At 44.9% G+C, this 72,089-nt stretch overlaps 2 protein-coding genes, 1 long non-coding RNA gene and 3 pseudogenes across 3 annotated transcripts; 1 reads left to right on the top strand and 5 right to left on the bottom strand.

Annotated features, from left to right (window-relative positions):
- Positions 1-173: 173 nt before the first annotated feature.
- Positions 174-582, top strand: LOC123083470 (uncharacterized). Its single transcript, XR_006439306.1, has 3 exons — positions 174-202; positions 286-459; positions 542-582. It is a non-coding gene; the product is annotated as an uncharacterized lncRNA (long non-coding RNA).
- A 14,460-nt stretch (positions 583-15,042) lies between these two features.
- Positions 15,043-16,633, bottom strand: LOC123083469 (putative F-box protein At3g17480; annotated as a pseudogene).
- A 19,568-nt stretch (positions 16,634-36,201) lies between these two features.
- LOC123084444 (putative F-box protein At2g02030) lies at positions 36,202-37,398 on the bottom strand. The gene has a single exon (XM_044506046.1). The coding sequence runs from the start codon at positions 37,396-37,398 to the stop codon at positions 36,202-36,204; it is 1,197 nt and encodes a 398-aa protein (XP_044361981.1).
- Positions 37,399-43,985: 6,587 nt separating this feature from the next.
- On the bottom strand, positions 43,986-45,212 carry LOC123083467 (F-box/kelch-repeat protein At3g06240-like; annotated as a pseudogene).
- Positions 45,213-45,614: 402 nt separating this feature from the next.
- Positions 45,615-46,911, bottom strand: LOC123084443 (F-box/LRR-repeat protein At2g43260-like; annotated as a pseudogene).
- A 5,876-nt stretch (positions 46,912-52,787) lies between these two features.
- LOC123088441 (uncharacterized) lies at positions 52,788-60,191 on the bottom strand. Its single transcript, XM_044510649.1, has 4 exons — positions 59,257-60,191; positions 55,293-58,862; positions 53,258-54,548; positions 52,788-53,131 (listed from the first exon to the last, which is right to left on the bottom strand). Exons 1-4 carry the CDS (start codon positions 60,186-60,188, stop codon positions 53,123-53,125), a joined length of 5,802 nt encoding a protein of 1,933 aa, XP_044366584.1. The 5' UTR covers positions 60,189-60,191; the 3' UTR covers positions 52,788-53,122.
- Positions 60,192-72,089: the final 11,898 nt, after the last annotated feature.

Raw genomic sequence — 72,089 nt, 5'->3', positions numbered from 1 at the left:
ACTCTATAGAGTTCTTGACGAGCACAAGGCCAGAGCCGACGTGGTCTTACTTGCGTCTGCAAAGAAGAAAGCTCGTCAGTTGCAGTACGAGGTGCGTTGGGTTGCCGTCTCACAGTACTACCACATCTACCTGCAACAAAAGATGACCAAAACTCAAGCACAGAGGGACAAAATTACCATGAGCAGGGAGCAGTTCATGATGGTAACTATTACTGACTTTTCATTGTTTCAAGGAGTCAACTATATGTTTCGTGCTCACATGTCATGCTTCCAAAATTTGCATAGGTTGTTCCTCGTTGGTGCTATGGAAGGCATGACGGATGGGCGTGTTTGGTGGATAGGTGGGTCGGTGACGATCCAGAGTTTGTTGCCAAGAGCATCAAGGCCCGGGCTAACCGTGGAAAAGACGGGACACACGGCCAAGGAAACAGGAACCACTGGGGCTTCAAGGCCATGAAGGTATATCTATATGAAAGATGCATTTTGGTTCTTCTTTACCGTCATGTTCTTATGTATGGCTAACTTCTGTTTGACGTTGCAGGAGGACAAGTTGCAGAGGCCGCTCTCAGACATGGAGTCGTGGAAGCTGGCCCGCGAGCGGAGTGATCGCAAGGAGGGCGAGAGCCAGTACTACGGCAACACCGAGCAACACCTGGAGTCTTACACTCAGAACTATCAGAAGTTGCATCCGGATGTTCCCGTTCCTGAGGTCGCCCAGTCTCAGATCGACGACACGGCGGTGGTGGCCATCCAGGGTAAGTCCCATGGCCGGTATCCGTGTTTCGATGGCTTGATCACTCCGTCGATCTCGTACACACGGCTTCGAGCTACCAACCCGAGCCCGTTAGAGAGTACGGGGCGTTCGCAGCCTCCCTTAGTCCGCCAACGTGCTGTAAGTACTTCCCCTTATCTTCTTTGTCTCTATCTTTCTTAGTTTATTTTCATCACTGCCCACTTAGAAACAACCTCAATTTTGTAGGCATATCAGGCCTTTCTCGAGCATAGGCATATTGAGGTGAGGGAGTACTTGCAACGAGTGAAGGCAAACGATGATTACAGCCGTCAAGCGATGGCGGTTAGTTTTGCCCTCTTAAACCAAGCTCAAATTTGCACTTTCATTCCTTCTGACTTTGTTGATCACGGCTTGTTTCTAAGTGGACTTGTTTAACTAACATCCAGGCTATCTTGGCGTCTTGGACTAACCGCACGGAGCCACCACAAGTTGGACCCCCACCACCACCTGCGGGAGACGCCCCACACCTTCCCACGTTCGAGGAATGGCTGGCACTAGGCGGTGATACTCCGGTTAGTAAATTTGCCTAACTAATGACAAACTAGTTCTCGTTCATTCAACACTATCATGTCATATTTACCGTTAGAAACTTCTTTCAAACATGTAGGGGACCGGTGGCTCGACTCCTGCTCCGTCGACCCCAGTCACTCCGATCTGGCAGAGTGATGGTGGTCGCGGTGGCGGTTTTGGCGGAGGAGGACTTGGCGGTGGCGGTTTTGGCGGAGGTGGACTTGGCGGTGGCGGTTTTGGCGGAGGTGGACTTGGTGGTGGTTTTGGCGGAGGTGGACTCGGTGGTGGTGGTGGTTTTGGCGGAGGTGGACTCGGTGGTGCTTGATGTCGATGGTGTATGCGGCCGTTGTGCCATGTCTTTCATGTTTCAACTTTTATGATGTTTCATGTCTTGCACTATTCTTATGTTCGTGGACTTTCGCCGGTGATGATCTTTAGATGATGAACTTGACTATGTTTAAATGATGTTGATGAACTGTCATATTTCATATTATTCTGTTTTGAAATGTTGTCAAATGAATTGGAAAAGAGAAAACAGGAAAAATAAAAAAAATAAAAACAAAACTATGCCTACGGCAAAGCCGTCGGCATAGATACGCCCAGGGCCACCAGGAGGCGACACGTGGCAGGGCTATGCCTACGGCAAAGCCGTCGGCATAGATATAAATCTATGCCGACGGCTTTGCCGTAGGCATAGCCCTGCCGCCAGGTTAAACCAGGGAGCGACACGTGGCGAAGATATGCCTACGGCAAAGCCGTCGGCATAGATTTATATCTATGCCGACGGCTTTGCCGTAGGCATATCTTCGCCACGTGTCGCCCCCTGAACCGCCAACAGTTTTGACGGCGCAGTCCGTTGCCGTCAGACGGAAAACTACGCCGACGGCTAATCTATGCCGACGGCTGCGCCATGGCTGTCGGCATAGCCACCTATGCCGACGGCATTATTATGCCGACGGTCTGACAGGAGTACGCTGACGTGATCTACACTGACGGGGGTATGCCGACGGCAGCCGTCGGCATAGATCTATGCCGACGGCTATGGGGCCTATGCCGACGGCCCCTGGCCGTAGGCATAGACCGCGAGTCCTGTAGTGTCTCAACCGAGTTGGACACGTAGACCAACTCCCAATTTGCTTGGAAACTATAGCTAACTCGAACATGGAAACCTAGAAAACATGCAAGGGTTTGTTTAGGTCTTAAAATGAACTGAGACTATACCTGGCCATCTGCCGGGCCGGGCTTTGGGCCGGGCCTACTAAAGCCTGAGGCAGAAAACCTAGGCCCGAGCCTGGCCCGGCCCAGCCACCGGGCCTGGTTTTTGGGCCCAAGCCCGACCCGAAAGTGATAAAGCCCGCCGGCAGGGCCCCTTTAGTAAATCATGAAAGCGGCGGAGCTGGGCCTGGGCCCGGCCCGCCCTTCGGGCTCAAAATCTAGGCCTCGGCCCGGCCCGGGTGGAGTGTCGGGTCGGGCTGCCCATGGCCAGGACTAACTGAGACCAACGAAGTCTCAATAAAGTAGCATATGGCATATAAAAAAGAAAAAATAGTTAAAATGAAAAAAAATTCTTGGATCTTCATGTAAGATCTTATGAATATAGTATCGACTGAGACTGGTTAAGTCTTAGTTGACTGATATTTAGCAATTCCGAAAATGCAAATGAACTCCAACTCGCCTCTTTTTTTAACACAGTACAAACGCAAGAGCTCGTATACACGCGCATACACTCACCCCTATGAACGCACACACGCACACCTTACCCTATGAGCACCTCCGAATGACTGAGCTGGCATATCATTTTGAAATTTATGAAGTCACCGTAGGCACCTCGTCGTCGATGGGAAACGTCTCCTCCCACTGAATGCGCATCGCCGAAAATCCTGAAATAATCCAGGAATAAATGCGAGCACCAGGAAGCACCAGGACTTGAACCCTGGTGGGCTGAGAATACCACAGTCTAACCATCCAACCATAGGTTGATTCGCTCCAACTCGCCTCTTGAGATATGATGTTTCGCTTAAATTCTTTGTGCTACCATCAAGCATCCATTTTCAAGACCGCCACTGACGAAGCACTTACCAAGAACTGCAATTTGTATCCGTTAGTTTTCTACTAAAAGAAGATTTTATGAGCCAGCATTGGAGAGGTTAGTTTGACCGCACTATGGTAGCCAGCATTGGAGCTTGTATTAGTAAAAGGGACCGTGCTTTGCAATGGAAGGAAAAAAAACATAATCTCCAATGGCCATGACCATATTTTATTGCATAACCGAATACACTATCACTCTCAATTTCATGAAATCATGAACATTTGTTAAACTCAATCACATATTTGAAATCAAGAGCATTTTTCAAATTCATGAACATTTTCTAAAATCAAGAATATTTTATGAATTCATGAACATTTTATACTGTTTTATAAACATTTATTAAACAATTTTTTAATCGGCAAACATTTCTTGGAAATTGGTGGAACAATTTTTGAAACTCCAGAATATTTTTTGATTTCACGAAGACTTTTTTGATTGAACACATATTTTTTGAAATGCATGATCATTTTTTGAATCAGTAAACATTTTATGACTGAATAAACTATTTTGTAAGTCACGAACAGTTTTCGAATTTTTAGGATATTTTTTCATTCATGAACACTTTTTGAACTGGTGAAATTTTGTTCAATTTCATTTAAAGTTTTTAATACACGAACTTGCTAGAAAATCATGAACTTTTTTTTTATTTTCTAAACACTTGTTTTCAAAATTTTGAACATTTTTTGAGTAAGCAAACACTTTTTTACAAAATCGCAAGAATTTTTTGAATCGAGAAACATTTTATGATTTATTAAACATTTCATTTTAAAATTCTCATTTTTTTAATTTTCAACACGGATACACAGGACGACCGTTCTATATACTTAAGCAACCTCAAGCTTTCAGCGCACGAAATAACCGCCAGCCGCCATGATCCCCCGACACGCTGTGGCCTGCAACGAGCCCCCAGCAGTCCCTGCCGCCGCTGCCGCCAGGACGATCTCTCCGAGAGCACATCATGGCGACCTATCTGAAACTGTCCCTCGGAAAGTTCACCATGTACTCGTCCATGGCGAGCAACGGCCACGTCTGGACGTCGTGTCTAGGCTAGGGTCGCCACTTGTGGACTAGCAGCCAGACCACTGGGGCATAATGTTCCATATCAGGATCGACCCCGGGGGACGCTTCCACACGTACCCTCGCGTGCGAGCCTGCCGAAGGCCGACGATGCCATCAAGGATTACCTCTGCGCCCGCCGAGACGACAACATCTACTACTACTATTAAACAATCGAGTTGTGGCAGAAACATTATATCTCAGCCATACATCCGTCATCTCTCAATGGACCGGATTGTCTCAATGTTGTATCACATCATTTACCAAAATCAATTACCAATAACATTTACCAAAATCAATTACCAATAATTACCATGGTCTACGCCATCATAATTACGCAAAACATACCAACCTGAGCCTATTTTAATCATAATCAATTAGCAATAATTACCATGATCTAATAATTACGCAATAATTACCACGATCTCGCTCCGACTGGAGACCTCCACCTTGGACCGTCCAGTCCTCGAACCTCTCGATACGAATTTCTGAGGCAGCCCTCCTCATGCCGCCGCCGACCTCCTTGCTCCAACCCCTATCTGTGTTGTACACGTACATATCTCTTCTCTACTACTATTAAACAAGCAAACATTTTCTTTATTAAAGATACCCCGTTAAGTGTACATCGATTAATTATCACCGTTTGATCATCTAAATTAATGAAATCTAATAGATCAGACTAATCTGATGAGATATCAAAGGGTGCAATTAGCAATTACTGAAGGCGGACCGCTCCACCGCCGGACGAAATTTTTCTACGCCTGCTTCGGCAACTTTCGCTCAAGCATCCCACCAAATCTTCGATAGTTACTACTCCTATACCATATATAATTGCCATCTAATTATTATTATCGTTTTTGTTGCCGGAGCATCTAATTATTAGTATCAACTAAAAGAGGAAGCCACTCAACCTAACTGATCTCTTCCTACCCCGCGTCTGATGCTATCGGCGTCGAAACATGCCCCTTCATCCCCCTCCCTGTGCCTTCCCTATCTACGTCATCGTCCCTTCCTGTTATACCTCGGCTGAAAACATATCTTCTCTAATCCCTCGCACTATCCGCCATTGCCTCTTCAACGCTACACACGCCACCTCTGTCGCTGCCGTCTGGGACACCGGAGTTGCCGCGACCTCCGATTCGACGCGCTACCAGATCAGGGTGGAGACGGTCCGTGCCGGTCTGACAAGCCTGGCAGTCCTGTTTTATGTGACTAGAATGCCTGCGCTCCAGACCGGGCCGGATCGAGCGGACCGGCAAGTGGCGACGACGATCGGCGGCAGGAGACCATGACGAGCGCACACGATGGCAGGAGGCCACGGCGACTGTTGCGGCGGCGCATGGCGGCAGGAGGCCATGGATGGCGCCTGCAGGAGACGTCTACGACGTGGACAACTGCAACGGCGAGGACGACGAAGGAGTCATCGTGCCGGCCAGCCACGACAACTCTGGTGCGCTCCTGCACTCGCTGACGTTGTCCATGGGCTATGGGTCTCTGTCCACCCGCGTCAGCGTGCAGCAGGCGCCCGCACGCGCCCATTCCTAAGGCGCTGCCGGTGGCGAGTACATCGGACAGAAACAGGAGGATGCACACAACTTGGATGCATTTACTGTGTAACCTCTCCTTTTCGTGGATGTCTCCTGCCCGCACGCACATGCATTGACTGTATGGATGGAGCGAGGTTTGGTTTTTCTTCAGTTTTCTATAGGGACATGCAACATGAGACCTGACGACCTTTTCACGTGCATGGAATCATTTTCTGTGGACGAAACGAGCGCGGCGGTGACGACATGTTCAATTTCATCGTCAAAGAAATAAGGACGAAGTGGGCGCCTGAGCCGGTTCTCTGCAGAGCAGAAGAACCGTCGTTGGGATCTGCCATACCTTGCTCGGAATACCATCGACAGTATCGCTCCTCTCCAAACAATGCCGAACATTTTCACGGTTCTTTCTTCTACTTCCTTACAAGCATTCCTGTTTTTACAACTTGAGTTTGTAAGGACGTGTGTTGCTTAATACTCAATAATCCTAGGCCTTTTCGCAAAAAATAAATAAATTGAATGAAGTCTTTTTTTGTTCACCTTCTCAACTATATCGAGATGAAGATGCCTACGCTTTATAACAATTGATTAAACATATAAACAACTGAGATAATTAGGTGCCAGTGCTCTATGCATACGATGATTCATTTAAATGATAGGTCGATTTGTAATATCTTTATTAGTATTAGAATATCTTTTCTATGGGAATTCTTATTTTTGTCGGTGACCAAGGTGGGCAAAAGCGGACCTGTATTATTTTCATTATCATTTATTTAAAAAACAGAAGGTGAAACAATCAAGCGTCATCGTTGACCGGAGTGGAGATCTGAGTCTGACCAACGCCTGCCTACCTCCGCTAAACCATCACTTCCAGACACACCAATGTCGCCTCACCCACCAGACGCGGATCCAACCTGCGCGAGAAGAAGCAGACAGCCGCCAATGGGCGTCCTGACGGGCACCACTGGGGCTAGGCCTTCCTGGGACTGCGGCCCCATAGACAACATAGGTGTTGCCACGACCCTCCCACATGGAGCCGCGCGACCACCACCGCCACCCATCATTGTCTAGGGGTGGCACTATTGCTGAGAGGGACGCCTCCCTATGAGCAGCACGCGGCACACACCATCGGACCGCCACGCTCCACCGATCACCTGAGACATGTGCCAAAATAACAGCCTGCGGAAAAGGATGCCCTGCCTCCACCTTCCCTGGGGCACAGGTGGGCTCTGTCGGCGCCCCCTCCGACAGCGGTGAAGCGAGGGAGGAGGGGTGGTCTTGCGGTGCAGGTAGGGTTTTTCCCATGTCACCCGAGTAGAGTAACGCGAATATAATATTAGTCGAGACGTGTGTTGCACGTGCACGCTTACTAGTAGCTATATATATATATATATATATATATATATATATATATATATATACACACACACCAAAATAGAGTGCACATTCATTTTTCTATTGATGTTCCCAGAAATTCAGTTCACTAGGGAACACCTTACAGGTTGGTCATGGGTATGGGTATGCGCCATACCCCTCAGTATGGAGTACATTGGGTCAGGATTGGATAGCAAGAGTTGTCGGTAGCCGGCATTAGGTAAAAGGAAAAGCTCTATAAAAGCGAAGAAATAAAATCGAAGGCCGATGGTAAAGCTGGGGCGGATTTTGAGTCGACCAGTTCGCTGAGGGCAAGATTGGAAAGAGTGGTAGATGATATCAGGTACTCCGTAATATATATATATATATATATATATATATATATATATATATATATATATATATATATATATATATATATTACTATGTCTTCAAGTTGCCATTTTCTGCACTAAGTGATGTGATCGGACTCTAACCCCTTCTGTGCTTACCTCTCTAATGCTCTCTATCTCTTCATATGCATTCTATTGACACGTGTCTATTGTCTTCATTGTGTCCTTGTCAGTCTAAGATATAGAGAAAAACATTTAAAATGAATTTATTATCTCTATCCTTTTTGCCTGAATCCGGAGAAGCCGGAATGACCACCCGACAAACCAGGCGCTCGTGGGGCTGTGTGTGGGGACCCCAACTCATAGTTGAGATCACCCTACAGGCATTCTGACTGGGAAAGCGTCCTAGCTCGCACGACCGTCACCAAGGAACTCTTCAATATATCTTGTTTTTTCATGCCTGGCCAATAAAATAACAAGTGGCAAGCCAATGAGTACTTTGAATGTACTCGCAAGCAACCCAAGTGTGATAACAAAATAATTATGATAAGCTCTACTGCTTAATTGGCATTTTTGCGGAAATCTAGTGTATGTACAATAAGGCTCCTCAGGTGTCAAAGTTTACCACAAAAAATTTGCAAACACTTAAAACATTTGTCAAAGTTTACAATAGAAGAAATTCAGAATTGTTTGATTTGTTTTTCAATTTTACTGTTCATCCGAGCTCATTTGCGCTCGACCTCAGAGAGATTAGTAATAATTAGTATCTCTCATTTTTATCGTAATAATTAGTCGCTGATATGATATGGTCTTCCTGTTATTTTAGGACCTTGCATATGAATTTAAGGATATTGTGTGTTGCAAGTCGATTCGCCAGGGAGATAGGACGTATGATCATATCAATTTCACCGCGAACACTAGAGGAGCTAATGATATCGACAAGCTATTCTTTGTGGAGGTCATGTATAGGCAACGATTAGGCCAGTTGCCTGTCGGATGTTTACGCATGGTTCAGCCCACATTGATAGTGGTATGCCATACGATTACATTAACCTGTACAGTATATTCCGGATGACCTTTATTGTATTTACCTGCTATTTGTGCGCCCCTTTTTTCATCTCATCCATTGTCCTTCAGCTTTATTTTGTGTGTAATACCTGAAATTATAACGTTGACTACGTACACAGTTTTACTATGTCCAATAACTATATCTAATTATCCTTATCTTATTTGTTATGCAGGGTTGCCTATTTGTAATTTCAGGACACTCCGATTACGTATCTCTATCCTATTTAACATAGGTCACTGCTACAGTTGTAAACGTTATGGAAGTGCTGATATGAAGCACTCCAATGATGTTAGTTATCACTATTAGAAAAGAGGGCTTTGGTTCAGGCCAGGCCAGCACATTAGTCCCGGTTCAGTCACGAACCGGGACCCATGGGGGCATTTCCTATTTGGCGCTGCAGGCGCCGGTTTCTACTTTTTTTTTTGAGACACTCTCGCCAAGCTTTATTCAAAAGTCTGAAATATTTACAGGTAAAAACAGCAATTCCCCAGGCTGGCCTAACCACAGATGCCTGCCGAAACCAAGAGTTAAAATATGCTTAGCGAGATTGTGAGTCTCGAAATTCGAGCTCCTAAATTCGTGAACGACATTACAAACCGAAAAACTCCGTGAGCGTTCTATTATTTCATGTACTATGGCCCCATACTTCGTCGCTGAATTCTGCTTGATGTCGTTCACCACTTTCTTGCAATCCGTCGCAATCTGAATTTGATTGACATATAAGTCTTCTGCAGTTGCTTGTCCTTCACGAACTGCCAGAGCTTCCAATGTGGTCGGATCTGAAATAAACCTGAGTTTGATCGCGGAAGCTCCCAAAAAAAGCGCCATCTTGATCTCTACACACCACCGCCACCGCTCCATGATCACCTGCTCTTCCTTCTGCTGCATCTGCATTTATTTTGGTCAGTCTTTCTGGTGGTGGAAGCCACCCCGATGGCTGAATAACAGGGACCTTGATCAACTTCGGAGGCGCCCGTTTCTACTGTTTTTGCTAACCGGCGCCTGCAGCAGCTACTCGCGGGCCGGCCCATCTGAGTTTGATCGCGGAAGCTCCCAAAAAAAGCGCCATCTTGATCTCTACACACCACCGCCACCGCTCCATAATCACCTGCTCTTCCTACTGCTGCATCTGCATTTATTTTGGTCAGTCTTTCTGGTGGTGGAAGCCACCCCGATGGCTGAATAACAGGGACCTTGATCAACTTCGGAGGCGCCCGTTTCTACTGTTTTTGCTAACCAGCGCCTGCAGCAGCTACTCGCGGGCTGGCCCATATGAACTCCCTTTTTCTGCTGAAAAGCAAAAACAACGCGGGTAGGAAAATCGAACCTGGGACCCAGAGATTGAACCACACCACAATAACCACCACGACAACACGCCAAACGTGCTAACATCTTCTTCTGACTTTTCTTATTTCCTATTTCCTCTTTCCTTTTTTCGTTTTTTCGTTTTTTTTCTATTTCTTTTTTCCTAGTTTGGTGATTCCTTTCAAATTCATGAACTTTTCTTAAAATGGATGAGTTTTTTATCTCAAAACTGATTTTTTTGTTCAATTCAATGAAATATTTTTTAAATCCATGAACTCTTTTCAATTTCGATGAACTTTTTTCTCAAAACTGATTATTTTTTCATTCAATTCAATGAACTTTTTTTCAAATTTGATGAACTTTTTCATTTTTTAAAAAATCCATGAACTCTTTCAATTTCGATGAACTTTGAAGAAATTTGATGAACTTTTTTTTAAATCAATGAACTTTTTATCATTTCTAATGAACATTTTTTTTAGAATCGATGAACTTTTTTCATATGTGATGAACTTTTTCTCTAATCCGATGAATTTATTTTTCAAATTTGTGAAATTTTTTCAAATCCGATGAACTTTCTTTTTCAAATTTGTGATTTTTTTTCAAATCCGACGAAGTTTCTTTCAATCTAAAAATGAAAAAATTCATCGATTTGAAAAGAGTTCACGAGTTTGGAAAAATTCATCATATAAGGAAGAAAAAAAGACAAAGCAGAAAAGAAAAATGAAAAAACGAAAAAGGAGAGAGGAACCTAAAAAAGTGAAGTGATGCAACCTACCAAATGTGCCATTGTGGCTGAGTGGTTAGCGTGTTGTAACACGAGTCAGGAGGTCGCAGGATCAAAGCTCCCCGCTTCTCCAATTTTATTTTATTTTTCCTATTGGGCGCGCTCCTTTTTTGGGCCGGCTCGTTTCCCGTCGCTTGCGAACGCCAGAAGCACCAACCAGCGCTTAAAGCGCGGATTAGGAGCTCCCCCATGGGGACATAGGTCCCTGTTCGTGAGGTCAGAGGGCCGGCCGGGCCATCGTGGGGCATTGGTCCCGGTTCCAGACACGAACAGGGACCAATGTGCCTCGCTCCTGGCCCATTACGGGAAGCCTCTGGTTAAAGATGGAACTCTTGCTCTAACAATGATGATGCGAAGATTCCATGATTGGTACATGAAAACCTGCAGCGAGTCTAGGAAGGATGCTTTGTCGATGAGAATTAAAGAGGACCACGACTTCATTGGCCAAGAACTGTTAACTGTTGATTTTGACGAGTTTTTCCAGCTCTACAATCAAGAGGCCCTCGACAAATCACTTATGGCTTGCTACTGTCTGTAAGTACTACTTTATGTAATTAAGTCTCTCTATATATATAGCTCAGCTCTTTCATTGCATGTATATATAATTATCCTCACTATATTATGCAGATTGAAGATCGTCGAATGCAGAAAAGCACAAATCTATGACATTGGGTTCATTAACCCAAATGTCATACATGAATGGACGGCTCAAAAGAATGTCACAGAAACCAAGGACAACTTGCTAAAATCGTTGCTCAAAAATCAGACCAAAGATAAAATACTATTTCTTTACAACTTCAAGTGCGTGTTACTGTCTTGTACATATTCGGTTTCCCTTATTACTCGAGGTTATAGTCATGTAACTGATGAGTTGTGCATGCGTGTGCAACTTCCACTTTATTCTTCTAGTGATTAATCTTGAGAAGGGTGAAGTAACCATCTTAGACTCGAGACGAAAAGATCCCGGGGACTATGCGGACATGACTCGAATGCTCCAGAAGTAAGTTCAGTCGATCATTATCGCACCATATCGGCAACTTTATTCATTTCTTGATATCAAGTAATTATTTTCTTTGTCTGGCAGGGTTTGGAAAGAGTTCACCGCAATTTCTCTAGGACTGCCGACCGAGCTGACATTTAAACACCCGAAAGTAAGTAGTACTACCTAGTTCCGCGCATCTCCCATTGATTCTAGCTAGTTTCATCAATATCATTTAGCATGCTTGCTTATCAGTTTGATTGACCTCTATTTCTCGTAAAGTGCTTGTGGCAGGAACAAGGAAATGATTTCTGTGGATACTACGTTTGCGAGTTCATCTACAATGAGACGGCCAAGAATAAGCAGGGCTACTCTGAAAAACAATATCAAGTGCGTAAGCAAAAATATTCACATTGTATTTTATTATCATCATTTGTGTTGAGTTTCATTCATACACATGTATTGACCCTCTTCTTTGATTTAGATCTGGCAGCTGCGGGATGAGCTCCTACCACATGATCGCATAAAAGCAATTCAAGAGGAATTGGTGGGATTCTTTCTTGATCACGTCATCAATAAAGCCGGAGAATATCATGTGGAACTTGACTTCAGATATTAATGATTGTAATAGATCTTATATTGTATATATGTAGCTAGTAGCATCGGATAGATATACAAAAACTTGTTGTTCGACCCATCTCTCAGAGAAGGAGAGGTCAATCACTTCTCTATGTATATGTTCAAGACGATCTTCTATACTTAATGGTTTCCTTCATTTTTTTACTAGCTAGAGTGTCGAGTCCTCTATACGTACTGTACGTAGCGTCGACCAAGCACGGAGATAAGAGAGGTCACTTCTCTCTATTAGCTAGCTAACACAATATATAAAACCCCTAATTAAATTAACCCTCTAAAACCCCCAAACCCTCCCCCCCCCTAAAAAAAAACCCCAGCTCCTGAGCCGCTGATGCGTGGATAAGGCCCGCCTGCCGGGGCTCGCCGCAGCGGCCACGTGGAGCCCCACCTGTCCCGGTTCATGAGCGAACCGGGACTAAAGGTCATCGGCTTTAGTCCCGACCCTTTAGTCCCGGGTCCAGAACCGGGACAAATGGGCCTCTGGAATCGGGACAAATGGGCCTTTTTCCACTAGTGTACACCGGTGGTCACACAACTTGTGCATTCGGTAGACCTAAGATACAACGCCGTGACTTTACCAAAGAGGATGAAGATGGGGAGGTACACGTAATATGAAAATTTATAATTTAGCTCTTGGCAAGTTATTGTTTAACATTTGTTTTTCTTGCCATGTTCTCATTTAACATTTAGCCCTTTTTGCTAATTATTAGTTGCGTGTCTATTGCAGTTGGAAGCTAAGAAGGATAGGTTAAGATGGTTGTTTGGGGGCTCACAAGAAAAGAAGCAAACGAGGGACACTTGACTTTCATGCCAAGGAAGGTTGATGGAGTCGAGGAAACTTGAGTTTAACGTGATTTTAGACATGAAACATGTGGTTTATCCTATCTGGCTGAATTAAAGCAGAACGATGCATGTAATTTTTGTTTTAATTAGTTCAAGACCAATATATGTAAGTTGTCTCATATTCCTTACTTGTCCCCTATTATATATAATCGGCACAAAAATAGAAACATTTCAACAACGTTGAGATGGGATGCAATTAATAAATAAATATCATACCTCTGTCATGTAAATAGTCTTTTGTGTCAAGATATCCGGATCTGAAATATACATACTAAATAAGGAGGGTGTCAGGAAGAGCATGAAAGAATCACAAGGAGTCAAGAAATTCTTGTAAAAGCCAACCTCCATGGCCGGAAGAGGGGTAGTTTTGGGCCGCTGGGGGTTGGCCGTTGTTTTCTGTGCTTCAAGTTTTTGCACGACACTACAATGCTATAACGCTACAAATTTTAGCGCTGAAATAGCGTGCTATAACACAATTAGCACCGTAGCGAGCAAAGTTGCTTAAACGTAATGTGCCCCTTCTAGATATGCTATAGCGACACTATAACGTTGAAATAACATGCTATTTTTTTCATTGGTTGCAGGTGCACATCTTCTCCTGAACCAAAAGCATGTTTGTGACGAATAATTGAATACTTTTGCAGAAAGCCATTAGTGACCTAATGAAATAAAGCTCATCACCATGCCCGCCTTTATGAAATCATTTGTCAAAATTCATACAATCTACCTCATGCAAACAACTATATTTTTTGTTGAATGAACCAATGATGATGCTTGTTGATTATACACGGCAATAAGCTAGCTAGATTACCAAAAAGTTGGCTTTCGCCCCGTTTTATATCTAAAGCAACTCACCAGAGCCACAAGTTCCAACAAACAAGCACACACCACACAAGCGCACAAGTAGCACATAGACAAAGCATGATAAGATTCAGGTTCCCCTAATGGCACAAATCAGCAAGCCCTAATTAAAGAGAAAAAAGAAAAGGGACACAAAAGGCCAGAGCCTAGCTAGAGGCACTGCCACACCACGCACGCGCATAAGCTAGCTAGATTTGAACCAGGGTGGGAATGTAAGACATTACATCAAACCGCATGACATCCTTCCGCGAGTATCCAACAAGCATGCCCATATTGGGGTCATAATACTCCAAGAGATTCATGCGAACCATAATCTTAGCTCCTTGATAAGTATGACGCCGGAGATAGTCTGATCCATCTTGATACACTATTTCGTCATCAGACATGGCAATCAGACGAACAGAAAACCGGTAGTCGAGGACATGCCGCGGTTCCCACCGTGGCGCCTTGTTGCCTTGAACATCATCACACATCCATATCTCGACTAATTTGTTGAGCTCTTGACGAGGCAGAGCTAGCACCCCATTCAACTCGGCTAAGCTGGAGTCAAAACAGTCATCCCCTTGATACCATGGAGGACCTTTCATGACGCTAAACGTCTCATCTTCAAGGCTAAAGAGGACAAAGCACGGCTTGTTTGCAACATCATCTAGAGACGATTCACCATACATAAGCAAATCCAGGTTGACTGTCCAGATCAAGGAGCCCTTGAAGAAGGTTGCCGTTCGTCCTACCATGAAAGGGTACGGCGGTTGTGCGGATGTCTCACGCCAGCATTTGTCCTTTCCCACTGTGAACGCCCGCCGTCAGGACCAATTGTTGTGGCTGCGTACGTATCCTAATTATTAAGCCTTTGAATAATCTGGCACGACAGATTCCAAACCCAGTTTCAACGTGCAAGGTAACTAACTCGAACTTGGTAAGGAAACATGGAATTTGACTCCAACTTGTTGCCTCCTGAAATCTGACGTTTCGTTTGCTGTGTGACCATGCATACGAAATAATAAGGTTTGCAGAAACCGTTACAGTGACCTAGTTATCTGAAATCATATCAAAGTCCACGAAATTTAAGTCGTGCAAAACAGCTCTATTAAAAATACCAGTGACGGTTCTTGCTGATTACATAGCTAGCAATAAGCCAGCTAGAAGCTATCTAGATTCTAACTAGGGTCGGAACATAAAATATTACATCAAAGCTTTTGACAGTCCTCCATGAGTACTCAACAAGCGTGCCCATATCGGGGTTATAATATCTCAAGACATTCATGCGAGCAATAGCCTTTTCTCCTTTACGAGTTCGACGCCAGAGATAGTCTACTGTATCTTGATACACTATCTCATCATTAAACGTGGCAATCAGACGCATAGAAAATGGGTAATCGAGCACATGCCGCTGATGCCACCGTGGCGGGTTGTTGCCTTCCACATCATCGCACATCCATATCTCGATCAATTCACTGTTGGGCCCTGGATGAGGCATGGCTAGCTTCCCGTTCACCTCGGCAAAGTTGGTGTCAAGATAGTCGGCCCCTTCGTACCATGGAGGACCCGTCATGACGCTGAATGACTCGTCTTCAAGGTTAAAACGGACAAAGCAAGGCATGCGTGCAGCATCATCAAGATGCGAGTAATCATACATAGGCGAGTAATGGTCGATCATCCAGATCAAGGAGCCCTTGAAGAAGGTCGCCATTAGTCCGGCTACGAAAGGGTACGGTATGGCGGTTGCACGGCTGTCTCACGCCAGCACTGGTCCTTTCCGATAGTGAAAACCTCCATCCCGAGACCGCCAATGCCACGAGTTTCACGGTGGAAGAAGCGAGCGACCTTGTACGCATTTGTGCGATGGTCGCGCCCGAAGCCGAATGCCTGGTGGCCTTCACCTTCGGGGCACCGACGCGGCGCAACACCATTCGGGCTCCAAGGCAGCACACGGATTTGACGTGTGGCCGGGTTGAGCACATGCACAGTATCCTCGGCGGGTAGCAAGACAAGCCCGTCACAGTGCGCGAGCCCATGCCTTGTCGCCACCCCATCGGTGGGGAACGAGGAGATGTCGAATAAGAGGGTCGCGATGTCCTTCTGGCTCTCCTCCCACAGGTACAGCCCCGGGGAGGTAACCTTCATGTCGGCCCAGGGTCTTCTTGTGTCGCGGGGATCTTCCATGTCACTTTCGCTTTTGATACGTGGCGCGATGAGCAGGCTGTAGGGCTTCTTGACTTGCTGATGAAGGTGGTAGAGGTGCGCCTGAGAGAAGGAGGGGTCGGCGCCGGAGATGATGTCGCGCCAGGCCTTGCAGACGCACCGTAGCTGCAGCAGGGACTTGGCGGGCAGCCGGACCAGGATCTTCCACACGATCAGCTCGTGAGACAGGAACGGCATCGTCTCCGGTCGATGGACCAACTTGGAGCGTCCATCGTCCATCCTGTTCGCTGCCGCTGGTACGATTTGTGTCGGCGTAGCTGCATGCACATTGTGGGATTTGGAGCGTCCAACATCAGCCGTATATAAGCACGTGATGGTGACTCGACCGAGCCGGACATGGAAACCGTAGCTAACTCGAACCTGGAAATTTGGATAACATGGAAATTGTTTCGTTTGCCGTGTGACTAGGAACAGGAAGAAAATATGAAACGTTATTCTCCCGGCCACAATTCCACGGTGTCGTCCTGGACCGGCCACAATCCAAATTTGGTCTCAAATCGGAAAATTATCTGGAGCTAAATCATCGCTTGAGTTTTTTTTAACACAGTATATACACAGACGCTCTTACATATATACATTTACTTGTCCCTATGAACACATGCATGCACACCCTACGTCTATGAGCACCTGCGAGAGACTAAGCCGGCGTCATCTTGATATTGACGAAGTCACCACAGGCACCTCGGTAGTCGACGAAGACGTCTCCTCCCACTTAACGAACATTACTGAAAAAATTAAAATAAATCCAGAAAAATTGGAGCACCAATGTCAAGTGCCGGATTTTAACCATGGTGGGTTGGTTCCACCACAAAGAACATAACCATCTGAGCAGTTCACAATCGTGGCTTGAGTTGATATTTGAAATTCCGTTATGAACTTGTACTTCATCTGATTCATATTACTTGCACAAAGTTGTGCTAAAGTTGCCGCAAGTAATATGGATCGTAGAGTGTACCAGACTTTTGAATATTTGCTGCTCATGTATCGTATAACATGCATTTCCTAGCAGCAGTGGTGCATGACGTAGTTTTGTTTGCTGCTCTCTTGGTTTTCAATTATTTAAAATTCTAGTTTTGTCCTAACGCAAACCTCTCATATTCACCACCCTAAGAGAATCCTAGCCAGCCCACGCGCCAAACCAACCATCGGAAATTACTGAATTTCACTAGATTAAATGATTTTGATTTTGATTTCCGTCAGAGAACCAAAATTTCCATTTGAATCCGATTGGTTATAACCAAATATTTCAAAATTTTAAAAAAGTGATATGTGTGTACTACCACAGTCGCTGAAATATTGTGGGCGAAAGATGATTTTTTTTTCAGTATGTACTGATTTTAATGGAATTTTTGAAATTAATATGAGATTTCGTGGAAGAGAAAACCAAGGTTGGGATCCAATAAGCTGTAGCCAACATAAATTGTAACTAAGACATTATTTGTAAGACTTATTTGTATTATAGTAAATATATCGTTGTATGGATCTCAATGACATCTGTATGTGCGTTCCAACTACTAACCATTTTGGTATTGTAACTAAGACATTATTTGTAAGACTTATTTGTATTATAATAAATATATCACTGTATGGATCTCGATGCTATCTGTATGTGTGTTCCAACTACTGATCCAGGGATTGGTACGGTAAGCACATGGGATTGCCGAAATGGGGCCAACATATTCCCAAATCGCCCATATTCTTTCTTCTGTGCAACCAGCCCCATCTGACGAAATGGATACCCATGTTTCTCAGCTGTTGACCCCAAAGAAGTGGGCCAGCTGGGAATTTATCATGTCTACTGCATATTTTGGACATTTAACGACAGACAACAAGTAAATTGGTATACTATACAGGGAAGCTTTTAAAAGCACCATTCTAACCCCCTTGGACAGCAGCTTGCCTTTTCACCCTGCTACTATACCTTCATTATTTTTTCTATGACAGGCTGCAAATATTCATTTGTTAGTTTGTTACAGAGTAGTGGTACTCCTAAGTATTTCACTGGGAAGTTGCTCTTCTTTAGCAGAATACATGACCAGAGCTATTGATTTCTTCATTCTCTATATTGGTAACTACCAGGTCACTTTTATGGAAGTCCATTTTGCTACCTAAAAAATTTGTTCAAAACAGCAAAAAAAAATCCATTTAAAATTTTTAGCACCCTCTATCTCATTTTCTAAGACAAAATTGCAGGTTTATTACACACCCAGGGGTAAAATCACTGTAGTAACCCTTTAATTAAGCCTTCTTGAGAAGCATTAAGAAGCATTAGTGGTGAACACGCAACTAAATTAAACATCACGGGAGACAAAGGGTCCCTTGCCATAACCACCTACCTTTATTGAAATAGCTATTGTTTTCATCGTTTACCCTCACACTAACTCTACTAATCCAACTAATTCATTTCTCAGAAAAACCTCTTAGCTGAATTAGTCTATATAAAAAAAATACCACACAATAACCAAAATGCTTTCTAGACACAGTTTCATTGTTATGCTTTATAAGGGTTGATACATTAAGGCCTAAAGAAACTTTTTGACATGATCTAAAAAGTGTCAATATCGTAGGGATGAGAAGGCGTCATGCACCGTGCATGAGAGATGCTGACTTGATAGTTACAAGCATAGAGAATCCAAGTTGGCATACACGAACCCAGGCATTCAAAGCCAATACTCCTTCCGGTTCAATTAATATGATAAAGATGCCACCGAACAAAGAAGCACAAAGTTAATAGAGGGATAGTTGGCCTAGGATAACTTATTAGTTCTGGGTATATTCCCAGACAAAACAAGGACATGTGGAATGCGAACTAATCAGGATCGTAACCCTCGCATTGCTAGTGGTACCAATGGACTCATCCTTCAGTAAGAAAATCCTCAACATGCAATGTTGACCCTCCCTGGATATCATAATCCTCAAGTGTCTGTCCACTTTCAAGCTCCTTGCCACCAAAGAGGAGAATCTGATTTCCATGGATCTTTTCCTTAACGCTGTCAACTGTGTCAGATGGATCCACGTTAAGAGTGATGGTCTTGCCCGTGGGTGTCTTCACAAATATCTCCATGCCAAAGTCAAGGTGCAAGGTGGACTCTTCCTGGATATCATAATCGGCGAGGGTAGACTGCCCATCATCTAGCTTCCTGCCTCTCAAACATGATCCTTTGCTTCTCCTGAATCTTTGCCTTCACATCACCAATAGTGTCAGAAAGTTTAAACATGAGCCTGATGCTTTCGCTGGTTTGTGTCTTCACAAGAATCTGCATGTCACCGCGCTTGCAGGGACGAAGGTATAGGGTGGAGCCTCTCTTAATGTTGTAATCAGTAAGAGTGCCCTTACCATCTAGCTGTTTCCCATCGAAGATGATCCTTTGCTTGCCCTGAACCTTCTCCTTAATGCTGTCGATCGTGTCAGATGGCTCCACCAGGAGAGTGGTGGTCTTACCAATGGCAGTCTTCACGAAAATCTGCATTCCAAAGTCGAGGTGCAGAGTGATATTGTTCCCAAATTCGTAGTCTGCAATTGTCCGTCCATCCTCAAGCTGCTTGCCAGCAAAGAAGAGCCTCTGGGGAGCACAAATCTTTTCCCTGATAGTGTCGACCGTGTCCATTGGATCTACCTCGATGCTGATGGTCTTGCCAGCTAGCATATGCACATTAATATACCTATAACAACAAACGGTACAAGGACCACCAAGGCGCAGGACAAGGTACAGGGTGGACTGCTCCTGAATATTGTAATCTGAAACTGTCCACTCAGCATCAAGGTTTCTTCCATTAAAGACAAGTCGTTGGTGGTCTGGGGGAATGCCCTCCTTCTCGTGAATTTTGTCCTTGATGTTGTCACTCGTGTCAGAGGACGCCACCTCGATGACAATTGTTTTTCCAGTGAGGGTCTTCACAGAGATCTTCATCTGAAGGTATAAATATATATATTGAAATGTATATAAGTACAATGCTGAAAGTTATAGTTATCATTGAAATTACAAATAATTTTAGGAACAGAGATTGACTGCACAAATCATGCGAATCTTCTACTAACTATAAAGGAGGGAGTTTTGTAATGTCTTTCTTCACCCAACAAAATCATAACTACTTTAAACCTACCCTCTCACCACCCATAGATGTTTAGCAATCTCACCTAATAGTAACACTCCCTACGAGTGACAAGTGCACCACGGATTTTACCCAACCCTCTTTTAATCATGCCATTAATTGCCTGCAAATATTATTTCCAAATATTTGAAACAAGTCGCATGCCACATTTTTCTTAATCACCGCACTATAGACTGCCTGCAAATTTTATTTCCAAAATGCAAACTGATCGTAGCTCGGTTAGGTTCTTTGTGGTGGAACAAACTCACCCGGGTTGAAATCCCAGATTAGACACGGGTGTTACATTTACAGCTAATTATTATTATTTTTACTATAAGCTAATTATTCTTTCAGTGGGAGGCAACCTCCCTGTCAACAGTGAGGGGTCTCTAGGGTGTGCGTGCGTCTGTACCGTGTTCTATTCACAATTTGTTTTTTACAAAATTTTGAAACATGCTGCATATCACGTTTTCCCTAACCGTTACACAATCATTTGACAAAAAATTACTTCCGAATTATAAAAAAGTAACTTGCTGCATGTCATACTTTTCCTAACCGCACGATGCCAATTAATTTGTTCCTGTGATATCATTAATTATTGCGTGCCATATCTGTTTGCAAAATGTGGAAAGGCATGCATCATGCGTGTTGCCTCATCACTATGAATTACATGCTTGATCTATTGCATTCCAAAACACAATGATCTTTTTTCTTTTACTTTTTGAATTCCAAATCATATACGTAACTGTTGGGAGGGTCCCTTTACCGCTTATCTAATCATGCAAGATAACCATCCCAAAATACAACAGCTGGACTATATGCACAGTATAAATCATAACAAGTGTCTCAGTAATTAATGAGGTAAAGAATCAACATGAGCGTCTAATAATAGCTCTGCAATTGCAACAAAGAAGTTCAGATCTTGATGCATCGTGCAATTACTGATATGTGAAAAGAACATCCACCTAATATTACATTCACACGGGATTAGATTGAAGCATGAAGTTGTGACAACAGTAAAATTGAGTTTTTATTTTATTTATACAATTTTCTACCTTAAAATATATTATTGCTAATGATATCAGAAAGTGCTTAATCAGAAAGATAAGTGCTATGTTTGAACTTTCTGAATTGAAATTGATTCCAAAAGTTTACCGTAATAAAATCCTAACATTTTTAAATTCACAAGAAATTGAATAAAATCAGGATTCCTTTTGTATATGAGGGATTTATTTCTAGAAAACTTATCATCTTTGAAAATAAAATATATCATCTATTAGTGTTGCTGCCAAACAAATTTTCTCTGAATTGAAGAATACAAAATAATGACAGCACACATGAAAACCAGGTATGGAATATGCCAGTTCTGTCAAAACATTAGCTCCACACAAAAACAGATCAGGTTCAATCATTAAAATACATCTAAAATGTCTCATTTTTCTTAGAGTATACGCATGTAGCTGGAAATAATCGTTATGATACAACTTGGTGATCACCAGTAGAATGCTTTCACCAAAACAAAAAAAAAATTTGTTATGATACGCAGGTAGGAGTATGGAACCCACAAGGGATCGATCATCAGTTTTCGTTTGAACGGAGGGAGTATCTACTAGTACAATTTATATGTGAAAAGAACATCCACCTATACGCGCTATATTTTTGATCCCGCCGCAGTCGGTCTCGTGGGTTAAATTTATGGTCAAAGTTGAACCTCGAAAAGCGTGGGCGCGCTATATTTTGGAACGGAGGGAGTATCTACTAGTACACTTTAATTATCTGTTCCTTGGAATTCAAAAAAAAAATTATCTGTTCCGTGAGTATTAACTGGTTCAATTAAATCCAGGGTCATTGACATGTACATGTTTTCCTCAAAAATCCATTCCCATATATATACTTGATTTCCGCCAAAAAGTGTATGAACACTTGACAGTATTCGTGATGTGCTACATGTATCACACTTGCAGGAAACAATAGAAAACAACCAGTTGAGAGATGTAGGCCACCGATCGAGCACAAGTCGCTGAAAGAAGAAATCGCGCAAAAAGTACTAATCAACCACACGGTTAGAGCATCTCCAGCTGCGCCCCCAACAAGCCCTCCTCAGGCGTTTCTGCCGCGCCGGCGCCAAAAAAACGGCTCAGTCGCGTCGCGCCACCAGTAGCCCGTTTTTCGCCCGCTCAGGCCGAAACTGGTGCCGGCGGACCCAGGCCGAACCCAGCGCGCTGGGGGGCGCCTGGGGACGCCGGCACAAGCGAAAAGGAACGTGTGGCCGCTCTGTCGGCGAGTCGAGAGCCTCTTCCCGCCGTTTCTTCCCGCTTTCCCCCCGCTTCCTTCCCATTCTCTCCATTCCTCCCGCCAATCTCCCTCCTGCTCGCCTCCCAGCCGCCGCCATGCCACCGAGGAAGTACGTGATCCCCTGTGCTGCGACAACCGCGACCGCCTCCGTCGCCCAGCCGAAGCAGAGGAAGACGAGGGCACCGCCGTCCAAGCCACCGGGCATGACAAACGCCGAGTGGAGGGTGGAAGTTCAGCGACGGGAGGTTGTCACCGCCGACCGGTGGAACAGGGCAATCGCCAAGAAGGCACGTGACAACGCGGCGCGTGCCGCTGCGGCTGCGGCGTACCAAGCCGAGGCCGAGGCGACTCGCGTGGGGATGATGAATCCACCCGGTGGCCATGCCGAGTACGCGCCCTTGAGCCAGCAAAGCGTCGGCTCTCCGTCCGGCTTCTCGTCGTCGCTGCAGCCATGGGGATGCACGCCGTTGCCGGGCTACACCGACGGGGACGCGCATGGTGGGTTCAACCCAACATCACCTTCCCCCATGGACACCCGGCCCAGCGCACGCCCTCGCCCGCCTTCGTCGGCGTGCAGTACCCTCCATACAACTACTCGCCACCGGCTTACGCGTGCCCCCCAACGCCCCCTCTCCGCCGTGGTGCGTTGCCCTTCTCACAAGCTTCGTCGCACCTCGGCGACACCGACAAGACCGACGGCGACATGGACGACATCATCACGACAGGCTCAGCCGCGGCCGCCGCGGCCCCTGGGTTCGCTACCTCGAACGACACGGTGGATCTCAGCGGCGACGTGGACGGCAAGCTCGACTACGGCGAGGAGGAGGAGGAGGAGGAGGAGGAGCCGGCACGTGTTCCGGCGAGGAGGCGCAAGAAGAAGAAGGGGGCCAGGAACAGCGAGCCGCGCATCAAGTGGGCATCCAAGGAGCAGGAATGCCTCGCCGAAGCGTGGAAAGTCGTCTGCCTCAACCCGACCACCGGCACGAACCAGAGCATCGAGTTATACTGGGAGCGCATCAAGGCCGAGTTCGACGAGCGCAAACTCGTCGATCCCTACTTCAAAGGCGTCTACATGCAGCGCGAGGCGAAGGCAATGGCGAACCATTGGGGGCTCATCCAGGCGGCGTGCAACAAATGGCATGGGGTCGTCGAGGAGGTCGCGGCTCGCCCGGAGAGTGGCGCCAACATTGAGGATCAGGTATGGCACGCCGGTCTCCCGCTTCTCTTTGCCGTGTGCGCCCGCCAACTGTGTGTTCCTCTGCGCAGCTGGTGCGCATGTTTGCCTTGTATCGCCAGGGCAACGCCGACCAGGAATTCAAGTATCTGCATGTTTACAAGCGCATTGACAAGTGCGAGAAGTGGGCGGAAGTCCGGCGCACCCTCGACACGGCCAAGCAGACCTTCAAGCCGGACGCGCCGACACCGGGCACGTCAGAGGGGCGGCCGGACGGCAACAAAGGGGACAGAAAGGGGAAACACGCCGACGTGGCTACCACGCGAGTGCAGGAGTCCATCGAGCATTGCCTCGCTGACGCGCAGGCCCGGGCCGTCCTGCATGAAGAGAAGACCGAGGCGCGGTGGTCGGCGTTGATGACGAGCAGCGCCGTCAAGCTCGACCTACTCCGGACCAACGTCGCCGCGAATAAGAGGAACACCGACTTGGCTTTCCTGCTGGGCGAGGCAGACATGCTCCAGAGCAACGACGAGGCGGTCAGGCGTGGTACTTGGCCGAGCGTGGCCTTATCCTGAACCAGCTGCCGTCGACGGCACCGCCAACTCCCACGCCCATGCCGCCGCCGCCGCCAAGCCCGAGCGATGATGCCTCCATGACCCCCCGCAGTACAGAAGCCACGCTGATGCCGCCCAGCACAGAACAAGCTCCGACCCCGCCAAGCCCGTGCACGACACCGTCAAGCCCACGCATGCCGACTCCACCGACGCCGGAGGCCGACCCCGTCGTCTGATGCGCTGCACGCGCGTCCTTTCTCTTTTGGACGCCATACTTTCCATTCGATCGCCGAACTGTGGCTGCATGATTGCCAGATTTGTGGTGTCTATTTTGTGAGCGGGAATGACTATGTTTGAATTTGCCGTGGGTTGGTGGGCGGCGCCTGAGGGCATGGCTGGGAGCTAGGTCGCCCTTAGGGGCCGATCTAACGCCGGTTCGCCCCCAAGCCGCTATTTTTCGGCGCGGGGGCTGAACGGCTGGAGATGCTCTTATAATCGCGGGCCGGTATCAAGTCGAAATCATCCATATGGAGCACAAAATCACGGAAGGGGATTGGAGCTATACCTTTTGCCGGCGACGACGGGGATGTACCACGGCCTGACGAAGATCCATTAGAAGGTGATTGGGGAGAGGCAACGGCGAGGTCTGCTGGCGCAACAAAGGCAATGGCCGCCAATAAGTAGCTGCCGCCAGCTGTGTGCTTGTGAGCTAGGTCGTCGGCGTGTCCCTGTCTGGCCGTCGCCTAAATTTCGCCGGACGCTGAGACTGACGGCCGAATGCCTGGTGTCCCTTTGTACGCCAAAAAGCTCACTTTCTGTTCTTTGCGCACCTACCAAGGAATGTTCTTTGCGCACCTACCCATATCCTCGGTTTTATCTATGCCTTGCTCACCTATGCTGAATCGGCCTTTTCCAACATACTAGCAAAGTGGCGTGGCACGGCTAGATGAAATATTTAATATTCTTTTTTTTTGCGGGGGGAAATATTTAATATTCGAACTTGATGTGAGCCGTTCTTATCCTCCAACCATCTTCGACATATATACGACACTGCCACAATTCTCGACATGGTGGCAGCAGCAAGCCTCACCACGTGCCTTTGTGCCATAGCCTATAGGATACGGGGCACCTCCTCTTTATAGAAGTGCATGCTCTAACCAATGCAACCAAAAGATCGATCTGATGGAAGAGACTAGGCGTCTTGAACTCAAGACCTCTTAGCTTCGATATTGAGAACTTTTACTGTACCCTTGTACTCAATAGAAAACAATCAGTTGAGAGATGTAGGCCACCGATCGAGCACAAATCGCTGAAAGAACAAATCGCGCAAAAAGTACTAATCAACCACACGGTTATAATCGCCGGCCAATATCAAGTCGAAATCATCCATATGGAGCACAAAATAACGGAAGAAGATTGGAGCTATACCTTTTGCCGGCGGCGACGGGGATGTGCCACGGCCTGACGAAGATCCAAAAGAACTCAATTCCCTGTTTCGTACATTTGCCCCTAGGTACACCATAGGGAGTACACCTTGCTCAAGGGGTGGCATGCATGGCGGATACTCTAGTCACCATCCTTAATTCCCGACTTCCTCTGATGGTGCAATGTCGGCTCTTGCTGGCAAAAACAACTGGTTGGTTGAAGGCCACGACCTTTTGGCTCACAATGATTCCATACTGCACCTTCCCTTGCCTACATCCAGGACATTCTCTTTCAGCTCCCCATGGCTCCTCGCGATGCCCTGCCGCATCTATCCCAGGAAGTCTGGCTGGAACTTCTCTTCCTGAATTATAGCCAACTAATCCAACAGCAGATGAACCTGAAAATGATGATATTGATCTGTAATACTGCAGTGGGTTGTAGTCTTGTCTCTAACAACACGCAGCAATCATGCATGCTATATGACGACTATGATACAGGAGTAGGATTGGTGGTTGCCACGTGGGATCTCGTGATGCTATTTTCTTAGTCATAAAAATATATGGATATTGAGTTATTGACCAACTATATATGGAAATTCCTAAAAAAAACTTTCTCTACACTTTTGTGGTGGGAATGAGTATATTGGCTAGAGAGCAATGATATTGTAAGAAAAACTATTAGCTAAAACGGTAGTTTGAGATATATAAGAATATAAAGAATGATTAAACAAAGATTGTTTCTTTTGGTTATGTATAGGTTTTCGTCCGTATTTCATGAAGGTTGGTAGTGATTTCTTTGTTTAGGCATTTGAACAAAAACCTTGAAAGAAAATTAAGTTGTGGAAAGGGGAGGGTAAAATTTATATATGTTTACAAAGTGGTTATGGCACCAGCCCGAGCAATTGCGTCGGGCTAACATACAAGTTTTATATAAATTGTGTGGCCGACGTAGACTCACTTGTCTAGCATCAGCAGCTGCGGGCTGCCCATGGTGCCCAGCAATAGGATGATCTTGTCGTTCCCGTGGCGCGCGTTGTTAAGGTAGCGCTGTGTGTCTAAGTCATGGAACACGACGTCGTGCTGGCTCCAAATAATCGAAAGTTCGGGGAATAAATTCAGTGTTTTGGTATCGTCATACCAAGTCAGTATGTCACCAGACCGTACAATAAAAATAACCTAAAAACTAAAAAGTGCACGCGCACTATCTAGAGACAACGAGCGGCCGGCTGGAAACCACACGATTTCTATCGCGCGCGTGCATCCCCACTTCAGGTGCCACCTGGTCGACAACCCACCCACACGTCATCCCATCCCCACCGACTGCCTCTTTCTCTCTGTTCTTCTCTCACCCTCCCCCATGGATCTGGATCGGAAGGGGCTCACCAGCCTCGCCCCTCAACGCCGACCACCAGGAGCCCCCCCACTAGTTGGCCGCCAGGAGCCCCCATGCTCCATCGACGGGTTGGCGGAGGGGAGGGACACCACGCATGGCTCTGCCCTGAGGTCCTCGTCGCACACCACAACACCCTCCCCAGCCATCCTGCTGGTCCCTCCTCAATCGGACCCAACCCATCGCCGTCGTTTCCCGCCACCATCAACGGGGTGCGGCCTCTGCATCGACGGGATGTGGCCATCATCCTCGACGAGATGCGGCCATCCTCTCCTTCCTCTGCCCGAGGCAGGCCAAGCTCCTTCCCCTGCCCGGGGCAGGCCGAGCTCCTTCGCCTCTAGCTCCGTCTGAGCCCACTCCCTCCCGCCTGGTTGCTCTTTGATGGCCTCCTCCACTCGCCTGGGCACCGCCCCAACCTGCAACGTCGAGAGGAGGCTGCTCAGTGGTGCCAAATCCAGCAATGGGGGGTCGGTACCGCTGCATCTGGTGCGCCTCCCTGACATGTTGCTCATCCTGAAGTAATTGTAGTCACATTTTGTAGACACATCTAGAAATAGTCGTAGTCACATTTTTGCTAATCACATTTTCTATGAGCATCTGCAGTAGTTGTAGTTGCACATATGGTCGTCCTTAGTTGGATACGACCATTGGAAAGTTGCAACATGGCGATACTAAGTTGGCTAGTTGACATGTCGCGCTTGCCTTGAATGTTCAATACCTCAATTATGTTTGTTACCTCTTTTTGTATTGAATGACATGCAATAATTTGACATACTATTATGGAACGGGGGGAGTAGTTTGCACTCTTTAATTATATATAGTTGCATAGAGATGTATATAAGTTTCAGAAGAAACAGGACATAGTTGCACACTTAAGCATGCATAGCTCTGCTAGATTCAGTTCTTAAACTACTATTGGTTCCTAGACTTTTAGGTGTCCAATTTTAGCTATTATTTAGACATATCAGGTGAAGGTGCACACAGAGCAGTACCTAGTTGGTTTGTTAGGTTTTGTAGTTGCACATGAATGTCTAGCTAGGTAGTCGGTTGCATTGTACAAAGCATGTTTAGGCAGTCTAGGTGTTTTTTTTCCACATACATGTATGCTCAGTTGGCTAGCATTGCTGTCAAGTTGCACACATTGTTTTTGTACTTGTGTCGAGAATGAGTATAAGTTGCATACCACCCAGATGCTCAGTTGGTTTTCTCTCACTATTAACCAAATAATCAGTGACATTTTTCCAATTATATTATATGGTACGCCTACTAGTGTTGACAATTTGTTGCATTTTTTTGTATACTACGTGATTTTGTTTCTCATTTTCCATGGTTGTAACTAAATGTAATTCCTCTAGTGATTGTGGTTAAATTATGTAGAAGTTGTATACCACACATTGTTTTTGGGTAATTCACACAAGCCATTGTTGATATTTCAATTTCTTTTCTGTTTTTTCTGTACATGATTTTGTGTCAGTAGTAGGGTGCATAACTAGTGCTTGAAATAACAGGGCATCTGTAAGAGAGACGCATGACGTCCAATTTCAGTGCTAGTTTATCCAATTTGGCTATTTTTGTAGTACTAGTTGGCCATTGTAGTATCCCTAGTTGGATATGAGCACGAGGAAGTTGCACAATACATCCATACATAGTTGGCAGTTTAATTTTTTTGCTTAAGTTACTCTTGTTTTTTCATAGTCACATTTTTTCTTGGCATCTATAGCAGTTGTAGCTGCACATATTTTTTAGTTCTCAGTTTGGCGTTGTACATAATGTGGATCTGGCATATCCATACATAATGCACAAGTCAACTCTCTTGAATATATGTTTTTCTTTGATTTTTTGATGGTCCTACACTCTCCAGTAACCCATAGGTTGATAATCAATTTCTAGTTGTAAAGCGGCGGAGACAAGGACTGCCTGTGCAAGCGACAGATCCACAGGGAGGTGGTACATCATCTGCAACAGTCATCAAGGTAATAGCAATGGCACTAGACTTGTTTTCACCCTCCTACAATGTTTTTTTCATGGTTTATTATTGCTTACTCATTTTCAAAACTCCTTGACCATTGATAAATAATAGTTCTGCATGTAGTTGCACAAGAATCAATTAGGAGTTGGTATCCTCAACTTTTCAAATAGTTGCACAACAATATCACACGAGTTGGCATCCTCGACTTTCATAGATGCACCAGAATCATTTGGGAGTTGGCAGTCTCAACTTTTTAAATAGTCCCACAATGTTGGCATCCACAACTATTTTAGTTGCACAAGAACCAATCAGGAGTTGGCATCCCGAACCTTTTAAATAGTTGCACAGCAATGACAGATGAGTTGGCATCTTCAACTTCTTTAGTTGCACAAAAACCATTCGGTAGTTGGCATCTCATATGTTCACATGCATCTGATTTTCTAGGTTTGCAGATGCACTTGAATTTAGTTGCACTACTTATTTGGTAGATTACAGTCTTTTAAAATTCACTATTTTTTCATTTTGTGTTCAGACACGCTAAATTCATGTTCATCAGTTAAAAATTCATTACATAGTTGCAGAAACCTGCAACATGAATTGCATCCAGGAGTACTTATAGTTGCACAAAATAGATGATGAAGTTGCACAACAGCCAGCATAAAGTGTTTTGAAATTCTGCATACAGAAGTTTAGCTAAAACCAAAATGAATCTGAAATTATATGAGTTGGCATCTTCTACTTTTATATGAGTTGAAGACGCCAAGTACTGAAAATTCAAACCCCACAAGTAGATGGGTCTGAGAGTGTTGTCAATTTGCACACTTGTACCGGTTAAGTTGCACAAACACAAGCCAAAGCTGGTTCCGTTTTTCTCAGGCTTCTTTTTTGTATCATATGCAGGTTTTACATGTGGTGGGGGTGGATGAGTTGCTGTAGATTTTTGCACACAATTCTAAGCTACAAAGTCACGTATACTACTATGTCAAAAGATCAAAGGAAAAAAGCACATGCAAACCAGATTCTTGTCTAGTTGGTAGTTATGTTTGCATAGTACCTACAATATACTTTTCTTTTATTTTCTTTTTTTTTGCTACATAGGCATTGGTTCTTCTGCATTATGTGTGAAATAAGACTCTCTATGTCCTCTCTCCGATATGTTTCCACATTTTCTGCGTTTTGTTGCACACATTGCTGCAAAAGTTGGCTAGTCCCATTATGTAGTTGCACGAAAATCATTTGAAATTGCACAGGTACCAGATCTCCCTTTTTTTGATCTCTTCAACTATGAAGAAGCTATTTTTGCAAGGAGAACTTTGGTGAGAGGGGAAAGGGAAAGTTAAGGAGGGAGGATCTAAACAGGAGGCAGAAATGATCACTTTTTTTTCACCCTTGTTGGTTTTGCCTGGTACTTTCTGATATGTGTGTCCTCCCTCTTTCTTTCTTTTTTGTAGCAATTGTTATTACACCTTGATTCATCTGCCATGGCAGCTCTGGCGATGGAGATCCAGACCTGAGAACCCCTAGTTTAGTGGGAAGAAGGTGGGGGTGGGTAGGGGCATGGGGAGAAGAAGTTGGTGGCCAGGAGGGCGTGAGAGCTTCGAGAGGGCATGTGATGGCCTGGGGACCATGTACGGCGCTTGGTTTGTTGGGTTAGAGCGCTTGTGTTGCTACTGGTGGAGCGCTTTCCTTCTCTGGGACCGGTGGGGACCAAATCTTTCTTTTTCTGGCAGCCACTCGGGAACGCTAGGGAGCAGCCAGCCGCTCCCTAGACGCGTCCTAAAAATAACAATCACAGAAACAGCAAGTCCGTTGTTGGCTCTGACCTCTGACGATATTGATGAACAGGATCTTGGCCACTCTGTCATGGAGTAAGACATCGATCCCATCCGCTCGTGCATACCACAGCAGGTCCGTGGCGGTCGGCCTTGAAAATGAACCCACCAACCTTGGTCCACTGAACGTGCTCGAAGGTGAACCCGTTATCTGGCCCAACCTGGAACTCGAGCAGCCCCCTCCTTAGAGCGACAGTCAATGACGCGCCGAGCCACCGAGCACCGAGCACAGCAGTTGTGGTAATAGCCTTGGAGATACCATTTTGTTGTGATTAATTTCTATATATGATTCTATAGAACATACATAGGGCTTGTCCTAGCAGATAGCGATCCATGTACCTAGAAGGTCTACCCACGGCATTTGCAATATTTTCACCGTTCTTTTGTTTTTTGAAAGTTCAGTTTATTTGCAATGTTTGTGGTCATGAAGGCAAAGATTAATTTTTCTGTGACTAACTTCTCCATGTGATTTTACAGAGCTCAATCCTAGCAGCTAGTGATCCATGTACCGAGAAGCCCTACGTACTGCATTTCCAATATTTTGTTGATTTCTTGTGGTTGAAAGTTCAATTAATTTGCATTATTTTTGGTAAGAAGGTGAGAATGTCTTGCATGTCCTGCGGTTTGCGCTCAGGATTTTCCCAGTGAGGACTTCTTTGTCGATTCAGGCCCGTGTTGGTGTCGGGGCAAGTTGACACCGACATTTGATGTAAGTTATTGTTTCTCACCTCAGAATGATTTGAGTTCTTTGTGAAGGAAATCTGTTAGAGTTGTGTCGAATATAGTGTACAAGGTAGGTTACAGTTGGACTTGTAGTTATATCGTGTTTACATAGGATGTGGAGTCGTGTCCTAGTAGGACACTTGTATCCTAGCCTCTCATATATAACGGGGGTAGACACACGATGTAACCTATGCCAACATAATAGCACAGACGCGCAAGGGGGAGCCGGCGGCGTGTGCCGGCGCCCGGGTAGCCGGTGTGCGGTATTGTGATGGTGTCATGGGGAGGAGCGCCCGTAGTCAGGCCCCGGGGATGTAGCCATATCGGTGAACCTCGTTAACAAATCTCGGTGTCGTGCTCGTGTGATTGCTTGATCCTCGGATGATCGACGGTATGCCTCGAATTTATTCTAACAAGTGGTATCATGAGCTAGGTTGTTTGAAGGCAGCGAGAATTGATCTAGAGGAGGAAGAATATCGATAGAAATCTGCATGATGCGGTCGTGATGCGCGACGAAGGACGTTGGTGAGTTGCGAGCTAAAGCAGAGTTGGTCGGTTGTAATCTTCGGCGAAGCAACTGGAAGTAGGCAAAGTTCTCGACGGAAGATACATGTGCGACGGCTAGACGTGCGGCGATCGCGGATCGATTGGGCGAGCGTACAGGCAGCAGCGGCGGCGCACCGCGCATGGGCAGGCAGGCAGCAAACCGACCGATCGATGGCTGCGGAAACCCAGCGGCCCAGGTGGCGGAAAGCCGCACGGCTGCAGGCGGCGGAGTCACGTATAGGTCGGGTACAGCAGGCGAGAGCAACCTGACAGAGTTTTGTTTTGGAAAAAAAGGGACCGAGTCCCGACGGGACCTTGTCTCCGTGGCGAATACGTGCAGGTGCAATTTAAACGCTGGTGCATGCAAGACGTACTCACGTACGAGAGACGAGGCAAGGCAGCGGATCAGATTTGTGAGAGAATCCATCAAAGGATACACATACATCGGAAAGCAGAAGGTCATGGCAAGGCAAAGCTAGCGTTGGAAGTTTTGTGCAAGGGAGCCACCACGTGAAGGCCAAAGATTTTATATCTTTTGGTTTTGCTATTAGTACATGGAGATTCAGTTTGTGTACTTGGGCATTGTGTGGAAAGCTCAGATAATTTTTCATAGGGCCAGCCATACAAAGGACCATGGCGCCAACGGGTATCAAGTTTGAGGTGGAGAAGTTCACGCAACTAAAAACCTTGGGTTATGGCAGACAAGGGTGAAAGATTTGTTGGCACAACAGAGATGATTGAAGGCGTTGTAGGAAGTCATGGCAACTAAGATGGAATTATCATGTGTTGGATGGAAATTCTTGAAAGACGATTTGGGAGCCTCGAGCGTGTCATGCAGCCGGACAAGTTCGGCTGGGTCGAACTAGATAGTCTGACGGATCGACGCAAGTCGGTTGGTACATAAGACGGTGCGGGATCAGCGACGGCGACATAGGAGCATGATGCTGATGGTGACCGACTTCTGGGGCGTGGAAACACGTGGCGCAGGCCCCGAGGGCTTGTGTGGCTTCGACAAGACTATGGCGCGGGGTTGATTCAAGGTGATGTACACACGGAGCTTGAAGTCGACGGGGCGCGAGGGTGGACTGATCATCTACCATGGAGTCATATTGAAGGTGGAGCTGGATTGAGGGGCTACGGTGTAAGGATCCAGAAATCGAAGCCTATTCAGCAAAAGGGAAAAGCGAGTGACACGTAACTCGGACTGGAGCCCAGTGGTCTGATGAAAGCGTGAAACTCGTCATCGGTCGGTGATGGTCGGTGGTACTCTGCAGTGGGGTTGAGTGGTGTGGGTTCGCGACCCTTGAGACTCGACCAGGACAGCGGAGGCTCGACGCGGTAATAGCGGCGAGGCGTGTGACGCGCACGGGACATGGAGACGGGCCAGGGCTCTGGTGGTCATACATGTGGTGAGACAACTGCGAATTTGACTCGAGATGACTACAAGCAACGGTGAAATTCCTTCACGTTTCAGACAGGCGGTCAAGAAAGGGGTGGTGATGTTGAGTTCAGGTAACTCTTATGTGTGAGACCCAATATGTGAGTTGTTCACTTTCACGCAGGTCAGTGATTAGTGTGTGATGGCGTTGGACTGATACTCTGGAAGTTGGGAGCGCAAACTAGAGTAATGTGGAACTTAATTTTGCTCGAGTGTTGACTGTGTTCAAGAAAAAAAGAGACTACAAGTTGCAGGTGGAGTCATATGGAGTCTTTGGAGTAGCAGCGGTTCTCATGGGATAAACTCAAGTCCAATGTACATGGAAGTTTGACGCATTGACAAATTCAAGGTGGTGGAGAATATTCGCCAAGGTGGAGTTTGTTAGAGTTGTGTCGAATATAGTATACAAGGTAGGTTACAGTTGGACTTGTAGTTGTATCGTGTTTACATAGGATGTGGAGTCGTGTCCTAGTAGGACACTTGTATCCTAGCCTCTCATATATAGCGGGGGTAGACACACGATGTAACCTATGCCAACATAATAGCACAGACGCGCAAGGGGGTGCCGGCGGCGTGTGCCGGCGCCAGGGTGGCCGGTGTGCGGTATTGTGATGGTGTCACGGGGAGGAGCGCCCGTAGTCAGGCCCCGGGGATGTAGCCATATCGGTGAACCTCATTAACAAATCTCGGTGTCGTGCTCGTGTGATTGCTTGATCCTCGGATGATCGACGGTATGCCTCGGATTTATTCTAACAATCTGCTGGCCATTGATCATTTTCTACAAAATAAGTGTTTCTTCTTTTCTTGGACTTAAATGTGGAAACATGGTAATGGCAAGTCTGGTTTTAGGGCTACTTTATTGAAAAACAATATGTTAGTAATTCTTTTCTTGGAGTACGAAAGTTGAAATTCAGAATGATGGCAACGGAAAGTATCGGTTATGTGTGTTGCCCGAGGAGTTCCTAATGACGAGTCTTTTGGCTCTGGTAGCCCCTTTAGGCCCCATTTGTTTGGGCGACAGATTCCCAAGAATCAATTCTGGCTTCGATTCCAGCGGTGGCTACAAATTTTCAGAATCAGAAGTTTACCATTGTTTACCTTGCTTTTAGAATATCAGAAGTATTGTGAAATATCTACAACGCCCTGAATGTGTTGGTCAACCATGGAACTTGCAGAACTAATCACACTCATTGAACAGTTCACAAATCTTCCAATACATACATACATACATACATACATACATACATACACATTCTCACAGGGAGAAAACACACATGATATGAACAAATGTCCATCAGAGAAGAGAAAAGAACGACAAATAACATGGCAACTTCTCAACCACGACAGTAGAGCAGTGATGTCTAGACCCTCTAGTTGATGGACCAACATGGAAATGAGGGAGGCGGTGGAGAGCAGTAGATCGGGCTCGAGAATGGAGCATGTTGAGGGCATGGCTAGAGCAGGGAGTGGTGTGCTTGGGGCGTCACTGGTCGACCTCGGGACGGTAGGGGGCGCATGAGGTTCCGTCAGGGAGGATGATGCACAGAGGTCAGAGAGGTGGAGGAATTTAGATTCAGCTGCCATGGGGACCGGCGGGGGTAGGGTATGTGTGCCTCGCCACAACCAGATGCGAAAAATGAGGGAGGGGATGAGGGTAGGAGAGGGATGAATGGTTTGAGAAATGGTAAAAATCTGTAAAAATGTCAAGTGAGTGCGGGAAGCAACAAAGAAGCTCGGGAATTAGCGATTTCAGTGATTCTGACTTTGGATGGCCCGTAGTTCATTTAATAGAATCAATTCTGGAGGAATCAGTTTGGGAAGCCGCTTGTTTGTTAGGGCTATGGGCCTTGGTAGATTTAAGAAAGAGGCATTTGGGGTTATGCAACACCTTCAAAGATAGCAAATCTTATGTGGCAACCTCCAAAGGGTTTTAGAGGTTTTGGAGTGTACTACCATGTCCGATTCCTTAAAAACTTATTACCTTATATTAATTCTCTCTTATATTTCTCTTATGTTTGTACATATGAGCTCCTTTTCAATTTGACCTTCGTATGGATATAATTGAAATTTTCATGTTCAAACTCAAACAATTTAATAACATTTAAAATCCATGGATTGTAAAAAAGAAGAAGCAAAACACCCGATCTTCCATTAGGTGTGTGTGTGTGCGCGCCTCTTCTTTTCGAACAGAAGCGTGTTTCTGACAAATAACATAATACTTCTGCAAAAACCATTAGAGTGACATAGTTAACTAAAGCTTCTCATCATGTAAGCCCTAAAAACCATGTCAAAGTTCATATAAAATCTACTATGTGCAAACAACTATATTTGGTTAAAATACCAGTGATTGTCCTTGCTGATTACATAGTTAGCAATAAGCCAGCTAACTATATTTGAACTAGGGTAGGAATGAAAAAGATTAAATCAAAGTCCTTAATGGTCCCCCATGAGTATTCAACAAGTGTGCCCATGTCGGGGTTACGATACTTCAAGTCAGTCATGCAAACCATAAATTTATTTCCTTGATGAGTTTGACGCCAGAGATACGATGATCCGTCTTGGTACACTATCTCATCGTTGAATGTAGCTATCAGACGAACATAAGCCCGGAAGTTGAAAACATGGTGCTGCTCCCACCGTGGCGGGTTGTTGCTTTCCGCATCATTGCACATCCATATCTCAACAGATTCATAGTTGGGCCCTAGATGATGGATGGCTAGCTCACCGTTCAACTTAGCTAATCTGGATTCTAAATAGTCGCCCGCTTCAAACCATGGAGGACCCGTCATGATGCTGAATGGTTCGTCTTCAAGACTAAACCGGACAAAGCACGTCATACTTGCATGATGAGGTAGAAGCGAGGGATTACATTCATACATAAGTGAGTACTGGTCAACTGTCCAAATCAGGGAACCCTTGATGAAGGTCGCAATCCGTCCTGCTAGAAACGGGTACGGTGGTTGTGCAGCCGTCTCACGCCAGTATTGGTCCTTTCCGATAGTGAACACCTCCATCCCATGGCTACCCATGGCACGAGTTTCATGGTAGAAGAAGCGGGCGACCTTGTAGGCGTTGGAGCGATGGTCACGCCCGAAGCCGAATGCTTGGTGTCCTTGTGCCACCAAGTGCCGGCGTGGTGCAACGTTGTTGGGGCTCCAAGGGAGCTCGATGATTCGGCTTGTGGCTGGGTTGAGCACACACACGGCATCCTCGGCGGGCAGGAGCACGAGCCCGTCGCAGTGGCCGAACCCATGTCTTGTCTTGGCCTCCTCATCGGTGAACGAGGAGGTGTCGTGCAAGAGGGTCGCGACGCCCTGCCGGCTCTCCTCCCACAGGTAAAGTCGTGGGGTGGCGATCTTCCCTTTGATCCTTTCGCTTCTGATACGTGGTGCGATGAGCAGGCTGCAGGGCTTCCTGACTTGCTGATGAAGTCGGTAGAGGTGCGCCTGAGAGAATGAGGGGTCGGCACCGGAGATGGTGTCGCGCCAGGCCTTGCAGACGCAGCGTAGCCGCAGCAGCGACTTGGCGGGCAGCCGGACCAGGATCTCCCACACGATCAGCTCGTGACGCAGCTCGCACGGCATCTTCGCCGATTGATCGACCGTGTTGTCTGCCGCCGGTACGATTTGTGGCTGCGTATAACTGTACAATATATAGACGCATGTGTACCAACAGAGAGACAAACCAAAACGACTTGGTGTCTCAACCCAGTTGGACACGTAGACCAACTCCCAATTTGCTCGAAACTACAGCTAACTCGAACATGGAAACCTAGAAAACATGCAAATTAACTCCAATTCGCCTCTTGAGATGTGATGTTTCGTTTGCTGTGCTTTGGGCTCTTAAAGCATCAAGCAACAACAGCACAAAATCAAACAGCCATTTTGAAGACGGCCACGTACATGACGCAATTGCCAAGAAATGCAAATTGTATCTGTTAGTTCTCTTTTTTTTTTCCAGAACTGGCAGCAAGATTTTATTTGAGCCAGCATTGAAGAGGTTAGTTCGATTGCACTACGACAGCCAGCATTGGAGTTTGTGTATATAGCAGTTGAGTCCGAGACCAACACGGATACACACGTACGTACGTCCGTCGGTAACCGCCAGCCGCCATGCTCCCCCGGCATGCCGGCGCCGGCTACAACCCTGGACTTTCCCTGCCGCCGCTGCCGCCAGGACTAACTCTCCGAGAGCACATCATGTCGACCGGTCTCAAACTGCCCCACGAAAAGTTCGCCAACTACTCCTCCACGGCGGGCCACGGCCACGCCTGGTCGTCTTGTCTAGGTCTAGGTCCACCTCTCGTGTACCGGAAGCCGGACAACGGGGCATAATGTTCTACATCAGGATCGACCACGGGGCACGCTTCCACATGTAGCCTGCCGGAGGGCGCGCTGCCATCGAGCATTACCTCCGCGCCCGTCGAGATGAGAAAATGTATGTAACAATAAGGCTCCTCTAGCTTATACCATAAAAGGCGTTAGAGGAGTAAAATGTTTACTTCTCTAACAAGCACCTAGCCGATTCCTAAACCTAATAGAGGAGTAAATCTTTTACTCTCCCTCCTATCCGGCGCCTATATTTACTCGGACGCCCATCGCTGGAGCAAAATATCTGCTCCATCGCTGCCTCATCCACCCCACTCCCGTGCCGCATCTATGCCAGCGCCATCCTTCCCGCCCCCACCGGCCACCATCTGCCACCGCGGATGCTATGTAGGCCCCGCCGCGGTCCTCTCCCACCCTGATTTGAGCCTCTCTCGCCGTCATCGGCACAGAAATCAGTAGATCTACGCTGCCGCCACCGCCGTCGGATTTGACGCATCTGGCCACCGCGACAACGCCTTTGTCATGGATAGGCCGGGTACCGAACTGCACATCCTCGACAATGGCCCTGCGCCTCATCCAGGTATGGCCTCCTCCTCTAGCCGCTCAGATTTCACTCGTTGACGGTTCACTGGCAAAGACATGCCCGGCCATTGGCCAAGCTTGGGACTGACCCAGCAGCTGCCCACGACAAGTGGTGTGCGGGTTTCGACCATGCCGGAACACCCTGGATGGGTGTTCTTCAAGTGCAAAAATGATGGGGTGAGTGCTTGTTTTAATTCAGTTGTTCATCGGATTCCGCACAATTTGTAGCTCATTGTTTGCTTAAATTTGTGTGTAGGATGGATGCAAGTATTGGTATTAGGAAAAAGATTTACATCGATCTATTGATAGCGAGAAATTTGATAGATGTTCATGCTCTCCTTGCTAGAGTAGAGACTACAGATGAGACTAGATGCGGCGCAATGTCAAATTCGTCGGAACCAAAAAAGAAAGAATTGTGCAAGCTCGAGAAGCCAATTGAGAGAATCACCAACGAAGACATAAAAAATATATTAATCCAACAAATGGAAGCGGTTATGGAAGTTGGATATCTATTATAGAGTCTAATTGTGGTTCTTGTTTTCTCAGGTTATTATTGAATTTGTGAATTATTTGCTCCGATGTATCAAAATGCCGCTCAATGAAATAAAGAAGCAAGTTGTTTTGATGGCCGAAAATGAAATGCAAATGTCAAATTATTTTACTCCGTTATATTTAGGGAATCAGCTAGGTCCGACAAAACTTAGTGGCCTAAATATACTCCACTAGGGTTTACTCAGCAAGATACTCCCCTAATAGGTTCCTTTCGTGTATAGTACTTCATTTACATCCCTCATTATTTATACACTAACCTTCTCTAAACTAGGCTGACGGGGTTATCTTCCGTGGAGATGGTCATGCACCAGTACCTCTACTAGCAGAGGATGAAGCGTCTGAGGTTGCAGCCCGTCAATAAAAGCCGCGACTCGGGGCGCCAGTTTGTCACGGCCTTGGTGGACAAGTATAACAAGGAGCATAATCTTTCCGAGGTTTGCCCGCCCTATATATGGTGTCTCTCCCTTGCTCTACGCTACCAAGGGTTGCATTATCACTGTATCTTTTATTTGTTATCTTAATAATTAATCGCTGATAAGATATGGTCTTCCTGTTATTTTAGGATCTTGCATATGAATTGAAGGATATTGTGTGCTGCCACTCGTGAGGGAGATAAGTTGTACGACCATATCAACTTCAACGCAAATACCAGAGGAGCTAATGATATTGACAAGCTATTCTTTGCAGAAGTCATGTATAGGCGAAAATTAGGCGAGTTGTATGTCAGATGTTTATGCATGGCTCAGCCGATTGATAGTGGTATGCCATGCGATTACATTATCCTTTACATTCTTATAACCTTTATTCTATTAACCTGCTATTTTTTCGCCCTTTTTTTCATCTCATCCATTGTCTTTAGTTATTATTTCATGTGTAATACTTGAAGTTATAATATGGACTAAGTACACATTTTTACTATATCTAATTAGCTTATTCGTTATGCATCGCTGGTTATTTGTAAGTTAATGACATTCTCACTCTGTATCTCTATACTGTTTAACATAGGGAACTGCTACGGTTGAAGAAGTAATGGAAGTGCTGATATGAAGCACCCCAACAGTGCTAGTTACACTGGTGGTCACATAACTTATGCATTCAGTAGACCAAAGATACAACACAAAGACTTTGACAAAGAGGATGACAAAAACGAAGTACATGTAATGTGAATGATAATTTACTTCTTGGCAAGTTACCATTTAACATTTATTTTTCTTGCCATGTTCTGGTTAAACATTTAGTTTGCTGCCACCCTTGTTGATTGTGTTTCTTTTGCATTGGAAGCTGAGAAGGATAGGTTAAGATGGTTGTTTTGGGGCCAACAAGAAAAGAAGCAAGGAGGCACACTTGACTTCCCCGCGAAGGAAGGGTAGAGTGGAGGACACTTACATTTGGTCTTTACTAACGTCCTTTGGGGATAATTTATGAAATATACATTTATTATACGTCTTGTATAGAAGAGTTGTTGAGATGCTCTAACCCACGTGGGGATATTTGCACCGAAGACCCTTACGTCCTAGAATACTCTAGCATGATATTTAGATATTTGGATGCAAATAGCACATTTATAATACATTAGATGGCACAAATTTTCTTTATCAATGAAGTTGTTTCAAATTTGTGAAGATTTAAGGCAAACACCTAGTTGCTTGAACGTCCCAATCAAAACTATCATAATAAAAATCTACGAAGAAATATTTTTTAAATTTAGCAAAAGTCATTTGTAATTATAGATAACATAATGGTAATACGAAATAATATCAACCTTAGTCTCTAGTAAAAATCCTGTATCTAAACTAGAAAAGCTTAATTTTGCTGGTTATGATAAAATAAATCTTAGTAGCCAAAGAGAAGTTATTTATCAGTTGACATCACTAGTCATCCGACATATTTGTTCATATCATTTTGCGCTTGTATGAATATTGATGTTCATCATGCATTGTTCTTAACGTAATAGTCATTTCTTAGTTGCATAAGAAACAACGAAACTAGTGAAAAGAGTAAATATTATACTAGAGGGTGTTAATAAGAAAAATGATAGAATAAGTTATGAACAAATAAAAAAGTTTTGGTATAAATACTTAAGTGGAAAAAAAATCATTAACAAAAAGGGCTTTTGTTTGCCGAATTATGCTCAGACCGATAATGATGAGGTTATAAAAAAAATTGTGTTGACCGTTAATGAGATGCAAGAGAGTAAGGGTAATAGTTAATACAAAGTGTCGTCGATACAAAACAAAAGTAGACTATCTAATTGTGTTTGATACAACATGTTTAAAGAATATGAAATTTGGCACAGAGTCATGTTGTGATGTCATTTAGCTAGGTTTAAAAAGTTATAATTTGAAACAATTTCCTTTATACATTGCATTGTAACACATGAATATCCGACGGGCGTCATAAAATCCAAAACCAAATGGGACATTTACATTTATGCCCCTAATTTGTGCCCACTCTCAGATTACCCCTAAATTTTTTATGTGCTCAAATTTGCCCCTAAAAAGCATTTTAAGTCACAGGAATGCCCTTCCATCTGGTCAAAGTTGTTTGACCAAAACTTTGAAAATTCATAACAAATTCAAACGAAGTCAGAAAAATGGAAATAAGATATCAAAATGTTCATAAAAACATCACATATACGCGTATGTCATTTACGTTCCTCATCTACATGTGCATTTATTTGAATTGACCCTAAATTTTTTTAATGTTATAAACCCTAAAAAGCTTTAAAGAGTGCTTTTGTCATGAACATAAATGACATGTGCATATAGGTGTTGTTTTTATGAGCATTTTGGTATCTTATTTTGCATTCTTCTAAGTTCATATGAATTTATTATGAATTTTCATAGTTTTGGTCAAACAACTTTGACCAGCTGGAAGGGCATTCCTGTGACTTAAAATGCTTTTTAGGGGCAAATTTGAGCACATCAAAAAGTTAAGGGTAAATTTGAGTAGTGGGTTCGAGTTAGGGCACAAATGTGAATGTCCCAAAATGAAATACCGATACCTTAACTTTTTATACAACTTCTTTATAAAATATTACACATGGTACCTTAACTTGGATTTAAAAAAAATAGAAATAATTAGTGTGTAATAGTATAAGTTTAAGTTGTATTTAAATATTTACTGCAAATGATCGAGAAATATGACCCGTTGAGTTAAAACATCATATTTGGTTTGGGACATTCACACATTTTTTCCTTTTATGTTTTTTCATGTTCTTTCTTAATTCTTGTTTTCATATTTTATGTTTTTATGCTTGACACGCCTAATTGGCAGGCGGCACGATCGACGGCCTGAAATGCCAACTTGACAGGCGCCACTGCCGCTGTACAGCCATGACTACTTGTCAGGCGTCACTGCCGGTGTATAGTCACGCCAAATAGGCGGGCATACTTATGTTTTTTAAACACCAAATCTTAAGACGAATCACAACTGAAACACGCCAAACAGATGGTCGTGTTCAGATTCAAGTATTGACGCCTATCACAACTGAAACATGCCAAACAGATGGTCGTGTTCACATTCAAGTATTGATGTCTATCACAACTGAAACACGCCAAACAAATGCATTGTCATGAGCTTCAGAGATCCTATCAAAAACTGAAAGGGTCCTCATCATCCTTGTTCTCTTCTCCCCCACAAAGTCCTCCACAGCCGTCATACGGTCACCATCCATGAACATTTTTCTAAAGTATTTAAGAAATTGATATCATAAATATTTAAGAAATTGTGCGATTTTTTTAACACACCCATGAACATTTTTCTAAAGTATTATAAACAATTTCCTATATATCATGATTATCTTATAAAAAATGCGTAATTTTTTACATTTCGTGAGCATTTCTCATACACATAATGATTTTTTATAATTCCATTATAATTGTTTATAGACTTATGAAAAGAATTAATGGTACAATTTTTTTTCTGAAATTTAAGTGCACATTTTTGGGAAACGACGACAATTTTTTAAAATCAATGTTGAACATTTTTCAAAAACACATAAAAATGTTATAAATGTGTGAACATTTTTCTATTTATTGAACATTTATTTCAGCAATTCCGTAAAAATGTTTTACATTTTATGAACATTATTTGAAAATGTCATGAACATACTTTTTAAATCCATGGAGTAATACAACTTTTTTGAAATATCAAGAGTACTTTTTTGAGTAATACAATTTTTTAAAAAAAGCATGCCAATAAATTTACAAATATCTTCAGAAAATACCATTAATATTTTTTAAACGTTTGAAAATTTTGGAATGTCACAAACATTTTTTTAGATGGTATGAACATTATTTCAAAACTAGAGTGATTTAAAATTAAATTATTTTAAAAATGATTTAAATTAGTTTAGAAGAAATTTGAAAAATTCAAATATATATATATATATATATATATTTAGTGTGGAAAAAGGAAAAAAATAAACAAAGAAGAATTTTTTCTGAGGATCAAATGAACAAAGAGCAAATTATGAAGACTTTAAACTTTTAGCAAATTGTTTGAGCTGATCAGCAAGCTAATCTATTTAGTTGTAGGTGCACAACTTCTCCTGACGAATAATTGAATACTTTTGCAGAAAGGCCATTAGTGACCTAGTGAATTAAAGCTCATCACCATGCCCGCCTTTATGAAATCACTTGTCAAAAATCATACAATCTACCTCGAGCAAACAACTATATTTTTTGTTGAATGAACCAAAGATGACGCTTGTTGATTACACACAGTAATAATCTAGCTAGATTTGAAGCAGGGTGGGAATGTAAAACATTACATCAAACCGCACGACGTCCTGCCGTGAGTATCTAACAAGCCTGCACATGTTGGGGTCATAATACTCCAAGAGATTCATGCGAAACATAATCTTATATCCTTGATAAGTATGACGCGGGAGATAGTCTGATCCATCTTGATACACTATTTTGTCATCAGACATGGCAATCAGCCGAATAGAAAACCGGTAGTCGAGGACATGCCGCGGTTCCCACTGTGGCGCCTTGTTGCCTTGAACATCATCGCACATCCATATCTCGACTAATTCGATGAACCCTTGACGAGGCACACCTAGCACCCCATTCAACTCGTCTAAGCTGGAGTCAAAACAGTCATCCCCTTCGTACCATGGAGGACCTTTCATGACTTTAAACGTCTCATCTTCAAGGCTAAAGAGGACAAAGCACGACTTGTTTGCAACATCATCTAGAGACGATTCACCATACATAAGCAAGTCCAGGTTGACTGTCCAGATCAAGGAGCCCTTGAAGAAGGTTGCCGTTCGTCCTACTATGAAAGGGTACAACGGTTGTGCGGATGTCTCACGCCAGCATTGGTCCTTTCCGACTGTGAACACGTCCAACCCAATACCACCCGCCATGGCATGCGTGTCACGGTTGAAGAAGCGAGCGACCTTGTAGGCATTGGAGCGATGGTCGCGCCCGAAGCCGAATGCCTGATGGCCTTCTACATCCAGGCACCGACGTGGCACAACGCTGTTGGGGCTCCAAGGTGGCGTGAGGACTCGGTGTGTGACTGGGTTGAGCACACACACACTAGCCTTGGTGGGCAACAACACAAGTCCGTCGCAGTGCGCGAGCGCATGCCTCCTCCATGTCACCTCGGCAGGGAGCGAGGAGGTGTCATGTAAAAGGGGTCGCGGCGTACGGCCGCCTCTCCTCCCACCGGTACAATCCCGGGGTGGTGACCGCATCTTGGATTATCCTATGTTCGACCGCGTGGCTGTAGGCACGTGGTGCAATGAGCAGGCTATGGTATTTTTCCTTTTGCCGGGGAAGTCGGCGGAGGTGCGACTGAGCGAAGGAGGGATCTCCGGAGATGGTGTCGCGCCAGGCCTTGCAGACGCATCGTAGCAGGAGAGATTTGAGGGGCAGCCGAACTAGGATTTCCCACACGATCAGCTCGTTTGGCAGGCACGCCATCTTGGCCGATGGCGTTGGCTGCCGCAGCCGTCAGGACCAATTGTTGTGGCTGCCTACGTATCCTAATTATTAAGCCTTTGAATAATCTTGTGCTTAGATACGCACGACAGATTCCAAATCCAGTCGGACTCGGACACGTAACCAGTTTCAACATGCAAGGTAACTAACTCGAACTTGGTAAGGAAACATGGAATTTAGATCCTCCTTAATTCGGACGTTTCGTTTGCTGTGTGACCATGCAAACGAAATAAGGAATATTTTGCAGAAACAGTTACAGTGACCTAGTTATCTGAAATCATATCAAAGTCCATGAAATTTACGTCGTGCAAAACAACTCTATTAAAAATACAAGTGACAGTTCTTGGTGACTACATAACTAGCAATTACCCAGCCAGAAGCTATCTAGATTCTAACTAGGGTCGGAACATAAAATATTACATCAAAGCTTTTGACGGTCCTCCATGAGTATTCAACAAGTGTGCCCATATCCGGATTGTAATATCTCAAAAGATTCATGCGAGCCATAGCCTTATCTCCTTTACGAGTTCGACGCCAGAGATAGTCCACTGTATCTTGATACACTATCTCGACACCAAACGTGGCAATGAGACGCATAGAAAATGGGTAATCGAGCACATGCCGCTGATGCCACCGTGGCTGGTTGTTGCCTTCCACATCATCGCACATCCATATCTCGACCAATTCACTGTTGGGCCCTGGATGAGGCATGGCTAGCTTCCTGTTCACCTCGGCAAAGTTGGTGTCAAGATAGTCGGCCCCATCGTACCATGGAGGACCCGTCATGACGCTGAATGACTCGTCTTCAAGGTTAAAACGGACAAAGCAAGGCATGTGTGCAGCATCATCCAGATGCGAGTAATCATACATAGGCGAGTAATGGTCAATCGACCAGATCAAGGAGCCCTTGAAGAAGGTTGCCATTAGTCCTACCACGAAAGGGTATGGCGGTTGCACGGCTGTCTCACGCCAGCATTGGTCCTTTTCGATAGTGAACACTTCCATCCCGAGACCACCCATGCCGTGCATTTCACGGTGGAAGAAGCGGGCGACCTTGTAGGCATTGGATCGATGGTCGCGCCCGAAGCCAAACGCCTGGTGGCCTTCACCTTCGGGGCACCGATGCGGCGCCACGCTGTTCGGGCTCCAAGGCAGCACGCGGATTTGGCTTGTGGCCGGGTTGACCACACGCACGGTATCCTCGGCGGGCAGCAATACAAGCCCGTCGCAGTGCATGAGCCCGTGCCTTGTCGCCACCCCCTCGGCGGGGAACGAGATGTCGAATAAGAGGGTCGCGATGTCCTTCTGGCTCTCCTCCCACAGGTACAGTCCCGGGCAGGTAACCTTCATGTTGATCCACGGTCTTCTTGTGTTACAGGGATCTTCCATGTCGCTTTCGCTTTTTGTACGTGGTGCGATGAGCTTGCTAGTGAAGCCGGCGGAGGTGCGCCTGAGAGAAGGAGGGGTCGGCGTCGGAGATGGTGTCGCGCCAGGCCTTGCAGACACACCGTAGCCGCAGCAGGGACTTGGCGGGCAGCCGGACCAGGATCTTCCACACGATCAGCTCGTGAGGCAGGCACGGCATGGTCGCCGGCCGAAGGACCAACTTGGGGCGTCCATCGTCGGCCATCTTATCTGCGAGCGTGTTGGCTGCCGGTGGTACGATTTATGTGTGTCCGCGTAGCTGCATGCACATTGTGGGATTTGGAGCTTCCAACATCAGCCCTATATAAGCACGGACATACACGAGCAGAGAGACAAACGGAAACGACTCGATGGTGCCTCGACCGAGTCGACATGGAGACCGTAGCTAACTCGAACTCGGAAATTTGGATAACGTGGAAATTGACTCGGACTTGCCTCCTGAAATCTGATGTTCGTTTGCCGTGTGACTGGGTTTGTCAGGAAGAAAATCTGAAACGTTATTCTCCAGGAATTGTTTTTTTTTTCTCTTGCAATGTTGCCACGGCATAGTCCTGGACCACAATCCAAATTCGGTTTCAGATGGAAAATTCAAAACGAAAAATCAGTTTCAGATTGGAAAATAATTTTTGGAACTAAATGGTGGCTTGAGTTGTTTTTTTTTGTGAACTTGTACCGAACTTTAGAATATTTGCTACTCCTCTATAATGGAATTCCAAATCCTCGTACATGACGTAGTAACCCTGGTGCATGATGTAGGTTCATTTGCTGCTCTCTAGGTTTCAAATTATTTAAAATTCTAGTTTTGTCATAAGACAAACTTCTCATATCATGCTATTCACCACCCCGCGTGAATCCTAGCCAGCCAACACACCAAACCAAACCATCCGAAATTACTGAATTTCACAAAATTTCAATGATTCTGGTTTTCATTTGGGTCAAAGGACTAAAATTTCCATTTGAATTTGATTCGGTATAATCAAATATTTCAATATTTTTAAAGGTAATATGTGTGTACTACCACGTTTGCTGAATTATTTTGGCTCAAAGACAATTATTTCAGTATGCACTATAATATTAATGAAAGTTTTCAAAATTTCGATGGAAGAGAAAACCAAGGTTGGGATCCATTAAGCATTTAGCCAACATAAGTTCTCGTCCCTGACTTAAGATATACTAGCACATATGCACATGTGTTGCAATGGTAGAGAAAATTAACATGTGCATCGAAATGTCCATAAGTGCGGCACTACAACATCCGAACGGTGCCAGCCGGCAGGAAAACATTTCGGTGGAGACCGTATGCAAATCTCATCACGTGCGTAGCCTATGCGATGTATCGACACGTGTGCTTTCAACAATGTTTTTTTTTATTGTACTTATCAAGTCCATTTTGATTGGTCGTTTAGGTGCATGTTTGACTTTCCTCCGATTTTTAGTGTATCTTTGATGGCATCCGAGGCTACTATTTTTACTTTCTCTGGGTAGCATCTCCTTTAGCATATCTTTGATGGCATGCGAGGCTGCATTGTTTTGTACTTATATATCCCACCAAATCTCTTACTGTCACAAGCAGCCATGAGATAAGTTAGCTTCTTCGTTTCTCTAGGGTAAATAGGACCCATACCTTGAGTGAGGCGTTTTGGCTTTCAACCTCCATGGAGGCCGATTTAAAAAAAATCAAAATTCAAACTTTTCAATTTAAAAAATGAATATTTTTTTTGTACAAGTAACAAGGATGTTATGGGCATGTGTGTAAAATTTCACGATGAAATACCTTGAAATGAATTCATGGTCTGGGAGGATGAATAGTAGCATGTGTTAAAAAGCCTCATATTTGTCTTTTTTGTACATCCCTCATTTCAACGTATTTTGTCCAAAATTTTCACACTTGTGCATTATGCCTACATGTATATCTATATTTTTTTCAGAATTTTCTGAAATGTAAAAATATGAATCTTGATGAAATTTATAATTTTCAAAAACCAGCCTCATTGGAGCTCGGCCTCCAAAATGGATTTTCGCCATACGTCACCCTCTTTTTGTTGGTGCATTGGAACCCACCGTGGCAATGGCACCGCGTCTTGCCTCGTCGGGAGGAACTCAACGTGGAATAGAGATTAGGCAAAGGGTTGGGGATAAGTTCAGGAGAAGTTACGCGGATGCTTTAAGATTCGAAGTGCCATGTGTCCTCTAAGTCGTATAAGATTTTTTTTTCCTAGCTAGGGCACGTACATCGCCGGGGAGGGCGAGTCCGCTGGAAGGGGATACGTCCCATTCAAGTTGACCCTCCTTTGCTTTGGTCTGCTGTTGTTAGAGCATTACTAGTAGAACCCTCAAACCCTTATAGCAGTTTAAGGGTTGAGAAGTGCCAACTTTCGACACTTTTAAGGGTTGAAAAACAGGGGCAAAGACTAGAACCCTCAAACCCAACCCGTAAACTGCTTTAAGGGTTGGATTTGAGGGTTCTAGTCTTTGCCTCAACCCCAACCTTTAAAACTGTCATTTCATATAGCACACATTTCATCGTATGGCATATCACAAATTCCATCACAATTGACATAAAACAATAATCATTCTAGTTATTATTACAACACCGAATAAAACAATAATCATTCAAATTATTACAACAATGTTTGAGCAAATTACACTAATTGTTCAAATCAAATAGGACATAGAAAAGTAAAATAAAGATACATCATGGGCCAATGCGCCGCCCATCCAACTGCCAGTGGTGCTCTACTAGATCATCCCGGAGCCGACCATGAGTGGTTGCATCCTCAATCTGACGATGTGCTTGAAGAAAAGCGTGTATGCGAGAAGTGTTTCTTTCCGGTTGCACACGGGTACCAACATTGTCATAGAAACAGGGGAGGTTTAACCATCTCTCATCCTCTAGGATCATGTTGTGTAGAATCACACAACATTTCATGATGTTCATCAAGGTTTTTTTGTCCCAAAACCGGGCTGGACCACGAACTATGGCAAACCTTGCTTGCAAAACACCGAAAGCTCTCTCAATATCCTTGCGGGCTGCCTCTTGTGCCTTGGTGAAATGAGCCTCTTTTCTTGTTAAGGGCACCCATTTTTCTCCTTGATGGACTTCACTAGAGTTGCCCATTCGGGATAGATGCCATCGGTGAGATAGTATCCCATTGAGTACTCATTGTCCATGATTTTGTAGTTGCAAGCTGGAGCATCCCCAGAAATTAATCTTTTGAACAAAGGAGATCTATTGAGGATATTGATATCATTGAGTGTTCCCGGCAACCCAAAAAATGCATGCCAAATCCATGTGTCCTGAGATGCTACGGCCTCAAGCACAATGGTAGCATCACGGCTTTTACCGCAATACATTCCGTGCCATGCCTTTGGGCAATTTTTCCACCTCCAATGCATGCAATCAAGACTACCTAGCATCCCCGACCATCCCCTTTTTTCATTCATTTCCATTAATCTCTTTGTATCTTCCTCGTTTGGTGCCCGAAGATACTGCGCACCATACAACCGTATGACCAACTTGGCAAACCTACGGACAGACTCCGTGGTTGTATCTTGCCCAATGCGAAGATACTCGTCGGTATAATCCGCGGGTATGCCATAAGCGAGTACCCGCATTGCCGCCGATATCTTTTGATATGCACTAAACCCCATGATATCGGCGGCGGATCTATGACGTTTAAAGTAATATGAGGCGGCCTCACAATCGGTGACAATCTTCACAAACAAACTACGCCGCATTCGGTACCTTCTGTGGAAGAGACGAGGAGGGTACGTAGGTACCTCGGAGAACTAGTCTTCCATCAAATGTTCATGTCCGAGAGCGCAGTTCCGGTAGATGGTGACTCGCCCCATCTTCGACCCTCTCCTCTGATCCATCAGCTTCACGCGGTTTTCAAAGGATTGCACGTCGATGAGGAGGCTCATCATCTCGACGTCATCGTCTTGCAACAACTCATCGATGTCCGAATCGTCGGATGACGACCAACCCGACGAATCGGACAACGAGTCCATGTCGTTGTTGTTCACCTCCATCTACACAATACAACAAACAATAAATTGTGAGTGCCAACAATGAATCAAAAAGGAAAAAACTAAAACAAAAGGAAAGAAAGGAAAGCATACCTGCAGGGAGCTCGGGGCGGCGGCACGGCTGCCTCTGGCCTACCTGGCCTCTGGCGCGGCGGCTCGAGGAGGCCTGAGGCGGGAGGCGGCTGGGGGCGGGAGGTAACTGGGGGGCGGGGGCCAGGGCCCTACGGCTGAGGCTGGCGGGCGGGGGCGGGGCGCGGCCGGGGGCGGGGCGCGGCCGGGGGGCGGGAGGCGGCGGGGCAGGAGGCCGGGGGGCGGGACGCCGGGCCGGGAGGCGGCGGGGCGGGCGGCCGGGGGCCGGGCCGCGGGGCGGGAGGCGGCGGGGAACGACGGATCCGGTGGCGGGGAGTGTGGCTCAGGGGCGGGACGGCGGCGGCTCGAGGGGAGGCGGGGGGCCGGCCGGATTTGGGGCGGGCGACGGCCGACGGCGTGGGAGGGAGGAAGCGGGAGGTTGGGGAGGGGAAACTTCCCTCCCGCGCGACGGGGGAAGGGAGTGCGGGCTGGGGTCGAGCGCCCCCCTCTAACCCTCACTTCTACGGTTTGAAATTGGGTTTAAGGGTTGGACCCTTACTTTTTTTTGAGGGTTTGAGGGTTTAGGGGTTCTAGTCTTTGCGTTTTGTTTGTTGCAACCCTAATGCTCTTAATTCTCTCCTGAATAGGTGAGGGATGCGTGCGAGAGAGGAAAGGATCTGTCTCTGTTCGGTACAGTAAATGCCCACTTGGGCTCACACACTCAATCCTAACCCAACACGATTAACTTACAAGGCCCAAGGCCCAGGTCACCACGCAGGGTGTTGCAAGTTCAGTTAACTGCACCATTTATCGCTGAAAAAAAAAAGTTAACTGCACCATTTGTTAGTTGCCACTAATTGGTCCCCGGCTGTAAGTTAGACGTAAGTCCTGAATAATGCTACATTTTTTAATTGACAAAGGATAAGATGAGGCAACATGATACCTTGGGTTAAACATCAAGGTAATTAAAAGTTAGTACATATTGTTTTTAAGAAGGGAATAGTATATGTAGGTATAAATTAACTAAACCTTGTACAGTAGGCATGCAGAATGAGTTGTTGGTTGTGTGTAGGAACAGCCAAATCCTGGGCGTATACAGTGAAAACCTAGGCCGTTTTTGACGTTGCAGCGGTGGCTAACTTTTAACTAAATAAAACCCCATTTTTATCCATACTCGCAATATTCAGATTGCCTATTCATATTCTTGCTTGTTCTTCGATTGCTTGCAGGAATAGACCTTCGTGGTCAGGTTGATCGTGCTCTGGCGTGGTTAATAACCTCTTGGAGTTGGTTTAGCGATTGCTAAGACGCAACGTCGTGCACGTTTGTAGTCGGATCGTCAAAGTCGTCTCCACCAAATCGATAGTTATCATTTCATCAAAAGATCGGGCTCCTCGCCTCTATCAAGTGACAACTTTCGCTCCTTGGCCTAAAGCGTGGACGTGCGCCGACATAAGGAAGACAATGAGTATGTATCTGGACAATTCTTGTTGTCTTTTCTCACTCTATTCTGTTTTGCAGCATCAGTATCCTACTGATCTTGGAGCGTCAGTAACCGGCGCCACGGCTATATGGATTGCACGCTTCACTAGTTCAGCAGCTGATCATAATTTAACCAAGGGGTACGGCAAATGATGTCAATAAGAGGTTTCAACCTGTTGAAGTCAGAACAAGATGTCCTGCTCCCGTTTTGTGCTAAATGTACATTCATAGGCAAAATGTTTGGTCTGAACTCAAACTCTGACGCATTCATCTTTGAATCCCCCACCATGCAGTAAGCTCGAAATGCTAAAACGACATGGAAAGAAACAAGGTACGTAACTCACAGTCACAAGTCACATACATTCTTCACCCAGTGCTTACCTTTTTTCAATAAAGACCCGGTGCTTACCTGAAGGTGGACCATACCTCTCATCAACAATCAAACAAATAAACTAGGTGATCCAGCTTAATAAATTTCCCAACCCAAAACTGAGCTCAACTTGACGATATCATCGTTGGCTCAATCAGCATTTTTATGAAAGCTTGGCGATATCAGCAAACAAATATTACCGTACTGACTAAAATAACAATCAGCCCATCAGTTTCAGCGTAAATTAGCGGATGAACAAAGTCACTAAGGCCGCTTACAACAGAAACGAAGTACTCCAATAAGAAGACCAAAGCTCCACCCCAAGAAGTGAGCTGGATTCTTGAAAAGAGTAACCAGTGAAAGCAAAACGATATGTAGTTCCATTACAACTTGAATATTACGTAGCAAATACTCCTTCGAGGCCGGCCCCTTCGTTCGAGCTTCTATGACAGTACCACGTCGTTCCAGCCACACGAGCAGCAGCACGCCATCTCTCACTTGTCACCAGTCCACAAATTTAAGTTTCCTAGAAAGGATAAACATGTGACTGAGAAATAGGTTTCTCATGGATATGGGGAAAATACAATAGAGAAAGCAATAGAGTAGTTGTGGGAAACATGAGCCGCTAAAAACTTGATAAAAATGATCCTACCTTTTGCTTAGTTGTATTGTCAACTAGTTCTGGGTCTTCAGAGTAGCTCTGTACGGTTCTCTTAGGACATTCCTCAGAGCAATAATCCACTCTCTTGACATGTTCTATCAGAGTTACTGTGGGATGGTTGGGATGGGCATCTGCTTCATTCTTTATAGCAACTTCTGCAGAAGTGATAGCAGAAGATGTTGCGCCCTCTTTGTAGAGACGGACTCGTGCATTTCTCAGTCTTGGGAGGTGCTGAAAACCCAGGCAGAATCCATTGGCATTCGCCATTGACACAGAGTAGACTAGGCCAAGATCCTCGAGCATCGGCAGTGCCCCTTCCTCAAACAGAAGACACATCATATATTTCTTTTCCAATCCATCACACCCTTCAAAATCCAGTACACGCAAATTTTGAAAGGAAGCAAAACTAGGCAAGTGTTTGATGCAACTTGATGATGTAACTGTTAGAGAGCGTACATGGCTTAGATCTTCATTTGCCAATACAGATGCAAGATTCTGGTCAATGTGCTGGACAGATAGTCGTCGAATAGAACCATGGTGATTTACCAAACCAGTCTGCCCGCTACCAATCACCGTGACGAAATTATCTTCAGCTGACTTTGAAATGATGAGTTCAAGCATCATGGCATGGACTCGGCATGCACGAACCTTACCATCATAGCAAATGTCCACTGCTTGAATCAAGTTTCTGTTGATAAGCTCATAGAAACAGTTCTCCGCGGCCTCTTGCTGACTTTGCCCACGATTTTCAGAGATAAAGCCTTCTGATATCCACCGTCTCACTAACCTATCTCTCTCAATCACAGAGCCCTCAGGAAAATTACTTAAATACAACAAACAAGTCTTGAGATTATCTGGAAGATCCTTGTAGCTAAGCCATAGTATGCCCTTCATTCCCTCTAGACTTGCAGAACCAGTTGACGTTATGACTTTTTCCCACTCCTCTTTCTTAGCTGGTCTATTTGCCAATAAACTAGACATACTGATAATTGCCAATGGTAGGCCTCCACATTTTTTTAAAATTTCTTTTGAAACTTCTTCCAGCATATCGGGAACATCCTCAAACCCAAAAATTCTTTTGAAGAACATTTTTTTAGAATGATAATCACTCAAGAATTGCATTTCATACATGCGGTCATCTCGATCCACACAACATGACCTTGCAACGTCAATAATGCGTGTAGTAGTTATAATTCTGCTAGAACAGTTATTCTCTGGAAGAGCAGACTTGATAATATTCCATGCCTCTATAGACCATATATCATCAATGACGACGAGATACCTAATAAGTATTGGAAAACAGAGTCAATTTATTATGATAAGCAACTCAGATATAAGAGGTAAACATTCCATAGAACTCCAATGGGTACTCAACTTGTTATAAGTGCATCACGCTATTGTTCCTTATACTATTTCGCCATACCCAGTTGTATGCGTACATCAGTATTGCATCCACTTAACTGTAGTTCGCAACATCATTTCATAAATAATCAATGTAGTTACTATATTGCTACTATTGAGTTGCATGCACTCTAGAGCGAAAGATGACGCAGAATGGTGGACAATATACTTGATAAACAGTACAGCTCACCTCTAATTTTCCTGCATCATGGAATGTAGTTCATTTAATATTTTTGAATACCTGTTTAGTGCTTACAACCGACAGCGATCTCTTGATATTTTTTCTCTTTTTACCTCCGATTATAAGTGCAGAGTAATTAAGGTAATATTATCAAGAAGACAAGAATTGATGGAATAGTTATTGGATATTTGGCTATGCATACTTTTGTAACATTTCTGGCATTGTGCATTTTTTGGCCATCTTCAGGATGGAAGCTATTGGCGATAACTCGCTAGCTAGATGTGCACAACACTATACTCATCGTTTGGAAGTTATAATACTGCATAGGCCATGATGTAAAAACTAGAAGTAATGCCATGGGAAGCAGTAACTACTGTCAAAATTAATGAGAACTATGCATGATAGATGAGGCATGTTTGCAGGAAAGATATGGGCTGAAATTACCTCTTGCCTTGTAGCAGTCCTCTTAGCTCTTCAATGGATCTCCTTTCGTCCCAATTGTCAATATCTTCCGTGAATCCATGGGAAGACACTTGGGAGATCAAGTCCATGATAATTTTCTTTATATTCGGCTTTTGCGAGACTGATACAAAGGCCTGACAATGAAAATGCCCTTCAGTCTTGCGATAGACCTGATTCGCTAGTGTTGTCTTTCCCAATCCACCAAACCCAACAATAGATAACACCCTACGATGATTCTTTGCTGAGCTGTTTCCTACTTCAACCATCCACTTGGTAAGATCATCTCTTGGACCGTCAATGCCCACAAGGTGCCCGCCGTCAGCAAAACGAGCAGACAGCCGGGGATCCACGGTTGAATGATAAGATGTGACGCAAGCAGTATCGTCCAGTTTACTCTTGAGCTCTCTCAAGTTCTTGACACAAACTTTCAGCTCGCCAATTTTTTCTGCGAATCCGCGCCGAGATTTAATTTTCTTCGGAAGGAGAGAAGCCCTGCGGACTATCCCCTTGAATCCACCGTGACTACCGCCACTGTCGAGCTTCTGAACAAACTTGTCAAGGCAATCCTCTGCATCATAAGACAACTCCCTCAGCAACGATATCCATTCCTTCACCAGGACATCTGGATCTTCCAGCATCGTGTACTTTTTCATCATGGTATGCATGTCCGCCAGATCAGATTTGAGGTAGCGGACTTCACGGCGCAGGCCCCCATTCAAGCTAGCATGCTCATTGGCGAGCAAACCATTGATCTTCTCCAGTAGGGGTCCCAACGTGCCCTGGGAAGCGCTCACTACCTCCATCGATCTCTGTGTTACTCTATTCTGCACTTCATCTATTATTTGTATTTCTGGGCTTGGAGTGCTTGAAATAGAAAGAAGTTCAGGAAGAGGATCAAGCAATTCCTTTTCAATCTCATGCTGTCTTTGCCGAGTATTGTTGTCTTCTTGTGCCGCCGCCTCAATCGATGTCCCTATTTGTACATCCTGCATTCCCTCTGTCATCTCGTGTTGGCTTTCAAGGGTGCACTGTTCTTGCTCTTGTGTCAGCACCTCCATCAATCTTTCTATTTCTCCATCCTGAACTTCCTCTGTCACTTGTATCTGTGTGCTTGGAGTGGAAAGAACTTCAGGGAGAAGATCAAACAATTCCTCATGAATCTCATGTTGTTTTTCTAGAGTTAAGTGTTCATGTCCATGTGTCAGGACCTCCATTGATCTTTTTATTATTTCACCCTGAGCTCCATCTCCCGTTTCTTTGTCTGTGCTTTGAGTGGAAATAAGGAGATCGGGAAGAGGATCAAGAAATTCTGCTCGTGTCTCGTGTTGTTTCTCCGTAATCCAGTGTTCCTGTTCTTGTGTCACAACCACCTTCGATCCTCCCATTTGTTCACCCTGCACTCCATCCCTTGTTTGTGTTGGTGTCAAAAGAAGTTCAGTAACAAGATCAAGAGTGCAGTGTTCCTGTTCTTGTGTCAGCACCTCAACCGATTTATCTCTTCCTTCAACATGCTCTTGTGTGCTCGGAGTGGAAATAAAAAATTCAGGAAGAGGATCAAGCAATTCCTCTTGTATCTCATGTTGTTCTTCCAGAGTCCAGTATTCTTGTTCTTGTGTGATGGCACCAAAAAAAATCCGATCTACACATTGTACTCTGATTATTGGAGTGCTCCGATGATTGGCAATGGCGCCACTCAGTGCTGACTCAGCGTACCTTTTATCAGATTCATCAGCACCAGTGCCCCCAACTTTTGCAGTGATCTCTCTAAGTTCTGTCAGGTACTCTAATCCAGGAACTATCTGGGGGTATTGCTCCATTCTGTCGGCATCAAATGCTAGCTTGAGCTCCCGGACACTAGGCATTGCACCTTTCAGAAATGCCACGCATGGGGCAGCACATGTGAACTTGAAGTATTTGAGAACCGAGAATCCCTCATCATCAAAGACGACCTTTCCTACAGGGGCTGTCCAGATGTACAGCGAGAGAGCCATGAGTGCTGGCAATCTTTTGAGGATATCAATATCTTTCCTCAACAGCTTCCTAACTGCAATCTTCAAAATGCAGAGATTGCCAAGCTCTTTGGTCCACTCGGGTAGGCTGGAAAAGATGCAACACCCCCCTGACAGCTCAAGCCTCTGAAGAAGGGCCGGAGGAGAGGACAAACTGCTCAAGACATCGCCAGAAATACCCACGCTTGCACCACCGGCATCGTCCAGAACATCTGCATGAGAGGAGGCTGCTGGTACTAGAGTTAAAGACTTCAGGTTGCTGAGTTTCCAGAGAATTGTGCCCAAGCATTGCATATTGTTCTTCAGATTATCTGGCTGTGCAATGTTAGACCAGGTGAGATGAAGGTCTTCCAGATTGTTCAGCTCACCAAGGCTCTGTACATTCTCTATTGAGCTCTTGCTGAGGTCAAAATAGCCCAGAGTGCGAAGTAATGGCAAGCAACTAATATCTGATGGCATATCATTTACTGGTGCATGCAGTTCCAGTGTCTCCAATAATTTTAGCTGTCGAATCTCATCTGGCAGATGGACGGTGATGTTGCCATCAATTTTCAGATATCTCAGCACAAACAGTTCACCAATTCTAGTGAGGTCAAATATTTTTCTTTCATCAGCCCAGATATTAAGAATCAGAACTTGAAGGAGCTTATACTCGCCAACAGAAGGCACACAATTAAAGAACCCAAAAAACATAAGTGATCTAACTTGAGTCATCATAAAGTCTGCTGGTATATTTGCACATTTTGCAGCACCGAACTGGATAGACAATCGACGAACCTTGTCAGGAAGACCTGGAGTTGTTTGAAAACAGCTCACATTAATGATGAAATTCTCCTCCAGGGATTTGTACCTAATAAGATCTAGTACCATGTGGTGTACTGTGCATGTCAACACCTCATCATTATAATTTCTGTCTAGAGGTTGGATCATTCCTCTACTGACAAGCTCATCAAAATAATCCCGTGCAGTTTTCTCTCTGTTTTGCCCTTCACCGATTAAATCTTCAGCTACCCATTGCTTCACTAAGTCTTCCTTGCTGATAGTGTTGCCCTCTGGATACATATTAAGATATAGCAGGCATGTCTTCATGTATGGTGAAAGATTATTGTAAATAATGTTCAGAACTTCTTTCAACCCTTCCGAACTAGGGTTTGTCCTCAGACCCAAAACAGAGGGTAAAGAATCTCGCACGTGCTTCCATTGATCGACGTCTAGTTCACATGCTAACATGCTGGCTATATTTTCAATTGCTAATGGTAAACCTCCACATTTCTGGATAATCTCGTATGTAACTTCTTTGAAATCTGGAGGACAGCCACTTTCAGACCCAAAAACTCGGCCGAGTAATAACTTGCTTGATTGATCACCATTAAGAGGATTCATCTCATACATGTACTTAAACTGATACCTACTGCATGCCAATGCTACATCCTTGATTTCTGTGGTTACCATTATTCTGCTGCAACAATCACCATCAGGAAAAGCACGGCTAATAATATCCCATGTTGAAGAGGCCCATAAGTCATCAATTACAATCAAGTATCTGCAGAATATTTTATTCACCGTAAACATGTTTTGTCAAGCTAACACAGAGACAACAAAAAACAGAAACATAAAAAATATAAGTCCACTATTGTTAGTAATCTTAATTCTTAAATAAGAAATACTTATATCCTAGAATGTCTCTGACTGAAACTATTTAGCACATTTTGTATTGCTCTAGGTTATTTATATATGGTACAAATATACTTAAGTAGTGCTTAAGACATTTACATATTGTTGAACAAAACAGTAATTGTGCATTACAAGATACTCCCTCCGTCCGGAAATACTCGTCCGAAAAATGCATAAAAATGGATGTATCTAAAACTAAAATACATCTAGATACATCCATTCCTCCGACAAGTATTTCAGGACGGAGGGAGTAGAATATATACCTTTTGGATTGCAGATATTCTCTGATATGGTCAATAAGGTCCTGCACATCAGGAAAGCCACGGACCGGTGGTGCCTTAATTTGTGAGAGCATGCTGGAAAGCATCCTCCTCATATCTGGATTCCGCGACACCCGCACGAAAGCCCGGCACTGGAATTTCCCCCCAAAGTTACGGTAGAAGGTTCGAGCAAGTGTCGTTTTGCCAACACCTGCAGACCCAAAGATAGGTACCACCTGAACTTGTTGCTCTGCATCTTCACTGTCAAAGGCCAGCAGATCTGCAATCTCTTGGTCATCCAAAGCCATCAGTTTTACAAGCTTCTCCATGGACTCCTCAAGGTCAAGAAGTAGTTGGGGACTGGAGCGGACATTGGCTTGCCCAAATTCAGGCTTGATGGTTGTTGGGCCAATGTGGAGGCTTTGGCGTCTTTGACTCGCATCCCTGGCACGAGCCCGCAGATCTGAGAAAGCTTCTGCAGCCTGGCGCCGCCGCTTCAGTTTACTGGGGATCCAGAGGATGATGGAGAGGAGAGCGCTCCTGCCGGCGGCGGAGGAGCGCGGGACCTCGTTGAAGAAGTCCTCTGCGTCGTAGCGGAGTTCCCGCACCTCCTTCATCCAGCATCCGGCCGTGAAGCTGGGGTCGTCCGCCTCCGACACGACCTTGAGCTCAGTGAACAATGTCTCCAGATCTTCTTCGAGGCGCCGGACCTGGCCCTCGCTAACCCCATCTGGGAGATTGTTCTTGGTAGCCCTGAATGAATGGAGCGGCCGGTGGAGGGGGCCAAACGAAACAGTGACAGGAAAATCCATCGCCGCCCGAGGCAATGCGACAGCATCAGAATCATCGGCCGCCGCCGCCTGAAGCCAAGCAGTGATATACCGGAATACCGCCTGTAGCCAAGCATTGATAAATCGGAACATCGATCTCCACATGTAGCTGAAGCAAGCATAAGATAGTTAGGTCTAGTTATGGATGAGTGACGAGGAGCCAGATTGAAACATTTGAAGAGAGGGGAACTTACCAAGACCAAGATATTTCGATTGAGGAGCGGGACTAGGGCGGGTGCGGGGAACGGGACTCACAGATGAAGAAGAAAGACTCTTGAAGACTTAGAGCCACTTCAACGCGCGGTTGGCGCTTCTGTCCGTTTGGATCGACTGTCCGCTCGGCGTCCGCTCTGTTTATGATTTTAGTCGGCAGTGCGTCCAACGCCCGCGACCCATATCATGTCCGCGCATAAATTTGAAAAGGCTGTGGCTGTCGATCATGCCAGCGGCCATGCTGTCGCCCAAAGTTCATGTCAGCACCATGCCAACGGCCAGCATACAATGCCAGCTTCAAAAAAAAACCCCACACAGTTCATGCTGGCACACTTGCCAGCGGCCGACACATATGCCAGCACACAAAGGGCACCAGGGAGCATGTGGGCTGGCATCTCCCGCTCGCGTTTCCTTGTCTCTCCGGATGACGAGGCACCGGCTACCTGCGTGGCGTTAAGGTCAATGGGTGCAGGCGCAGGCGTGGAAGGCGACACGACGTTCACCTCCGGCGAGCATTCCTCGAAGAGTCGAGAGGCTTGCGAGTAGACGTGGAAGCCGGGAATCGGGTGAGTCGCCGACGCGCGAGGCGACTCTGGCACCACCATCCGAGGAAACGCGGAAGAGCTGGTGCTGGCCGAGGCCACGGCGGCGTTGACGAGCCCATGTTGGTGTCCTCCTGTTGCTCGACGGCGGCAAGGGCGGCGACGGTCGCTGCTTCGACCCTTGAGTCCGCCGTGTGCCTCCGGCCCTTCCTCTTCGCTGAATCCGCTGCCTGCTCCTCGGGCGCCAGCTGCTTCTTCTTCTTCTTCTTGGGCGCAGCGGCCGTCTTGCGGGGGGCGGGGGCTTGCCTTTGCCGGAGGGGGCGGAGGTGATGTCGGACGAGGCGAGGAAGGCAAGGCCAGCGGCGGCATCGCGGGTGTCATCCATGGCGAGCGGCAGGGAGCGCGCGCGGGTGGGAGAGTTTTTGGGAAAGTGAAGGGAAATGGTGGAGTCTTTGCCACCGACTAGCGGGCCAGGGGAGTAGTTAGCCCGCGCGTCGTCTCGTGTCCGCGCCTACGTAAGTGAGGCTCAAAATTGGGCTGGGAATGGGTCGACACGCGGACGCGCGTCCATTTGAGTCAGCGCGTTGTGCCTACTTTTCTGTTCATCGCGACCCAAATGAACGCGCGAGGACGAAATGGGTCGGCGCGTTGGAGCTGCGTCTGCGGACCCTGGCCGCCATTCAACGCTACTCACATACATTTCAAACTTTTTTTCTGGAAACCGGATGAAATTCATGCAAACATGGTCGGATTTCATATAAACATGACAGATTGTATACAAACCGGACGAAAACGGTTACATTTTTGACATATTTTAACTAAGAAGGTAAAACTATGTCCACGTATGGTCGCGGAGCTCGACTCGCATGACACGGATACAATATACTAGTTTACGGCCGGCTGCGACAGATCCCTTTGTCTTCCCCATTTTCGGCAACCCGCTAACCGGACTGCTGGGAGTCCCAGAGGCATATTCTTCCCACGTATCTTCCCTATGTCCAACTGCGCTGCTCATCGGAGTGGTAAAGAGGGTGCTTCAGTTGGAGGGGAAGGGTACTTCCTGGAGCACAGACAGGCGACTAGGATGGTTTGAGATAAAGAACCGTACAGGTCACTTGCCACTGGTTGTACAAGCTGGCGACGCGCCGGTGGTGGCCTTCCCGGGACCCAAGCAGCGGCGGCCTCCCGTGTTCTACTTTCCCTCGATGTTGGCGGCGGACACGAGGCCACCGACTCGTTGATCTCCATGCGGCCGGCTTCTTTCTCTGCTGGCAGGGGCACGACTACGCGTGCGTTGACGGCGGATGGCGCGGTTTGCAGGCGCGGGACGGCACGGCGTCTACCACGGCAGTGACGATGCCCGTGCCGCCGTGCTTCCCCCGCCCCTGGTGCCGGCCCGGCACAACTCGCCGCTCCAGGAGTTGTCCTGGAGCGGCGAGTTGATCTGCCCGAGCCTGCCCGGAACCGTCTATTGCCGGCGCCGACGCCCACAACTTGCCCATCACGGGAGTTGTCGATGAAGATGGGAGGGGAGAGGAGAGGAGGAGGTGGAGGATAGGTTGCGATGTGGATGGCGCCAGAGCATGGGTTATATACAATATTTTAAATAGCACGCTATTTCGCGGTTATAACGCGGTTATAGCATATTTGGAAGGGAGACGTTACGTTTTGGCAAAACCGGACGCTACGGCGCTAATCGCATAATTAGCACGCTACACATGATATAACGTTGTAACGTTGTAACGTTACAACATGCAGACCATGCAAAACTGAAATAAGCATAACCCAGCGGGCCCAGCAGGCCAAAACCAACCCACGACCACTAGCTTTCTCACTCCTTTTATCAGATTCTCCCACGAGACCTAACCAGCAGGCCCAAGTGGCTGCCCCAGTGGCTGTTGATGTTAGAGACTCTTAAAACTATGGCTGTTGATGTTTGAGACTTACTATTTTTATGTGCTGGATTTGGCCCTTATGCGTATATTGCTTGCTCCTATGAAAAAATTAGTTGCTTAAATACTTTATTTCTAGATATATTTGATTTTTTTTGCAAACGCTATTTTGAAATATAGCACGCTATTAGCGCGCTATAACTCGTGTAGCGTTTAGAGAAGGGCCTCGCTATATTTTGTAGCGCGCTATTTAAAATATTGGTTATATAGCCATGGCTAGGCCATACGAAGGGTCGGCCAACCGCTTCAATGCGGCGAAGCGGCTGGAGTTGGTTCCTCAGAAAGCTCCGCGGCATTGAAGTGGCGGCTCCCGAGGTCATGTCGGTCAGCGCCATCCTCCCTCCCTCTGGTCAATGTCGGCCTCTGCATGCTCTGGGTCGGCGTGAATACGACATGGTAAGCGACGCGTGCATCGGAAAGAAAGCATGGGAAAAGGGAGGGGGTAGGGGTTTCACTTGGGCAGGACGGCAAAAAATGGGCGTGACAGCGGTTTGGACTCCCGTAAAACCTCTTAGCCTCGCATTGAATTGCTTTCCGCGGCCCGGACAGCGTGGCTCAAACATACACGGTCGGTTTAGAATACAAATGGACAAGCTAATGTTCCAAGCGCCAACCGTTTTTTAGACTGACCACATAGATAGACTGAGGCCACGAGCGACAAAGAGATTAGGTTGGTCGTAATGGGACTATCATAGATAGTATCATGTATGCCAATTAAGCAATGTTGATGAGGTGGCATAGTATTAAATGAAGAAAGAGAGGTTTGAGTATAATATCATAATACCGTATCATATTAAATGATGTGCTACTTTGTGTCATGCATGTCAATAAATATAGTCATATATGATACCAACATATGATACCAAGCATTACGGATGTAGTACTCCCTCCGTCCAAAATTCTTGTCTTAGATTTGCCTAGATACGGATGTATCTAATACTAAAACGTGTCTTGATACATCCGTATTTAGACAAATTTAAAACAAAAATTTTGGGATGGGGAGTATCATACACTACTATCATATGTATGATACTAGTGTATGACACTTCGCATTACAACCAGCCTTATTAAACAGCTAAAGCACCACGAGTGACAGGGAAAGCGCCATAGTGCCCGCAAGTGGACCTCCACTTTCTTCTCCCCCGAGGTCGCATCTGAAACATAATTTGCTGCCCCTTGGCAGAAAAGGCAGGAGTATTTTAGGGGCTGTTTGGATTATGACTATGTTTGCCATATATTACAACATTATTTTTGTCACACTTACTATACTTACTTTATTTGAGTTGTTAAATTGTTAGTCACACTTTAGCTTGCCTAAAAAATTTTGTCACACTTTTTGTGTCTATAACATGCGGGCTTCACTGCTCATTAAAAAAAACTTACCTTAGATATGGCTAGAACCAAACACCCACTTAATTTGGTCAAATTTAACAAAAATAAAGTGTGACAAAGTGTGGCAAGATGTCGCAAGGAACCAAGCGTCCCCTTAGTTTCCCCTTACTTGGTCAGAAATTTGGGAGGGCACTTACGCTACTCCAGAGCTAGTGCCAACTGGCAACTAGCAGTACCCTTTGGAATCCTTTCAAACGCTGGCTGTCGGATTTTGAGCGAGGGAGTTAGGGTTTTTGCTCCAGGGGAAAGGGCTTGTGCCGGAGACGAAGCAGTATGAGTATCATCAGGTGGCGGCTAAAGTGCAGGCGGCGTTACAAAGCTAGCCAAGATGTGCTGGAAAAAATGGTAGGCCTCAACCCTATTTTTCCTAACAAGATGTCAAGATGCACCAACAAGACCGCTCGTCCTGACATCAAGCACACGCATATAAATTAGGGCAACGGGGAAGCCAGCCAAGAGCCCGAGATACCATGGGAACGGTCATAAAAAGGAGAAAAGTTCACCATGCACGTGCTTGTCCCAACGTCGAGGTACTTCAAAAATATGTTTTGAGAATCGAGGACGAATGTTTAATTTTTGGTAGTACATGGCATCTCGTGGATGCATGAATACTGTATGGATAGCATAAATCAAAAAGGGAAAAGTGATGCCAGTATATTCCGATTCCAGCACTATGATACCATCAACCAAGGGGATTAGCTAAAGCAGTGAACTAAACTAACAGGCAAGACGATAGGACAACGCACCTTCACTTTTATCTGTCCCAAGGTTGCATCTCAACATTGCGGACTGGTGGACCGGATATTGTAGTCTTTGCTGCGCTCACTCGACTCAAGGAGATCTGCAGTGGCGATTTTGATTCTTTTGAGTGGCACGTCCACTGGCATCTCAGCATGCGACTAGTGGCATCCACCGTAGCTTTCAATCATGTATATTAACATAGAAAAACATAGAACGGGAAATGATGTAAAAATAAATTGAATTTTATGTGAAAGACACGAGTTTCCGTTTGAAACCATGATACTACGTCGGAGAGTGTTCAGTTTGCACACGAAGTGTATCAAGTTTTTCTCATAACGATCTCAAATTTTTACCACAACCTATAGGGGTCACATAATAATCACATGCCAAGCATCCTTTTCAGAGCTCATTTACATATTCGTTCGAATCGAAGAGCATTTTGCTAATTTTAATGACCAAAATATCATTTAGTACTTTAAAAATAGAAAACCAACTCAAAAAGGTGGTCAAATTTGAGCATCAGACTTTCAATGTGTATATTATACACTAAAAAAGGTTGGAGATGGAATGGTGTACAAAAATTGAGTTCTCTACGGAAAGTGCAAGTTTCTGTTCTAAAACTTGATACCACGCCGAAGAGTGTTCGGTTTGCACACGAAGTGCATCAAGTTTTCGTGTAATGCTCTCAAATTTTACCACACTTTATAGGGCTCATATAATGAACCCATGTCAAGTTTCGTCCCTTTCAAAGCTCATTTTCATATTTGTTTGAATCAAAGATCATTTTGCTAATTTTAATGGTCGAGAATTCATCTAATACTATGAAAATAGCGAACTACTCAAAAATTGGTCAAATGTGAGCATGCGTGTTTCAACTGTGTATATTAATTAATATATAAAAAACTGAATTGGAAGTTATGTAAAAAATTGAGTTCTATGTGGAAGGCTCGAGTTTCTGTTCGAAACCCTGATACTACGCCGGAAAGTGTTCAGTTTGCACATGAAGCGCATCAAATTTCCCCCCTAGCCTTCTAAAATTTTACCACACTCTATATGTGTCATATAATGAAACCATGCCAAGTTTCATCTTCTTCTCAGAGCTCATTTGCATATTCGTTCAAATCAAAGAGCATTTTGGTTATTTGAAATTCATTTAATGATTTAAAAATAGCATACCAACTCAAAAAGTGGTCAAATTTGAGCGTGAGACTTTCGCTGGTGTATATTAAACATAGAAAATTGCGAAAAGAAATGATATAGGTCTTTGTGCAAGGCACGGGTTTCATTCAAAACCCTTATACTACGCAGGAGAGTATTCAGTTGGCACATGACGTGCATCAAATTTTTTTCATGTAACCCTCTCAAATTTATAACACACCCTTTAGTGCTCATATAATGAACACATGTCAAATTTCATACTTTTCAGAGCCCATTTGCATATTCATTCGAATTGAATAACATTTTGCTCTTTTTAATGGCCAAAAATTTAATTAATGCTTTAAAACTAACAAACCAATACTTGAAAAAGTGGCCACATTTGAGACGACTCTCCTTGTGATGTAAATCCAAACCCAATAAAAGGTACGCAGAAATCTATCCATAAAATAACAAAACACTAAAATTTCTAAAAGTACAAAAAAAGGTGCTCCCCCGGCCCCGCACGCTGGCCCCACCATCACCACTTCCTCCTCGGTCACGACATCCCGCCTCTGTTCACTATGAAGTTGCAACCGACGCACGCCCTCCCGTTGCGTCGTTACCTCTGGCTTCCCCCTATTAGCTTCCCTTGCGCCCGGTCGACGCTCCAGCTCCCTCTCAACCGTCGCGTGGAAGCTCCTGTTTTCCACATGCACACACAGTCAGTCGCCGTAGGTTAATTTGCCACCCCTCTTCCAAATCCACTGGCTCTCTATTGTGCATGCATGTAATTTTTTTGATGAAATGCACACAAGGGGTAACTTTAATTTGCTCCTGTTGCTAGTTGTTGTTATTTAGTACTCCCTCCTTGATATAAGGTGTATAGATTTTTGAGAAAAAAAATCGAAATATAAGGTGTATTGCATTGCACCACTCATTTGGTTAACTATTTTAGGGATTTGATTACATTTCCTTATATCAGGCAATCTCCTCTATTTTCTCATGTCAATTAGTTAGGTGAAACCTCGCCCAAAACTTGTGAAATTTTCCCTCCACGTGCGTTCTTTAATCTCCGTGCCAAAAACTATACACCCTGTATTTAGGAACGGAGGGAGTAGTTAATAAGTTAATACGATGTAGATGCTTCTTCGATCATTTGCCACAATATCACCGATGTATTGTTGTCCATGATAAATTCATGTTCTTTTGTTTACATGTACAAGTATCAAAATGAGTGCCAATGTTTTGGTGAAACAACGATTAATTTCCGTTTCGCCATATTTCTAGCACTCACTACGTCCTATTTTAGCAAAGGTCATGCCGCATTATTCCGCTGATATTTCATTTTCTAATGATTCTAATAAGTCCTATTATACTGTACGTATGACTCATGATGACCATACTAAAGGACAACAAATTTTAGGTGGTATTTCTGTTTGTATTGTTCCTGCCTGGGGTAAATTGGAGTAGCTTTCCTTTCTATTTGCAGAGAGAAAATTAGTGCCAATGTTTTTGCGAAACGTTGATTAATTTCTGTTTCACCAAATTTCTGGCACTCATTATGTGCAATTTTTATCAAAGGTCATGCCATTTTTTCATATATATTTTCCCATTTTATGTTTCTAATATGTCCTACTTTGCTTTATGACTCTTTATTTGCCATACTAAATATTAGCTAAGACAATGGATTTCGAAGGATCATCTCTTCCAGGCCGCTGACCGGCCTAAAAGACACAGAAACTGAAAGTGCAAAAAATCGGACGATGAACCATCTGCCGATAAGGCACCAAAGGAATATGTGGTTCGTAATGCGCCCAACGTCGTTGATGAAGGGCGCATATGGCCTATTTTATCTGTCCGGTGAGCAAATGCTACCGGCCAAAGTGTTGAAGTTCAACTTTTGATTGTCAAAAAGATTCTCAAAAAAATAAGTTCAACTTCTACACAATGCCGTGGTAGCTAAGTCAAAAGGTGTCCGTTGTTACATGACCAAGGTCACACAGGGTATTGGATTCACAGATTATTTCCCCGATGATAAAATATAGCTGGACTTTGAGCATTTCTACGTCACACTAGTAAAAAAAGGGCCTAATATGAAGCTCATTAGTCCCAGTTTGTAGTTGAACCATTAGTGTCGGTTCCAACGGCTAGGCGGGCGGTGGTCATTAGTCCCGGTTCGTGGCAAACCTCTATTACCTGTGCGTGCCACGAACCGGGATTAAAGGTGTTGGTGGGGCCGGGACTAAAGGTGTTGGTGGGGCCGCAGCCAGCCCCACCAACACCTTTAGTGCCGGTTCGTGTCACGAACCGGTACTAGAGATGCACCTTTAGTCCCGGTTTGTATTACCAACCGGGACTAAAGATCATCCTATATAAACCCCTTCGTCGAGTCCGAACTCTCTGTTCTTCCCCTTTCCTTTCCTCTCCTCTTTGTTTTTTCCCTCTTCCTCGAGCTTATCACACATTTTGCCCAAATTTTGTCAAGATTTGAAGGCCTCCATCCATTCAAGTGATCACAAAGGTTAGCAACTTTGTCCTTTCATCTCTCATTGCTAGATTAGCTCTTGCAATGCTCTATATAGTGATTAATTTATTCGTTTTAGTAATTTGGGAGGAATTATATGTGGTAGTTTATTTGATTTATATGCAATTTGAGATCAAAATAACTCTTAGTTTGCATATGTAGGTGTGGTTTACTTAGTGCCTTCCCGTCTGCATCCTAACCACTGTCGATCGCTCGCACCGTCCCATCGCCGGTGCCACCTTGTGGTGAGCCTCTTGTTCTTATTTTTTATATAAAGAAACATGTTTGTGTGATTTAGATATATAGTTACCTGTATAATTATCTTACCCATACGTTGTTTGTTATACATAGTGCCATGGTTTTGATATCCGTCCCCATCGGCCCTCGTCCGGTTTATGATTCGGATGTGTTATATTCTCTTTTATAACTATTTGTTGCATTTCGTGTTTATGAAAAATTATGCCCATCAAGTTGACATAGGTATTTTTATCTAGGAGGTATGTGAACCAGAAATTCCAACCGACCCTATTGTCGAGAGGTTAAATTTAGTTGAAAATGAAAACGAGTATTTGAAAGAAAAATTGAAAAGAATTGAGGAGGAGAAGATGGAATTGGAGTTGCATCTTGCCGATGTCGTCGATGATCACAAGATCAAGATGGAGAAAATATGCTTGAAGATTAGAAAGATTAGAAAATATGCCATTGATAGTGAGGCTTGGTATCATTATGCTGTTGGATCAATTGTTACCTTAGTTGCAATCTTGATCGCATTTCTTGTTGCATTTAAATGCTTTAGTTAGAGAGTTTGTATGTTGTTTTAAGAGAATAAGTGTGTATGGAACTTTATGTATGAACTTCTATTAATTTGGTCTTTTCGGTGCTGTGTAATGAAGATGAGCCGGCAATGAATGTACGATGACCCATGCTCTCCCAAGTTTGTTAATGGCGTGCGTACTTTTCTGCTTGCGGCTGAGGCAAACAAGCGGGCGGATGGTTTTATGTCTTGTCCATGTGCTGGTTGTAAGAATGATCAGAATTACTCGAAGTCAAAAACCATTCACGTCCACCTGTTTGAGTCTGGTGTCATGCTCCACTATAATGTTTGGACCAAGCACGGAGAAAGAGGGGTTATGATGGAAGACAATGAAGAAGAAGAGGACGATGACAGCTATCCTGGCCATGGGTTCTCTGAATACAATGGTACAACAATTGGGGAAGAAGCTGAGCCAGCAATGTGGGAAGAAGCTGAGCCGGCAATGCGGGAAGAAGCTGAAGTAGAGGCATCAGATGAGCCCGCTGATGATCTAGGTCGGGCCATTGCCGATGCAAAGAGAAACTGCGCAAGTGAGAAGGAGAGGCTGAAGTTGCAGCGCATGTTAGAGGACCACAAGAAATTGTTGTACCCAAATTGCGAAGCTGACAAGAAAAAGCTGGGGACCACACTGGAATTGATGCAATGGAAGGCAGAGAATGGTGTATCTAACAAGGGATTGGGAAAGTTGTTGATAATGTTAAAGAAGATGCTTCCAAAGGACAACGAATTGCCCGAGAGTACATACGAAGCAAAGAAGCACTAGTGGAAAAACACCTAATAGTCCCGGTTCGTAAGGGCATGTAGTCCCGGTTCATGAACCGGGACTAATGGGTCGTTACTAATACCTCCACCCATTAGTCCCGGTTCAAACACGAACCGGGACCAATGTGCCTCCACGTGGCCTTGTGCGTCGAGCCCAGACAGGGGGCCTTTGGTCCCAGTTGGTGGCACCAACCGGGACCAAAAGTCCATGTTTTTTTAGAAAAGTGGCTGCTTTAGGGGTTTTGGGGGTTACTTTTAGGTTGTTATTAGCTAGCTAATAGAGAGAAGTGTCCTCTCTTATATCTTCGTCCTTGGTTTACCAACGCTGCTGCTATATATGTTCATTTCACCCGCTGATATAATAACTCATGTATGCTTGCATCATACATCATCATATATAATAACAAGTCCTACTAATCATGCATCATCATACAACTTCTACTCGTTATTAGTAATAAGTCATACGATCATCATCCTCATAGTCATCGAACCCAACCCTACATAATTGTTCTTAGCACATGATCATCAGTATCAGGTAGGACATGACCTAAACACCATTAAGGTAAAATAGCATAAAACAATATAGACCCTGACTCTCCATTATGAAGAATGGCGATCATCTTGTCTCCAATTTTTGCCCTTCGCTGATTGTTGCTTCCAAAAAGCTCTTTATGACTGTCCATACATTTCTTTCCATTCTTTGATCGTCATGTATCCACTTCTTTTAGAAACCCGGTATGGACAGTTCAGATTCGTAGGAAGACCTGGTTGTATGTTCAAAACATGAAGGCTACCGTGTGTATACATCAGATGAGGCACACAATCATTCGGGATTATCTGTTGAAAAACATAGTAATAACTTTGTAGTTAGCAATGACGTACTAGTTTTAGAAGTGTGCAAAAAGATGCACGGATGTCGTAATAGTAAAAAATCTTACCAGGGTATCTCCATGGTAGTTACCGTAGTTCAACACGTGCACTAGTGGCACGTATTGACCATAATGTTGAGGAGTTTGATTGTAGATATTGTAATTCTCAAGATCAGTACAAAATGTGACCAGATGATTTTTCTCCTGATAAGTTAGTTCGGAGCCTTCGGTGTAGTAGGTTCTGTCTACCATCTTCCGCACATTCTTTGAAAAATGAAAATAAGCTGTCAATGGAAATAAGTTGTCAACTATTTTGAAATAAACAATATAAATTACTTAATAACTATGTTAAGCTCACATGGGGGAAGAATTGGAGGTGTATCCACAAGGACGAAAATCGAATGTCTCTCTTGCGCGATTGTAGGATCACCAAGATCCATGGTGACAAGCATACCCTCATCAAAACCATACATCTTGCAAAGTGCTTCCCAGTTTTTGCAACAAAAATGGGTTACACTCTGAGCATTGTATAGCTTTACTTGAAAATCCACACCATGATGGGTACTTACGATAATTTTTTTGGTTTCCATACTTTCATGGTCTTCAAAACTCATCCTCTCCAAGACATAGCGTCTTGCAAAGCATGGGATAAGCTAGTCGAATTGGAAAAGATGAAAAATACACGTTAAAATAGTTGAAGTCGTGCTTAATTACGAAAAAACTATTGTCGTCGTTGCGTACCGTATGAACATCGAAGGTCTCCTCGAGCTTAATGCTGAAGCGCCGATCTTCGTCCAGCTCAATGAACCTGTCGCACATACCTCGGTCGTCGTGGCACCAGTCGCACTCCCCTGGGCGGTTTTCATCGTCCGAGTACGACATTTCCGGCCTAAGTTCATAATTCAAATATTAAATATATGTACTAAAAAACCTAAATTAGATCATTATTATTAATCACGGGTTGACTATCGGTGATGGTATGTAGCTCCTCCTTTCATTCCCGAGTGCATTATTACAACAAATTGTCTAGCACACGGGAATGAAGGAGAAGCTACCCCCA

The sequence above is a fragment of the Triticum aestivum genome, chromosome 4A (genome assembly GCF_018294505.1).
Source record: "Triticum aestivum cultivar Chinese Spring chromosome 4A, IWGSC CS RefSeq v2.1, whole genome shotgun sequence".
NCBI classification, from domain to species: Eukaryota; Viridiplantae; Streptophyta; class Magnoliopsida; order Poales; family Poaceae; genus Triticum; species Triticum aestivum.
The sequence above is the reverse complement of the archived record's forward strand: the minus strand, read 5'-3'. Positions and strand labels throughout refer to the sequence as shown.

Bases quoted from the DNA above. Each gene is read 5' to 3' on its own strand.
- LOC123088441 (XM_044510649.1), bottom strand. From the start codon at position 60,188: ATGTGGAGATCGATGTTCCGATTTATCAATGCTTGGCTACAGGCGGTA. The intron at 58,863-59,256 runs GTATATATTCTA...AATATTCTGCAG, and splicing joins GAATATCTGCAATCCAAAAG to ATACTTGATTGTAATTGATG. The intron at 54,549-55,292 runs GTAATTTCAGCC...AATACTTATTAG, and splicing joins GGACTGCTACAAGGCAAGAG to GTATCTCGTCGTCATTGATG.
- LOC123084444 (XM_044506046.1), bottom strand. From the start codon at position 37,398: ATGCCGTGCGAGCTGCGTCACGAGCTGATCGTGTGGGAGATCCTGGTC.